Raw genomic sequence first — 61,909 nt, forward strand, 5'->3', positions numbered from 1 at the left:
TGCCCTGTGAGCCCACAGTCCTCCTATTCTCCAGATTGTCATCCACCTCCAGTGCCCGTGAGCCCACAGGCAGTCCTCCCTATTCTCCAGATTGTCATCCACCTCCAGTGCCCGTGAGCCCACAGGCAGTCCTCCCTATTCTCCAGATTGTCATCCACCTCCAGTGCCCTGTGAGCCTACAGTCCTCTTTATTCTGTCTCTCACGGTTTCCTGGCCTTCATTTCTAGTTCCTACACACAGCGGTTCTGAACTGAGAAGTTTCCGGAATGCTGCCGCCATTGCAGCTCTTCAAGATGAAGCTCAGCTAACTCTCAACAGCTACATCCACACCAGGTGACCGCTATTTGCTGTGAACATGTACTTAAGAAAATTGCCTCCATTGTGAGTGTTCCAGCAGGCAGTAAGAAGCCAGTTCAAACACTGTGACTAATTATCCTGTTGCCAGCCAGTTAATTTAGTTAGAATCCGTGTCCTCACCTGTCTCTGGGAGGAGGGCGAGAAGGGCAAATTGAATTAGGTGATGAGAGAGAAGGGCTTTGCCAGGCACAGCAGGCTATGCCGGCTGAATGAGCTGACCAACAAAAGGAGCTGCTCATATTTGTGAGTCTGGGCATGGAGGGAGTCAAAAAGCAGCCAGGTCTGAAACACGGTTGCTAGATTAGAAAGTGTTCCGATAATCCTTGGACAGGTACCCTTCTTTAGAGGCAAACCCCAAGTTCAAGGAACGCAGGGCTTCACAAGACCATCTTGGCTCTGGCCCCCACTATTGCTTGGGTTTGGTGATTGGTGTCTGCTGAGCTATCTGGGGTCCCACCACCCACCACACTACTTCTGTCTGGGTAGGGTCCTCTGACTGACATTGGAAATCGGTAGAAACTCTTAGAAACTCTCCAGCATGGGAGCTCAATAAAGTTCCCCCAACCCAGCACCAGTGTGAGCTTCCTGATTCCATTTTCAGAAGAAACGAGGCAGGTTTTTAAAGGAGTAATGAAACCTCTCAAGCTTCCTAGGTTGGGACTGCAATGGATCTGAGATTGGGAATAGAATTCAAAAGGGATTCATGGAAGTCTGTCTCCATCACTTCAACACTAGCCATAGACACCATGGTGGTGTCCATAGACACTTCTATGGACAGAGGCCGTTAAAGTCTCCCTCACCCGAGGGGTCAGAGAGATCCCAAGTCAGCAGTACCTGTGGGCGCTAGAAGCTCCTTATTTCGGTCACAAATCACCCTTTGGATGCTGAACGAGTGAAATTGTTCCGTGTTTATAAAATACCATTGAAATGGCATTGCTTGGTAGCTCATGTAAATATGCTTTTTCAAAGTAAAGTTCGATGGCTGGGAAATTTAAAACCCACCTTGAACTATAGTATAATAATTGCAGACACTTAATTTTGTAATTCAGATTCACAAAATGAAACCATACATAATCTGGCCATCAAAGCTGACTGTGTACCACAGCTAACCTTTGGCACTCAAAGCCTGGAGAATATTCAGAACACTAACCAGAGAACATGGAACTTGGTTTTTGATTCAACCAGGCCTTTGCTAGGGAGTCACCATCCATAGGCGAATGATGCATTATCAGAAAGAACTAGGCGAATTGTGGGAAGTGGGCAGAAACGTCGCTTCACTCAGGAAAGGGGAGGCCTGAGCTCTAATTGGAAAAGAGTGAGGAAGGTCCTGGAAGGAGATGGTGTGTGAAATGGGCCTTGCATGGCGGAGGGATTTCAGTAGGGAAGGGAAGGTGCAGCTCCAGGGGCTGAAGTCTGCCCGAGATGTGCTGGAGGTGTTCCGTAAGCTTCTGCAGAGATAAGCAGGGAGACTCTGAAGTGACCTGGGACTCCAGAGCTGCTGACAGGGTGGCCTGGGAGAATCCCACCGCAGATGATCACAGTCTGTTGTTGAGACACAGTGAGGACACCGCAGCTCACCCTCAAGTATCTGAAGGTGACTGGAAGGTGTCTGCTTTGTCATGGAACTTCCAGCTCACAGTATCAGCTGGAACTATAAAATGTCTAGAGTCAGATACATGACAAAAGAACTGTTCCTTTTTGTCTTGGCTCTTTCAAATCAGTGCACACTCTAAGGATGTTCCTACCTGGAAAAACAACACGTGAAATGGAAAAGTTAACATGCAAACTTACATATCTGTTAGTGTTTTATAATCAACTGCGCTAGTTATCCAGGATATATGGAGCTGGCTAGGAACTGGAATATTACAACGCCATAGTCGAGCTTCAGATCCTGAATCTGTGATAGGCACAAAACATTTAGAATGTTAATGGGTGAAATCAGGGGTACATATTCTACAAAATAATTAAAAATGTATCTTTATTCTTTAATAATTTCAAATCCATTCCCATTCACATCTCCCTCCCAATTTCATGCACTCTTTAAAAACAAAAGAAAACAAAGCAAAGCAAACCCCACCAAGTCCAATTGGTAGAGCCTGCATGTGCTAAGGCTGTCCTCTGGAGCACAGGCAACGTACCGGAGGCTGCTTCCCTACAGGAAACTGTGCTCCTCCTCCCAGCATCCATCAGCTGCCAAAAGCTCCTCATCCAGGGTCATCCAGGGGTGAGATTTCTCGAGCCCTTCCCCATTCACATTGGGATTTCGGCTGACTTGATTTTATTCAGGTCTTACGCACACAGCCACAGCCACTCTGAGTTCATATGTTCAACGGGACTGCATGTCTAGAAAACACAGATTCAAAATGGTCTCCTGCAGCCTCCGGCTCTTCCTGTCACTCCACCCCACTTCCAAAATGAGCCCTGGGGTGTGTGGTATGGATATCCTGATGATGGCTGAGTGCTCCTCAGTCTGATTCTCTACAGTCGATCGGTTGTGTGGGTCTCTGTACTAAGCGTGGTATACTGGAAGAAGCGGCTCCCCTGATGAAAGTAAGAGCTGCACTAGTCTATGGCTACACAGGAAAGTATTTAGAGAGCGGTTTGATACCGTGTCCATTTTGCAACACAATAAGGTAGACGCTCCCTCAGGCCCAGGTTCTTAGCACAGTTGGCAGTCCCAGGCATGACTTCATCTTGTGGAGTGGTCTTTATAACCTTGAGCAGTCAGACACCCTGACGCATGCGCTGGCATTGTTTCTAGGTGGCACTCTACTCCAAGTATGATAAGCCCTTCCTGTTGACTAAGTGACCAGCTCTTGCCCAACTAGAGAATAAAAGAGGTGGGAGAGAGGAGTGGAGAATCCACCTGCAGACAATCAGGAGTTAACTCCTGGGCTTGGAGGCAGTTCAGTGGCAGAACACTTGATTGCCTCGCACGCAAAAGGCTCTGGGTTCATCTCGGCATGCCGAGACAATCAAACCCACGCAAGGCGGTTTAATTGTCCGTGGTTTCTGGATTCTCCCGAATCCATCCTTTCCAGCCTGTGTTATTTCCTGCAACAGTTTCCCGTCACGGGAAAGGTTCTGCATGTTGGGTGGATGCCACAGACACAGCAGTGACTGTCTAGGCATCCGCTGCCACCTCAGCTCTGCGGAGCTCTCTCTGGGAAAGGAAGCTGTCGCGGAAGAGAGAAGCAGCTAAAGCTGAAGGAAGCCGGGCAGATTGCTCAGAGAAGATGTTCAGGTGTCTTGCTTTTCTAGTTGTCAGAGCTATTGGCTGGTGTTTTTGTTCGGTTGGGCTTCTTTTGGTTGTTGTTGGTGGTGGTCTGAGAGAGCCTCATGCTATAAGCTGGGCTGGCCTGGATTCACTATTACTATGTAGTCCAGGCTAGTTTTGAAATCATGGCAACCTTCCTGCCTCAACTTCCTGAGTCCTCATATTTCCGTATGAAGCACCACCTCTAATGTTTTTATTTTTTACTGTAGATAAGCATCCTTATTTCCACCCCAACTTATTAAGTGTCATCGGGTGCCCTGCCCAAGAGTCCCTATGAAAGTTGATTATGTGAGAGCCGAACAGGGTGGTCAGAGTGAATTCGAAGCTTTATGTCTGGCTGAGCAGAGTTCTTCTTCATCCAGACCTAAGAGACAAGTGTAGAATTGTCCTAGACTGTCTCTGTACGGTGGGGCAGTCAGGCAATTAAACACAGTTAACAAGTCCTGCAGAGGAATTTGATGCCTCTCAGTTTCCAGCACCTGTGGCCTAGGGGGAGCATGGTTCAGTCACACGTGTGTCCCTGCCGCTCACTTTAAGATGACCTTTTCCCAGTGGCAGGACTCTGTCCTGTAGAGGATGTTGACGCCCAGCTTCAAGCCATTGACTGGAGTAGCACCAGGGCATGAGAGGTGGGGTACAGCATCTAAAGACCGCGGGAATGGAACACGTACATCTGAGTACAAATGTGTGTTGGGCATCAAGTAAGGAAATTGTTAAGCAATTTCTCCCGTCTTTAATTATGTGCCAATTTCATTGACATGAAAGCTGGGTGGCACTGCCGCCCAACAGGACTCAGTCTTTAATTTGCAGTGTAATAAGGGCGGAATTATTCCTGAGAGTGACAAAGTATAATGCCTGAATAATAATTGGGAGAATTGCTTTAAAAAAGAAACCATTTTATTTGAGAGGAATAGTCTGTTCAAGAGCGTTGAGAATTTAAAAATATGAATTCCCACCGCAGGCTTCATAATCAACCCTATGGTCATTCCCCACAGTGATAACGTGTGACATTTATTCTTTGCTTTAAAATTAGCATCAGGTGTCTTAAAGCTGATTTGTCTAGAATTGAAAATGTACTCCCCTTGCTGATGTTGAGAGAGAGAGAAAGAGAGAGGAGAGACTGAGCACATGTGATTCAGGCACTGCCGGTTTCCAGAATTCCAGCAGTCTACCTGTGAAACAGGCACAGAGGCATCTGTACCACAGTCGGCTGCAGCATGCTCCTGCAGCAACCTACAGCATGTTACTGAAGAGGTTCCGGTCAGGAAGGCATCCTGGGTTGCTGTGTGTTCAGGTATGAGATGGCTTCCTGTTTGTGCGGGCTCTGACATCGCTTTCGTGGCTTCTCCCATTGCAGATACCCCACGCAACCCTGCCGCTTTGGGAAGCTCCTGTTGCTTTTACCAGCTTTACGTTCAATTAGCCCATCCACCATAGAGGAAGTATTTTTCAAAAAGACCATCGGCAACGTGCCGATTACAAGACTGCTTTCAGATATGTACAAGTCCAGCGACATCTAAGCTCTTTAGCACCCGCTTTCCAAGGTGGGGCAGTAGCGGACGGACATCTGCCTTGCAGGACAAGCCTCAACTAACAAACCCTCCTGGAAGGAGAAACCTGGGGAAAACAATGCCAGTGGACACAAAACACTAGCTATGACCTGCTGCTCCACGGAAGTGGTACACACACTGTTGCCATGCCCTGGGGTGGGCGACCTGGGGCCACCACAGGCCACGCCAGTCATTCTGCCTCTGACCCGGAAGATCCGGCTGAACTCTTCCAAGTGGAAAGACAAGTCCCACTTCCTTTTCCCTTTTAGCACACGAAGTCAGCTGATCAACAATAGCTTTGTGTAACATCATCCTGCGGCCTTCAGAACTCGGTCGGGTTGGAGCATCTACTTTAAAAATAATGCCTAGGTTTTAAATCAAAAGTATTATCAAAAAAAATTTCCCCTCTATCATAATACTTCATTAAGTGGCCTTCAGAACCAAGTGAGTAAGTGAAACGTAGCTTGTGCTGTGTAATTCCCCCGCCCCCTCCCCTGTTCCGTTCTTTCTCCTTCTTTTCTTAGCACCACGGGCCAGGCAACCTCATCTAAGGAACAGACGACCAAAAGGAGTTTCCCACCAAGACTTCCGGTTGGACAGCATCTCGAAGCAGAAGACCTCTACAGAAAGAACCTTAGTCCAGGCAGGAGAACTCCAAACAGCAAAACCAAATCCGGCGGAGCCAGGAGACTGGTGAGGCTGGTCGCTGTCCCGCCGCCACAGTGCTGAAGCCCAAGGCTGCAGGGACAGCAAGTCACACCAGACCGTCCATGAACATGCAAGCCAGAAGGAACTTCAAGGAGGTGCATGCTAAACAGGTTCCTGACCACTCCGTTGCTCACAGCCTGGGACTCTCGAATGCCTTTCAGAAAATCCTGGTTTCTAATAAAGCCTCAAATGCATATACACACACACCACATCGTCCTACGCACTACGCTGCTCCTTGGGTATGAATCTATACTTACGGAAATGTAGAAACAACCCTTTTTAAATAGCTGCTGTCCTTTTCACATTTATTAGGTACTAGCACCAAGGGGAGGGGGGAAATTCAGCACTTGGACTAGCATAGGATGAGTAGAACTTCTCTTGTACAGAGTGAATTAACTGATTTGTGAAGTTAAAAGGTTGTACTCATTGTATTTACAAAGAATAAAAATATATTGAATTTAAGTAAATTCTGCCTGGTTTCTTTCCCACCTCCCTGGATCGTTCCTCCCTGTCAGCAACAAGGTGGCTGTGGCCCCAGCTGGGATAAAAACCAAAGCTTGGAGCCCTCCAGCACGGAGCAGAAAGAACTGAGCTACAAAGGCAATTTCCTTTTTACAGTGAAACCCATTTGTAAAATGATGAATAAAGAAATAAAACATAAGATCTCATTCTCCGCGGCACTCAGATGTAATTGCATCTGTTAGGAAAATTGCTGTGTGAGGAAGAACAAGGCCGATGAACGGTCCTTCATTCCCTACGCGTCCTGACCAAGAGCTGCAATCACTGTACCGGCGAGAAAAACAGGGAGGGAGCAATAGGAAGGTCATGCGGAAGTCCCAGGAGATCTGAGAGAAATGCCCTTCTGCTGGAGCCCCAGGGTGAACTTGGGGCTTGTAGGTAGCAGGCCAAGCAAGAGTCGGTACGCCTCTCTTCTTGGCTGAAAGTGACCCTGCAGATAGGATGCATGGAAGGGCAACCATCCCTGCCTTGTCTGCTGATGCTTCAGAGAATGGGAGTCTATCTTGAACTGGTAGCACAGCAGTAGGAGACTTTCCCATTGTTCTCACGGCTCTGGGGTCTAGACCCAGGACCTTATAAGAACAAAAGGTCTTCAGACAAGTAAGTAAGAGCATCCCTCCATCTCTATATGTCTCACAACTCAAATGCCCATCAACAGAGAATAGACACGCCGTAGCAGATAGGGAAAGACTAGACCCATGTTTAACTGGGGGTAAATTATCAGAGTTGTGGAGGAGAGAGGAGCGAATTGTATGGGATACACATGACTTGGGATCATTTATATAATCTGGCAACCTCCAGACCACATACTCTTGTAACCGTTTAAATGTTGGAGTGAACATTTAATGCAAGCATGGGAGAATTAAATGCTAACTCTTTGGAGACAGGTCAGATCTGGGAAGTGATAAGATCGGTACAGAGTAACAAGAGGACCTTCAAACATCTGTATAATGGCTTAATTATTAAGAAACAAAATCAGAAATACCTGTGAGATCCAAGACAAGACCTGACAATACTGGCTGACTGACTCGGTTGTTTATCCATATATTAGTCAGGTTTTTGCTTCAGTGCTGCTAGGTGACAATTCCCAAAGACTAAATAAATAAAAGGTCCAACCTCTGTCATCTGATGGAAGGAATATGTCTGAAAAGTAAAATAAATAACCTTAGCAGATTTAAAAACAAAAACTCATCTGTCAGATGAGTCACTGAAGCTTTGTTAATTTGACTTGAGCTGGGTTTTATTGTTGTTTGTTGGAGGCAATGCCTTGCTGTGTAGCCCTGGCTAGCCTCCTCAAAATCACAATCCTCCTGCCTCAGCCTCCACAGTACCATGCTTTCAGGCATGTGCCACCACACACTGAAATCCAAGAGGGTTGGGTCTGGGGCTCAGTTCCAAGAGTGCCTGCCTAGCGTGTATGTAGTCCTGGGTTTGAGCCCCAGCACTGCGTAAGCAGAAAGTGTTTCAGCACATGAAGAATCTTGGCACTGGGTGGGGGAGGCAGGCAGAAAACAGTAACTCTTGGCTACTTAGCAGTTTGGAAGCCATTCTGGGCTCTGTGAAAAACCTATTTCAGGAAAAAAAAAAAAAAGTATGGGAAGACGCCCATCTTCTCATCTTGAGGCTGCCCCTGCAGAGATTCCAAAGCGAAGGAAGAGATGTTGCTCTCTGGACTGATGTGCTCAGGATTTTTGCATAAGTTAAGAGTCTGATTTGATTCTCATTTGAAATAGCAGAGACTTGGCCCTGAATCAAGGTCATCAGTTTGCTGGAACTGGTGGTTTCAAGCAGGAGCCTAAAGAAATGTCTTTCTATGGTCTGTTGGCCATTTCAGAAATTTGGAAATCTAATGGTCAATTCATTAGAAAGAAACAAACTGGCTAGAAGAAAAAAAAGAAAAAGAAAAAAGAAAAAAAAAGTGAAATAGCAGAGAGAACCAAAACAAAGACATCCTGGTGAGAACCCATGTTCTGTGGCTTGTCATACAAATCTTGTTCCTCTTCAATATTGGTTCATCTTTAATATTACAAGAACACTCGGGAAGATTAAGATAGATTACAATTGTACTGGGTATTATTAGGATGCAGTTCGTCCTCTCCCACCCACCCGGAAGGGAGCTCATTCTCCCCTGAGCTTAGATTTGACCACGGATCTAGGCTTGGCCAGTGGAAAGTAAACTGACTCAAGAGCCTCACATTATTTCATTGCTATCTCAAGGCTTTAAATCTAATTTAAGATACCATGAATTGAACGCACTGGCCAGAGACTGGACATTGCTGCCTTCCTTGAGCTCCTTTTGTTTTCAAGAGGGGCCTCCTATGTAGCCCAGACTGGCCTCAAACTTCTGACCCTCCTTTCTTACCTTCCGCAAGCTGGGATTACAGGTATGTCCTGCCATGTCTGGCCCTTGATTATTTTCATTGAAACAGGAGCACTCTTTACTTTTCTCATGTGTCTAGCTGTCCCCTGGCTGTCCCCTGGCTGTCCACCTAGTTGGATCTCTTCCAGTGTAGCTGCTTTGGTGTCTTGGGTTTCAATGGCTGTGATAAAACACCATCACCAAAAGTACCTTGGGGGAGGAAAGGGCTTATTTCCTCTTATAACTCTCAGGTTAAAGTTCATCACCAAAGGAAGGCAGAGCAGGAACTCAAGGAAGGAACTGAGGCAGATGCTATGGAGAAACCATGCTTGCTGATACACAGGATTTACCTGCCCTGGGGTAGCACTGCCCACAGTGAGCTGAGCCCTCCAGTGTCAGTCACCAATCAAGAAAATGTCCCACAGGCCATGTAGCGGGGGCATTTCCTCAAATAAGGTTCCCTCTTCCCAAATGACTGTAGCTTGTGTCGAGCTAACATAGAATAGCAGGCACACTGGGTATCCCATATTAGAGATGGTTCTCTGATTACCTCTTTGTTGATTGACCTGGGTTGTTTGCAGGTTTTCACTACACCACACTAAACTGCAAAGAACCAAACTTCTATATATACTTTTTGTGCCTTTGCAGGGTATTTCTGCCGGATAAAGTCTTAGAGTGGTGTTTCTGGGTCAAAGATTATATGCATTTTTAATTTTGATGGATACAGCCAAATGGCTCTCCAAAAGGGTTGTATCAATTTGCACTCCTGCCAAGAGGGTCTGAGAGGGCCCATTTCTCTGCTCAGATTTTAAAAGTGCTTAATCAGACAAAGGCTTGATGAACACTTCAGAAGCTGTTAGAAAAAATACAGAAAAATGCATATGTTCCCATCATGAATATGCCTCCGATATGATGCTATTGCTCTGGCTAAGTGGGTCCTGCCCGGCCCCCATGGTCAGAGTTGCGTTGCTAGGCCACTTCTGTGAGCCTGAGGAATGTCCATGTCACAGTGAAGGTCGGGAGAAAGCAGGTGAATGCAGACAAAGATGCAGTTCGGCTTGTGTCTTCTACTGCTAAGGTCTTGCCACACAAGCCAACCTACTTGGGGCTGGAGCGTCACTTGGTGGTAAAATGCATGCCTACTGTGTGTAAGGCCCCGGGTTCAGTCTTCACTGCTCCAACAAACAGAATACCAGATGCTTGTTTAAAGCGAACATTTACAAAACAATCACCTCTGAAATCACAATCTCTCTCTCTCCTTCCCTCCCTCCCTCCCTCCCTCCCTCTCTCTCTCTCTCTCTCTCTCTCTCTCTTCTCTCTCTCTCTCTCATAGGGGAGAGGGACAGTGGATGGATGGTGGGGGGGCGAGGGAGGGGGATGGAATTATTGATCAGTCTGCGGGGACAGCAGGCTGGGCAGTAACTCTCCTTAAACTGAGTTAACTCCAGTACCCTTATCACAAATGACAAATGGCTTATTTCCCACGTGGTCTGCATTTTTAGCAGTGCTGCTTGTAGGTTTTTGGAACATGTGCTGGCTTTTTCTCCAAATGCTGCTAACCTCCGCAGGGCCTGCTGTGGAAAGGCCTCAGCCCTCAGCTGCACTCAGCCAGCTGGCCCTTCAGAAGTGTGGCACCAGGCGCACTCTCTGTCCCGGCATCTCTGTGTCGTTCTAAAGTGCTACCATGCCCTAACTGGAAACTCCCAGTGGAGTCAGTGTCAGGAGGACACCCAGGTCCCATTTTTGCTCTTTAGACCAGCAGGGAGGCCATATTCCGCCCATGGTACCGCTGTCACTGATATCTTTTGATTTCTGTGTTGCAGCACACTGAGCCAGGGTCAGGAAGACTCAGATTCCTTCTTCATGAAGGCTAGAAGACAGACACAGTCCTTGTCCCCGCCAATGGTCAGCCTAGGTGTCTCCTCAGCCACGAGCCTGTGAGCCTGGGGAAGGACCATGGGCCAAGGTCACAAGGCTGGGCTTCTAGTTGTGTCCACGCGATGCTGGGCACATCACCTGCCCTCGCTGGGCTCCAGCTGGAAGGAGTGTTTCGCTCAGCCGGGCCTAAGGCATTCCTTCCAGTCTAATAGCATAGAGTCACTTTTCTCAGGTGGGCCCAGGAGGCCCCCAGAACTAGAAGTTCTCCTTGGTGGCAAGACTAATCAGATTAAGCCCATTTCCGTACGTGCCTAACCTTGGCTGCTGGTCTCCCAAATCCGTCCGTTTAGACAGGTCCGTCTCCATCTTAGCTGCTCATGCGATCACCTGAGAACTTTAAAAATCCCAATACTCTGGCTGCAGCCCAGACCAATTACATCAGACCCCTGGAGGGAGGGCCAGGTGCCAGAGGTGTATGTGTGTATGTGGTGTTTGTGTGTGTGTACAGTGTATGTGTGTGTATGTACAGTGTGTGTGTAGTGTGTGTATGTGTGTGGTGTGTAAGAGTGGTTTGGGGTGTGTGTGTGTGTGTGTGTGTGTGAAGTGTGTGTGTTGAACCCAGGGCTTTGTGCCAGGTGCCCAGCCACTGAGCTAGACCCCAGCCTGATCCAGCATCAAACTACCAAGTGCCTCCAGCGGCAGCTAAGGCTAGCTGCCCCAGATGGGGAAGGAGCATCTTCTGGCTCCAGGATAGTTGGTGAGTCTGATCCCCTGTGCCTGGTTGCTCTCCCCCTACTCTCTGGTGACCTTTTAAGAAGTTAATTCTTCCCCTCTTCTCCTGCTCCGGCCTGTCATTGAGCTCACCCAGCTGATTGCGGAGCTTGTGATTGAGGGCCTCTTCTGACCGATTCCCTTTCCCCCAAAATTAACGTGATCATTAAGGCTTATAATTTCACTCACCAGTGCTATCAATCAAGGGGCTGCGAGAACGGAGTTAAGAGTCCTTTTGTAATTGGCACCAGCCATGGATCCTGAGCAGAGCATGCATGGTCTGTGGGGAGGCTGGAGGAAGGGGGAGCTGGTAAGCAGAAGAGAGCTATACCCCTGAACTGACTCCCAAGGCTTGCTCCCCCCACCTCCCCTCCCCCAGAGCTAGTAAGCTGCATTCTCTAATGAGGAAGCCAGATCTTCCCACCCCCCAAGTCTCTCGGAAGTGTAGCAGGTCTCTCTGGTACCCCGAAATAAGGAAAATGAACAGATTCTATATACAAAATGGAGAACTCAATCTAGTTCGGGAGGAGCAGTTAGTCTGCATTGTTTATTGTTCAAAGTGGGGCTGCGGCTGTCAGATCCAAAGGACTGGCACATCCTTGCCTGCTGCCTCAGAACCTCAGACACCACAGCTGAGCCCAAAGCAATGGCAATGCATGTTGTATCCCCTCTCCCTTCCCAGGTAACGCTATACTGCCTCTGCGTGTAGGAAACTGTGGGTCAGACCAGCCCCCGACCAGAGCTGCGTTCTACCCTGTGCAGTGCCTCATGGAACATTTGATTTGACACAGACACACTAGGTGGGGTGTAGGCCAGATGTAAGGCGGCAGCTATTTCTAATACATTCTGCTGTAATAGGGAAGTAGAGGCAAGAAGATCAGGAGTTCAAGGTCATCCTCAGCTACACAGCAAGTTCAAGGACAGCCTGGGCTACAGAGGATCCTGTCTCAAAAACCAAACAATGACAGCAATCAAATATAATACAGTATCATAACAACACGAAACATCTTTTTTCTTTTTTTTTTTAAAGACAACACCATAGGAAAATCTGGAGGAGGGGGAAGCACCTCTAATCCATCTCCTTAAGGCATTTCAGCGGTGGCTTGATTTCCTAGTTGCTGCACACACACCTATATCTGCTACCAGAGCTGCAATCAGTGAGCACACTTTGCATTCTGATGCCCTCACTATCCTAGCACTTACATTTCCTACTTGGAGTTTATGGGCTCTCAGAACTCCTTCCTCTGTTTGCATAATAATTCTGTTACGTGGTGTGTGCCAGGATGGCCTTGCCATTTGCTGTTTGGGATAATTAGGCTTAACAAAAATGCTTAATAAAATAAACGCAGAGCATTTGAAATAGCGCGAACAAAGCCTGCTCTGGATGCTGTTTACATCATGGACTCGGGATAAAGAGACGGCTCAGAGGTTATGAGCACTGACTGCTCCTCCAGAGGACGTGGGTTCAAGTCCCGGCCCCCACCTGGTAGTTCACAACCATTTGTAACTTCAGTTCCAGGGGAATTGCACTTTCTTCTAACCTCCAAGTGTACAAGCGGCACACAGACACACATGCAGGCAAAACATCGATACCCACAAAATAAAAATAAAATCTTAAAAAATAAAACAAAACTCTGGACTCCTAGTTCCTCTTTCCTGAGACAGGGACTCAGGAGGAAAGTGGACTCTGGGGATCTGAATTTAGCAACAGTTTCCCCCATTTCCACGCTTCCCTGAAATATTGCTTGGCCCTTGGTCTGAGTTTCTTCTGGGGCCACAAAAAACATTTCTTTCCCTTCTGAGCTTCCAGTCAGTGCCAAGGCCGGACAGAGAACAACTCTTTAAAGAGGTGGGTCATGGGGCTGGAGAGATGGCTCAGTGGGGGCTGGAGAGATGGATCAGTGGTTAAGATCATTGCCTGCTCTTCCAAAGGTCCTGAGTTCAATTCCCAGCAACCACATGGTGGCTCACAACCACCTGTAATGGGGTCTGGTGCCCTCTTCTGGCTGGAGACATATACACAGACAGAATATTGTATACATAACAAATAAATAAATAAATTAAAAAAAAGAGGTGTGTCGTGGCTGGTGAGAGAGAATTCAGAGGGTAAAGGTGCTTGCCCGAAGCCTAAAGCCCGACCGCATGAGTGCGATCCCCAGGATCCCCATGGTAGAAGTTACAAACCAGCTACAAAACAACTCCCAAAGTTGTCTTCTAACCTCAGGCACATGATGTGGTGCACACACATCCACACATTCGTACCTCCAAGAAAAAAAAACTATGGACCAAACTGGGTTTGGAATGTAGACCTGTAATCCTACCACTTGGGAAATGGAAGTAGAGGGTCAGGAACTGAAGGCTAACTTTGGCTACATACCTAGTTAGAGGCTAGTCAGGGCTAGCTACAGGAGACCCTGCCTCAAAGAACAAGAGGCAAAAGACACAGAAAGTGTGCGACATGTGGAACTCCTCCCAACACTGGCTGTTTGTCGTGTCTGCTGTACATCTGTTTTCCTGGGAGGTAGGGTCACCTGAGACTGTCGACATTGTTCAGGTTCTACTCAGCAGGAGCCAAAAAACTTTGTTCCTGGTGCCTAGTTGCAGGAGCTCAGCAACCTGTGATAGGCTGGTAGACAAGATCGGTTGTCCTTCCATCTGGTCTGCCTGGGTGGTGGGGTAAGAGTCCAGCCTGCGGAGGGGTCGGTGCAGAATGGTTTGGCTCAACACTGGGTTCACTATGCATGATGAGAATGTCCCCAAAGGCTCATACATTTGATTGTTTGGTATTCAATTGGTAGAACTGTTTAGGAAGGATCAGAAGTATCACTGGGGTAGACTTTGGGGTTTCAAAGGATGCTGCCATTCCCAGTGTGCTCTGTTTCTGTTTGCTGTTTGAGATGTGAGGTCTCAGCTGCTGTTGGAGCTGCCTGTTAGCTCTACTCCTCTGATACCATCAGCATCCTTAAAAACCTTTCTACTGTAAGTTACCTTCATGGTAAGGTGTAGGAGGTCCTTCTGTTTGTGTGTTGCTTTCATTGGTTGAATAAAGAAACTGCCTTGGCCTTTTGATAGGGCAGAATTTAGATAGGTGGAGTAGACCGAACAGAATGCTGGGAAGAAGGGAAGTGTGGCAGACGCCATGAATCTCCAGCCTGAGACAGACATAGGTTAGAATCTTTCCTGGTAAGCCATGACATCGTGGTGCTACATAGATTATTAGAAATGGGTTAGATCAAGATGTTAGAGTTAACCAATAAGAGGCTACAACTAATGAGCCAGGCAGTGTTTTAATTAATATAATTTCTGTGTGATTTTTTTTTGGGGGGGGGTTAAGCTAGCCAGGCGGCCAGGAGCTGGACAGCGGGACATGGCCTGCTCCTCTTACTACAATGGTATCTTACCACAGCAATATAAAAGTAACCTAAGATACTATGGCTCCTGGAAGCATAGCTCCTTCCCCACATCCATACAAGCTCTTAATGTTGCTTTCCTTTGCTCTCAAGTCACACCATAAAGGTCTCCTGATCTGGCTAGTTTTATGTCAGCTTGACACAGGCTAGAGTCATCTTGAGAGAAGAGAACCCCAATTGAGAAAATGTCTCCCTATGATCAGGCTGTAGACAAGCCTAAAGAGCATTTTCTTAATTAGTGATTAGTCGGGGGGGGGGGGTTAGTCTCATGGTGGGTGGTGCTACCCCTGGGCAGGTGGTTCTGGGTTCTATAAGAAAGCAGGCTGAACAAGCCATGAAGAACAAGCCAGTAAGCATCCCTCTTCCATGGCCTCTAGAACAGTTCCTGCCTCTGGGTTCCTGCCTTGTTTGAGGTCCTGCCTTGGCTTCCTTTCATGTGACTCGGGATATATAAGACAATTAAATGCTTTCCTCCCCAAGTTTCTTTTGTCACAGTGTTTCAACACAGCAATAGAAACCATAACTAAGGCATATCGTCATGGCCTTGCCTTAGTAATGAAGCTCAAGGGGCCAGGGAAAATGTCTGCTTCATTTCCCATTGTTTACATTAAACCCTGTGTGAAGACTTTTTGCTGCTTAACAGAATGCCAGGAATAGACAACTCAAGAGAGAAGGATTTACTTTGGGCTCGTGGTTTCAGTTCACAGTTGTGGTCCATGGGGGCCATGGTGAGGCAGGACACCATGGTAATGGAGGGTGTGACAGAGAAACCCCCCATGGCAGACAGAAGCACAGAGAAAGGAAGGGACTGGGATCCAATATGACTTTCAAGAAGATGCTCCTGTGGACATCCTTCGACTTCCACCATCTCTCAAAATAGTGCCACCAGCTGAGGGACCAAGCTTTCAACCACAAAGCTGTGGAAGACATGTCAAAGACGAGCCATGACACCCGCAAGTCTGGAATTGGTGCACCTGCAAGCAAGGAAACAGGAACGAGACTGGGCCCCGAAGCCAGACACACCATGAGCAGACAGTGTGACCACCCGGAGCCTGGCTCTGACTCCAGCAGTGTGAGCAGACAGTGTGACCACCCGGAGCCTGGCTCTGACTCCAGCAGTATGAGCAGGGTGACCACTCGGATCCTGGCTCTGACTCCAGCAGTGTGAGCAGACAGTGTGACCACCTGGAGCCTGGCTCTGACTCCAGCCCTGTCTGGCCAGTAAAGCAGTATGAGCAAGGTGACCACCCGGAGCCTGGCTCTGACTCCAGCAGTATGAGCAGGGTGACCACCCGGAGCCTGGCTCTGACTCCAGCCCTGTCTGGCCAGTAAAGCAGAGTGGCCATCTGCCCCACCCAGAACCTCAAAAGAAGCAAGGCAGTGACCAGATGGCTATCCCTAGTTGTCTATCCCACATTTCAAGCCTTTCAAGCACAAGCCAAGGGGAGTTTATAAACGATGGTGAACATCATTTTCAGACTTTAAGCATATATATATATATGTATATATATATATATCAGCTGGTTTCTAAAGATAGGAAATGAACCTGTTTCCCAATCAACACCACATCCCCCACATTGTCTAATTTTCATCTGCTTTTAGTGTTCACTCTTCCTTAATTGCTCATTATTGCAACTTCAAGGCACAGGACAGTTCGGTGACAGACTGCCACACCTGAAAGCCTGTCTTTGAGAAGTCACAGGATTTCTCACTAGAGCTTTGGACTTTTAGTTTGGGAAGTATTCACATTTGAACAGCGCTGGTAACTTGCCTAAAGTCTACATTCTCTTAGTGTTGGGTAGTGCGACCTTCGGGGCCAGCAAGAGGGCTCAGTGGGGAAAGCACCTGCTGACTAGAGACCTCGGGGCTTGCCTGGTGGGAGGGAACCCTCCTCCCTGGGCTGTTCTCTTACCTTTGCGAGTGCACCATGGCATGCTGACCCCCAACAACAACTAATGTAGAATAGTGTATTATCACACACATGAGCGTCTTTCAGAGACACTTTCCCAGTTTGTGGGTACTGGGGGTGTTCAGGAGAACAGAGGAAATATCATGAGAGAGCCTGAGGTTCGGGGTGGGGGGGCAGAACTGGCCCTTTCTTGGTGCCTCCTTCCTCAGAAGAAGGCAGGCAGCATCAACAAAGACTAACTAATTTGAATTCGGGGGCAGATCACCCTAACTTTCTCTTTCGTTATGAACTAGAGAGGAGGGATTGTACGTAGTAACTCAGCTCCGACATTTTGTCACCTAGACATTCATTTGAATTAATGCTCCTTTCAAAAGTGCATATTTTTGGTGCTGACCAAGTCTGCCGAGTCCCCCAAATCTTGTCAGCCTGTGCCACCTGCAGCCTCCGGGCCTGGCCCTTATCATACATCTCAGATGTGCTCTGTCTCAGTCCAATAGTTAGCTCGCATCCCTCACCAAAGAAGGGGTTTTGCTTTTTGCTGTTTTGTTTTTGCAGCCGATGGTGATCGTTACAGAAAATACAACTTGACTGCAGAATGCCCTGTTAGATCAACCCCTATACCTCAGGCTCAGGACGTGTCTTGGAAGTGGGGCCAGAAAGACTAAGAACCAGAGAAACAGGAAGTCTGTTGTAGGATAATCTCTTCTACCTGATAGGGGATCTGCACCCATGAAATCTCGACTGTACGGCCACCTAGACACGACCTGTACAGGACACCCCCAGCTGGTACGCCCATGTTGATGGGGGAAATCTCACATGGCCCCACCTCAGGATGCAGTGCTATAGGCCATCTTTGAGGGCTGAGAAAGGAAGAATCTTCTCCAGGGATGGGATCCTCATAGATTATCCCACCCAGTGGGCAGCCCTGAACACATGTCTATACAAGAAACAGTAACTGGGCTCAGTGAGTAATATTCAGATACACACATACGTGCGCGGATAACTGCTACTGAAGAGGGGTGAGGGCGTGAGTCAAAGAATCCCAAGCTAACTCCAAGATATTCCAATTAGATTTTCTTTATTGTAAGGGACAAACTCAACAGAACAGGAATGAGAAGTCCAGCCTCAGGTGTGTAGCATGGGAGAGAGAGAGAGAGAGAGAGAGAGAGAGAGAGAGCGCAGGCCCTGGGTGGGCAGGCGGTTTTCTCTGGGTACCCAAAAGGAGTTTAAGTGTTGCATTGGAAATGGCTTGGCTAGATCATTCTTGTCTTTGTCTGGCCTGTGCATCTATCTATCGGCCCCACATAAAAATAGGTTGTTTTTTTTTTTTTTTTACAAGAAACGGAGGTGGTGGTGGCACACACCTTTAATCCCAGCACTCGGGAGGCAGAGGCAGGCAGATCTCTGTGAGTTAGAAGCCAGCCTGGTCTACAAAAGCTAGTTCCAGGACAGGTTTCAAAGGTACAGAGAAACCCTGTCTCAAAAAAACAAAAACAAAATACAAAAAAGGAAAAGAAAAGAAAAAGAAAGAAAGAGAGAAAGGAAGGGGGAGGTTTGATTCCGACATTAAAAACTGGTTAGGAGGGGCTGGAGAGATGGCTCAGCGACTAGGAGCACTGTCTGCTTTTTTAGAGGACCAGGGTTCAATTCCTAGCACCCACATGACAGCTCACAAATGTCTGTAACTCCAGTTCCAGGGGATTTGACACCCTTACACAGACATAAATGCAGGCAAAACACCAATGTACATCAAATTAAAAAAAAAAAATGGTTAGGAACCAGAGGACCGACTCAATGGCCCGGTGCGTGCTCAGCGTGAATTACTGGGCTGGATCCTGTATTAGTTACTTTTCTATTGTTGTGACAAAGGCAACCTGGAGAACAAAGGGTTCCTTTGGCTTACATAGCCCAAGTCATGGTCCACTGAAGGAAGCCAATGCAAGCATTCAACCTAGCTGGTAATCCGGAGACAGGAGCTGATGCAGAGGCCATGGAGGCAGTGCTGCTTACTGGCTTGCTCCTCATGGCTTGCTCAGCCTGCTTTCTTGTAGAACACAGGACCACCAGCCCTAGGGTGTCCCCACCACACTGGGCCAGGCCCTCCTCATCAATCACTAGTCAGAAGATGCTCTACAGGCTTGTCCACAGCCCGGTCTTACGGATGCATTTTCTCAGCTGAGGTTCCCGCCTCTCAAGCGACTCCAGCCTGCACTGAGTTCACATAAAATGAGCCAGCGCTGCAACCAGTATTAAAGCACATGGGTCTATGGGGGCCGTTTTCATTAAAATCAACACAGATCCCCAGCGCCCCCACCCCACACACACAGGGAGGGAGAGGGGAGGTTGGCTTAAGGAGTGTGACACATGCCTGTAACTCCACCACTCAGGAAACTGAGGCAGGGAGATAACAAGTTCAAAGTTAGCCTGGGCTACATAGTGTGGCCTACGCCACCTAATAAAGCCAGGCTGCTGCTTTAGTATTCCGAATTCTTCTCCCTCGTCCTTTCTTACATCTCAGTAAACTCTGCATGCAAACTCTCTCCGCATGGTGTACTCTGTCACCTGTGTGTCCCCACCCGCAGTGGGACTGCCAGGGTCCACTCGCACTATATCTTAACAGGGAGGGACAGAGAGGGAGCCACTCTGGGCTTAGGGAGAAACCTGGTGCTAGGGAAACTCCCAGAAATCCACAAGGATAACCCCAGCTAAAACTCCTAGCAATAGCGGAGAGGGTGCCTGAACTGGCCTTCTCCTGTAATTCGATGATGACTATCCTAATTGTCATCATAGAACCTTCGTCCAGTAACTGATGGCGGCAGATCCACAGCCAAGCCAAGCCACTGGGCCAAGCTGCGGAAGTACAGTTGAAGAGAGGGAGGAGGGACTGTATGAGCAAGGTGTGTTGGTGGGGGTGGTGGTCAAGATCATGGTTGGGAAACCCACAGAGACAGCTGATCCATGGGAACTCACGGACTCCAGACTGACAGATGGGGAGCCTGCATGGAATCAAACTAGGGTCCTCTGCCTGTGAGTGACAGCAGCTTGGTCTGTTTATGGGGCCCCTACCATTGGGACCAGAATCTATCCCTGGTGCATGAGCAGGCTTTTTGGAGCCCATTCCCTATGGTGGGATGCCTTGCCCAGCCTTGAGCCAGGGGGAGAGGCTTGGTCCTGCCTCAACCTGATATGCCAGGCTTTTGAGAGGCCTTAACCTCTCTGAGTGGGTGAGGGACACAGTAGAAAGGAGGTGGGGGAAGGGAACAGGAGTTAAGGAGGGAGGGGAAACTGTGGTTGGTATATAAAATAAAAAGTTTTAGCCGGGCAGTGGTGGCACATGCCTTTAATCCCAGCACTCGGGAGGCAGAGGCAGGCAGATCTCTGTGAAGTCAAGGCCAGCCTGGTCTACAAGAGCTAATTCCAGGACAGGAACCAAAAAGCTACGGAGAAACCCTGTCTCGAAAATCAAAAAAAAATTTTTTTTAGAAAAGGAAACCACATGCTCCAAAATATTGTTTGCATTTATACTAACACTACATTTAAGGAGCTACCTAAAGGTTCAATGGAATATACAAAAATAAAAATAAAATTTATCTTAATAACTGATAAAAATACCATGTTATATGAAGCAAACGTAGGTTGAGTATAAGAAACCAGACGGGAACAACACCAGGGATAGCTGGGTCTGAACTCAGGCCTGTGCACGTGCGTGCATGTGTGTGCATGCATGCATGCATGCGGGCGTGCGTGCGGGCATGCGTGTGTGTGTGTGTGTGTGTGTGTGTGTGTGTGTGTGTGTGTGTGCAGGTTCACCACCTGGTCTGCTTCTTAGCCCTTTTGGTTTCTAGCCCAAGTTCTGGGGTCTGGTGGGGTGGTACTCTTGAGAACTCCTTTCCACATGGGAAAGAGAGGACTGACTGGGTTGTTTCTAAGACTCCTTGTGGCTCTAATGAGGCTTTCTCTTTAAATTTTTACTTAGTTTTAAAGAGTTTATATTCATGGTCCAAAGCTGCAGAGACTCCGCAGGTCACAGACTGCAGATGGCTAAGAAGTCACCACACTAATGTAATGCAGGACTGGCAGGGGAATCTGGGACAAAGAATGTTAGAAAAACTAGCAAAAGGCAAAGTTTGGAGGTAGTTAGTGACATACCAGTACTGGTTTCCCACTTTTAGCAAATGTGCTGTGGTCACTCATTACCACAGAGGGAAACTGGACCAGTAGGCTTTTGGGAGTTCCCTGTGATGTCTTTGCAATGTCTCCCTAAGTCCCAATCATCCCAGAAAAAAATGTCCTGCTGCTCGTTTGCTTGCTTACTTCTTTCTTTCCTTTCTTTTTTTCTTTCCTTCCTTCCTTTTCTTTCTTCCTCCTTCACCTTCTCCTCCTCATCCTCTTCTCCTTCCTCCTCTTCTTCTTCTTTCAATACAGGTTTCTTTGTGTAGCCTTGGCAGTCCTAGAACTAGCTCTGTAGACCAGGCTCAGAGAGACCCATCTGCCTCTGCCTCTCGAGTGGTGGAATTAAAGGTATCTGGCTGCTTTCTTAAAAGGTGAAATGCTATTGGGCACTGTGGCACACACCTTAGTCCCAGCACTCAGCAGGAAGAGCCAGCCAGACCTATCCTCTGTGAGTTTGAGGCCAGCCTGGTCTACACAGCTAGTTCTAGGACAGCCAAGATTACAGTGAGACCCTGCCAAAAAAATAAAAATAAAACAAACAAAGGTGAAATATTCTCCTCTCATCTCAGTCTTTGGGCACTGGGAGCAGTGTTGTCAGTTTCTGACATGATACAGGGATATTCAACTAACACTTGAAGAGTATGTACTATGAAAATCACTTTACAGTTCCCGCAACTTGTCCCTCAGGGAGGTACAACAATTCATCTCCCGCAACATCTGTGAGGAGCAGCCAGCTCACCAAATCAAACCTGAGACTGTGTCGTGTCCCTCACGAGCAGGTGACGTCAGGCTGTCAACTCTCAAAACGCTCTCAAGCAAAACCTTTCTAGAATACTGTCCCAAGCAACAGGTCTGTCCCTGAGGAGGAAGCAGGTGCAAACCAGAAGCTGGCTGAGGTGGCAGAGATCAACAAGGTCCAAAAGAAGAAGCAGTTACAGGCTTAACATTCCTGCCACCAAAGGCCACCGTCCTTCAGAGCTGCAGAGGCCATTGTCTTGGGTCCACAGCACACAAAGGGTCAAGCCTTACAGATCTGTGCTTAGGGGAAAAACACCACAGGTCAAAGTGTTCAGATTACGCCCCAGAAAATCCCCTTGCAGAGAGAAGGCAGCAAATCCCAGTCAGTTGAAAGGACAAAACTCTCTTCACCTTAGAGACACTGCACTGAATAAACCGGTTAAACGTGGTCTGGATTTACCGAACATGAAAACAACTGGATTAAAGTATAATCTGGCACTAAAAGAAAGGAAATGTACCAAGAAAGCTAAGTAATGATGAGGCCAGTGTTTCCTTCTGCCCAGCAGAAACGGCCAATCTAGTCTACAACACCTCAGACCGATCCTGAGGGCACTCCCCTCGCTTCAGACTGTCAAAGCAAAACCTGCTCTCTAGAATACTGTCCCCAAATGGCGGGTCTGTCCTTAAGGCAATTAGAAGCTGCAACTGCATCTGCCTGCACCCCAGCCAAACTGCGTTAAGATGCTCCTGCGTTAAGAGGCAGTGTCTGCCGCGTGGTACAGGTGCAGGCTTGAGGGTCCCCAAGACTAGGGCTTCCCTTTCTACTGGCCATGTGACCTTGGTCGAAGTAAAATTCCTCCCAGTTCTTCTCTTGGCAAAGTCTAAGTTTCGCTCTCTCTGTATTACCCACCCACACTTGCGTGTTGTCCGCCTTTCCCACGAGAACGGTTAACTCACTAATCTGAGACTTCTAGCCGATATCCCTAAACGCCTGTGATGCACCTCTCTGGTTTTGACTGATTTTCTTCCATTCAGGCCAAACTTGTTCCTTTTGCCAGACACGCTGCACCGGGTAATACAAACACTCTACACACACACACACACACACACACACACACACACACACACACACAAAATCCACACTATTTACTTGCATGTGACTGCACGTATGCACACATGTGGAGATCAACGGACAATTTGGGGGAAGTCAGTTCTCCCCTTCTACCATGGGAGTCCTAGGGCTTGAGCTCACGTAGTCAGACTTTGCAGCAAGCTCCCTACCACGTGAAGCCATCTGATTCAGTTCTTAACCAGGTTCTAGCTCCTGTGACCCCTCCCAGCAGTCTGACTGCAGTTAGTTCTTAGATGAGCGACCCCGGGAGACCCTGGGGGAGATAATTTGCTCTGGAACCCTAATTCTGAGGGGTCCAAGGAAGGGCTGATTTGGTCCAGCTTTTTGTTTTGGGGTGTGTGTGACAGATCAATCCTAGGCAAGTGCTCTACTATGGAGCTACCCCAACCCCATGCGTCTCCAGGTTCTTCTGCTTGGACGCGTGCCAACTTACATGTTCCCCAGCAGCTCGCCTCTGAGCAGTCACCCCTGTCCCTCCACTTGGTCCCGTGTCCCTTTCTTGTCCTCACATATGCTGTTTACTCTCCTTGAGGAAAGGACTGGCATCACTCAAGGACAGTTGTCAGGGCCACTGCCATCCACAGCACGTGCCGACCGTGAAGGAGGCTCTCATTGCCCTTCTGGGGTTGCTGGGCTCCTGGGCTCCAGACCAAGGCCGTATTCTCTGAGTTCAGAAGAGGAGAAGCTTCACCCAATATACACCATAATTAACAAAATCATTTCCTGATTTTTAAAGATGAAGTTGGCCAAATGTGGTTCAAATACTGCCAACATCATAGGGTCTCTCCTCTCAGGCGAGTGCCCAACCTATCTGAGGATTTCCTGGGGAGTCCTGTAATGTTTACTCACTTGAAGCCAAACTTAAATCCAAACCCACACATTCATGTCCTCTTCATTCATGCTCTGCTCAGACTGGCGGCCTCTGGAAACTGCATGGAAAGCCAAGGCCCTCATTCACAGAACAGGTCACCGTGTGGGGGCCCTTTGATGTAGGCATCTTCAGCCAGTCACCCATCCTGAGCCCAGTCAAGGAAATTCGGGAGCCTGTCCTCATCTGTCAAGGGGAATGCTACCTATACGGGATTCTGTACTCATAGCGAGCACATTGGAAACACTGGGGCCATACTCTATCCTAAAACAGTTTCGGACGCCTTCCCCAAAGGAACACTTGGGTGCTGTACTAATCAACACCAGCAAGCACCGAGTATGTAATCTTCAGGCCACAGCACGCCGTACTATCTGTCCTCCCACAACACCAATGCATTTTATCTGTACTGGCTCAGGGGCCTTGCGCCTCTTTGCACGGGCTTTCTTGCTTTTGCTCCTATAGAGGGAACATAGCAAAATACCCCAGGTCCCAACCACAGGGTCCTGGTGGCAAAACACCCAAACAAGAAACCAAATGCCAGTACTGCAAGAGGCTGTGAGACCAATTACTAGGATGCAGTTCAAGGCTTCCCGAGTGCTAGGCCAGGACTCCACCAAGTGAGCAACAATCTCCAAGCCCAGAATTTGGTCAGCTACAAGGAAGTTCTTCCACATCCCAGAAGCTGCTGTTCCACAGATTTCCAGTAAATCCTGTTAATAGTTTTCATGTCCCTAGGACCAAAGTTCTTCAGAGAAACAACTTCATTAAGGGCTAAAAGGGTCTGACTTGGGGCCGCAAGGGTCATGGGTCTGTTGTGTTGGGGAAGGCAGTGGTATTCTGGTAGCAGAGACCTCACAATGGCACTGGCCACTCACACAGCCACCCTGGGAAGCACAGAGCTCCTGAACTAGGGACTGGCCTAATAACCTTCAAGAGCAAGCCCCTACTGACCTAATTCCAGCCGCTAGGAACACACTTGCTGATATCTCCCCTGACCTCCCACCCAACCAAAACACAAAATCCACTAACATCAACAGTTGGGGAACAAAACTCAAGACATAAACCCATCGGGGACATTTGAAACCACTGTCCCTGGGCTAGAGAGATGGTTCAGTGGTTAAGAGCACTGGCTGTTCTTCCAGAGGTCCAGAGGTTCAATTCCCAGCAACCACATGGTGGCTCACAACCATCTGTAATGAGATCTGACGCCCTCTTCTGGCATGCGGGCATACATGGAGGCAGAATGTTGTATACAAAAAAAACGAAAGAAAGAAAGAAAGAAAGAAAGAAAGAAAGAAAGAAAGAAAGAAAGAAACAAACAAACAAACAAACAAACAAACAAACAAACTACTGTTCCCAACAGGCCTACGAGTTATTAAAGGCCTTGCTGATACTGACTGCAGCAGGCAGAAGTGAGCACAAGGGATAACTGGGTAGGCAGGGCCTGAATGTGACAGAGGTACCCACCCAAGGCTTTGGAACCCACATAAAGTGTGTTGGGGAGTCTTGGGCCTTTGGGGCTCTTCTCCATGTAGTTAGAATTAACAGCACCCGCATTTTACTGTCGAAGGTTCAAGGTGTAGTTTTACTACCGACTACAGTCTTAGTTAGGAGACAATGTTGAAAAGTTCCTCGTACATTAGGCAAAAAGGTTATTAATTGGAACAAACAACTTCGTGCCCACTTTAAAACCTCTGATTTTTCTAGGAGCTGGAGAGATGGCTTAGCAGTTAAGAGAATGGACTGTCCTTCCAAAGGAGTTGAGTTTGGTTCCCAGGACCCAGGTCAGGGAATTGTAACTCCAGCCTAAGGCAGCTGACATACATCCTCCATAGACACGGCACTGACAGGCAGAAACACGCACACACACTTCCTCCACAGGCACTGCACTGATATGCAGACACACATGTGCGCATGCGCGCACAGAGTCTTAAAGAAAAGGCCTGAGCAAAACAAGCAAGCCCTCTGACTTCTCAAGAGCATGCTTATTCTGAGGAAAAGATGAAAGACTAGAAACAAGCAAGCAGTACTCCCACCCTAAAACACATTACCCCTTCTTTTCGAGGCTCACAACTGAGAGTTCCAGCGAGTGGAGACAGCCATACTTTCTTTCTGGTGAGGAAGACTGCCCTGTGCATGGCAGGCTTGCTGTACTGATGACCCCTGAGGACTCCATTTCTCAGCTGTGACAGCTCACAATGCCCCCACTGAGGGGAGGGGAGGTGAAAGGCATCATCCCTACTTGTTTCCTGGGTGTCACCTGGCTAGGCTGGCCTCTGCTTGAGTGCTGGGATTAAACATGTACCACCATGCCCGGCTCCATTCTGAATTTTTTTAACCTCAAATTTTGCCTGTGCACTTAAGCGTGAACTTACCATGTGAACATGTGGTCAGAGGCCAGCAGGTAGCAGTGGGCTCTCTCCTCCTATACCACGCAAGTCCCAAGGATCAAACTTAGACCCCCCCCCAAGCTTTACAATAAGTATATTACCTGATGAGCCATTAGCCCCTTATTTCTATGTTGTCTAGCAAACACTGACAGCCTTGACATTAATACTTGGCTCATGGTAATCAATTCTGCACGTTATTTTTATAACTTTGTGGTGTTCATGTATATGTTAGAATCTGTGTATGGGTGCAACGAGCATGTGTGTATAGAAATGTGGAGACCCAAAGTCAAAGCTAGGGTCCCCTCTTTGACTACCCTCCAATATTATATATATATAGTGTGTGCATGTATGTATAAGTACATATATATGGGGCATTTCACTTCCTGTGTGCTGGGATTACAGGCAGCAACACACCCACATGGGTTTTACATGGGTTCTGAGATTGGAACTCTAGTCCTTACCCACTGGGCCATCTTCCCAGTCACCTTATTAATCTTTTTAAAAGATAACTGATTTTTATTTTAAATCATGTGTCTCTGGGCGCTATGCATGAGTGAGTCCTTGGAGGTCAGAAGAGGGTGTTGGATCCCCCAGAGCTGGAATTCCCGGCAGCTGTGAGCTGCTGGATACGTGTGCTGGGAACCAGATCAGGGTCCTTTGGAAGAGCAGCAAGTTCTTAACCACAGAGCCATCTCTCGACCCCCATGGCACATACTTTTCTTCTGTGATTGAAAGAGAGTTTTGCTATGTAGCCAGAATAACTCTGGGATTCTAGGTGTTCACCACCATGCCCAGCCGCTTCATAACATCTTGTCACAGTGGTTCAAATAACTGGTTTTCTGAAATTGTGAAATACTGTTTTGAGCAACAAGCGGCCTTCTGCTGCAGCTGTGACTTCTTTACACATTGCAGTCTGCTAAGTCCCAGCAAGCCATCCAGGAGCCCGGGGAACAACTGCTGAGAATCGGGAGGCACGACACCGCCTCGCTTAAAAGGCCTTTTGAAGAATGACCCGAGACTACAGAGCATTTCTCAAACAGTCCTTCCCAACAGCAGTAAGCCTTGAGGAATGTTGTCTCTGAGCCTCACTTTGCTGTTGTTTAAGAAAATACCCCATTCACGAGGTGGTGGCGCATTTGATATCACCACTGTTTGAAGAGGAATGGAGTTACGGAACAAGAAGTATATAATTAGTATATAATCCCTCTAAGCGAGGGAGGAAAGCACAAAGCCATGGAAGAAAGGACAGGCTCTGGAGGCCAGGCAATCAGTGCACACCACAAATGCATTTCAACTTTTATTTGAAAACAACTTAAATTTTTAGACAAATGATTTTAGTATATAAATTTGATTTTGCTTTTATACAGAATATAAAGATTTCCCTCATTAATCTTCCATGTGAAGGGGATTACAGGCCAGAAGAAAGACGCACTCTGCACACAAAGTACACCTCATATGTGTGGCACCGGAGACAAACAGTGTCGTGCTCCTGCACATAAATTAGGACCAAGTGGTGACATCACACATTAAGGGGGAGGAGAAAGATTCTAGCCAATCAGATTCAAGAAGCAAACAGGACACAGAATCTGCAAATAAGACCAAGACTTTAGTCAGGACAGTGCTGGTCTATGGGGCTTGTGAGGCTACAATGTGTATACGGACGCAACAAGGAGAATTAGGTAGAGAGGCTCAACGAGGGAGTTTTCACTAAAGCAAATGAAAAACTTCTTGTCAACTGCCAAAACAAAACAAAATGAAAGGGAGCCTGTGAGTGTTGGAACACCCAGGGCATGTTAGAGCAGCGCCCGTGCAGCATGCTAAGTTAGTTACAGCTTCTTCATTGGTGTGGAGCAATCATTAGTGGTCTCGTTTTGCCTCTTCTTTCCAAACTCAGGCATGTCTTATTTTAGATGGAGTATAGCTTTTATCTATTATTTCATCCTGTAAAAACATGTGAAGACAACGTTCATTCTGGGCCAGAGGATGACCAGCGACCCTGGGAATAAAAAACACAAACTTTTAGTCCAGTGTTTATTAAAATGGTGTAGGGGTCAAAAGAAACACATTTTAAGGTTAGGAAATATGCAAAATTTCTAAGCATTATTACGAACTACCCATAAAGCTACGCTATCAAATACCGGTCTTTTCCTTTGGTCCACAAAGGGATTTAAAAACATTTTCGAGATGGTAAGACAGTGCGACAGGCAAAGGTGCCTTTGGCCAAGCCTGAAGACCTGAATTCAATCCCGGAAGACCACATGGTAGAAGGAAATCAATGATTCTGCAAATTATCTTCTAACCTTCACATATACACTGAGTTGGAAATATACAAATACTCAAGTAAACTCAACAACAGAAAAATAAAGTAACTTTTAAAACTTTGTAGTGTTTCTGGAACATCCACTTAGCTTCTCAACTAGGTGGTATATGCCTAAGAAACTGATATTTTATTGTTACACTGAATAGTTCACTGGATTTTAAGGATCTATTTTAAAGACACAGAATCTAAACCAGCATGTTAGCCCACACCTTTAATCCCAGTACAGAGAAGACTGAGCGAGGAGAGGAGGCCCTGAGTCTGAGGCTAGCTTGAGCAAATATAGAGATAAAACAATAAAACGGGGTATAGGTTTTGAATTAGAAATACAAAAAGCTCAATGGTAAACTAACACTAAGAAACAAACAGAACCATTTAGGTCCTTTGCTTTTTCTCCTCTTCTTCCCTTTCCCCACCTCTAAGTTTTCCTCTGTAACTGGTGATCTGACTTATATTCAGTCCAAGTTTAGCTGTGCCTTCTCAAAGAGCATGTTCACAAAAATGGAACTGCAGGGATGTGATAGTGAACTCCTGTCATCTCAGCACCTTGTGGAGAGCTCAAGGCCAGTCTAGATTACACTGTGAGACCTCGTGTACAGCCTGGGCTTACAGTGATATCTCATGTACAACCTGGGCTACACTGTGAGACCTCGTGTACAGCCTGGGCTACACAGTGAGACCCTGTATACCTTGTATAACCTTGTATACAGTATAGGCTACACAGTGAGACCGTGTATACAGCCTAGGACACACGGTGAGACCTTTTACACAGCCTAGGCTACACGATGAGACCTGCGTGCTACAGTAGGTAACTTCTGTTCACGGCTCATAACCAAATCATTAGTTAAAATCAATGTGTGTGCTCACATGGCTGCATGTGCTAAGATCTGGCTAATCCTGTAGAACCTAACATGGGCACATAACCACAGTGGACGCAGTGGTACGCACGCAGTCTCACTACTCAGAGGACTGGAGGACTGCCACAGCCCAGGTCAGGGACAACCTCCTTCCTCCTTCTCCCTGCAGCCCCGGTGGGGCTTGACCTTACAACACTTCCGTTTAGCTTCTTAAGTGCTGGGTCACATAAGAAAAAATAGTCAGGTGTGGTAACACATGCCTTTAATCCCAGTGCTAGGAAGCAGAGGCAGGCAGATCTCTGAGTTCGAGGTCAGCCTGGTCTACAGAGCGAGTTCCAGGACAGACAAGACTACACTGGCAGATGCTGTCTCAAATAAAAACAACAATAAAAAACAAGAAAAGAATATTGGTTTGAGCTTATCAATAGTTACTAAAAGACAAACCATTCTAAATTTTCTTACTTTTTTTCAAAAAACATTTTGCCATGAAAAAAATTTTAATGTACACTTTTACATAAAACATGCTGGTAATAATGCTACCTGCAATCAAACAAAATGATTGCAAATGTACTGTACATTTTATTATTCACATGAGAATATACCTTAAATCAGAATCATGAGTAAAACTATTGCCCAAATGATGCAATTTTAAATGTAATTTGCATAAATTGTCAAAGAACAACAAATATAAAACACGGGTCAACACAAAACCCTCACTTCAGCCACTCAAGAGTGTCAGCATTTACCGCAAGGTATTCAACGTGGAGATCTTCCACTTCATACTAAAAGTCAGGAAATGGCCCAAGGAAAGGCAACATGGATTAAACTTAACATTTAAATGACAAGTAGTCAGGGCTGAAGAGCTAGCTCAGCAGTTGGAGCACTGGCTGCTCTTGTATAGGACCTGAGTTCGATTCCCAGTTTGTATTGGGAACAGACACACATGCAGGCAAAATATCCAAAATAAACACACAAAATAAAATACTACAATAATGACTAGTATCATCAAAGTCTCACGGCACCATTCTCCTCACTCTTTGAGGAACAGCAAGTACTTACTTGTTTATAAACTGTTCCAGCCCTTGCTTCCTTTCCTCGATGAAATTGTCATCAAATATTCCATCGTCTCCTCTAAAAGGAAGCTGCCGCAAAAACGCTTTCCCAGGGAGTGGGGGAACTACAACCTAAAACAACATCAACAGAGTGAGTTCCTGATGACGACCCAGGAGATGCTCAGTAAGGGAGTGAGGTGGCAAGCCTGCCCACCTGAGCTTATCTACCTCAGGACCCAGTGTGGCATCCATGTGCCCACACACATTTATTTAGGTGGCTGGATGAACATGGACAGGGACACAGACAGACACACACACACTGAATAAATGTAAAATTTATAAAACGGAAAATTTATGGGGGTGAAAGATGGATCTGTGGTTAAGAGCACTGACTGCTCTTCCAGAGGACCCAGATTCAAGTCCCAGCATCTGCATGGCAGCTCATAACTGTCTGTAACTTCAATTCCAGGGGATCTGACAACCAAGACAAAACACCAATGTACAGAAAATAAATTTTTTTAAAAAAGGAAAATTTATAAATAAACCCATGGTTATGTGGTACATGCTTTAAATCCCAGCACCTGGAGGCAAAGGATCTCAGCGAGTTCTAGGCCAGCGAGGGCTACATAATGATCTTGCCTGCAGGAGTGAGGTCCACTAGGTTCAGGTGGACAGCTTGTAGAAGACAGTTCTTTTCTTCCTGAGTTTCTGAGGTTGACCTCAGGTCATCAGCAAGTGCCTTTGCCTGCTGAGCATCTCACCAGCATTTCAGCCAACAGTTTTTGTTTAAGTAGTATGAAAAGATGCAATTAGGCCGGGCGGTGGTGGTGCATGCCTTTAATCCCAGCACTTGGGAGGCAGAGGCAGGCAGATTTCTATGAGTTCGAGGCCAGCCTGGTCTACAAGAGCTAGTTCCAGGACAGGCTCCAAAGCTACAGAGAAACCCTGTCTCGACCCCCCCCCCCCCCCCCAAAAAAAAAATAGAAAGAAAAGATGCAATTGGAATTTCTTTTCTGTCCTCTTTTTTGAGACAGGGTCTCGTGTAGCCTAGGATGACATCCAATTTCACTATGTACTAAGGATAACCTTCCACTTCTGGTCCTCCTGTGCTGGGATGACCTACATGTGCCACCACACTGGGTCTGTGCACTACTGGGAACTGGGCTAAATCAGGGCCTTGTGCATCCTAGGCAAGCACTCAACCAACAGAGCTACACATCCTCAGCTAATCAGAACTCTTATCAATTTATAGCCAAGAGTAATGGGGCACATGTAGAGGAAAGAGAAAAAGACCTCAGGGGTATCTTCGGTCACATAGTGAGTTTGAGGCAGGCCTGGGCTACATGAGACCCTGTCTGGAACTAACAAACAAATACTTCTTAAGTTAAAATCTGTGAATCCAAGAATGTATTTGTGCATGTGGGTAAAAAGGAGGTGGTCTGGTGTATGTATATGTGTGTACATATAGTTGAAAACAAATACAGATACTGAATGACACTTAAGTTTCTACCTCAGGCCTTACTTTATAACAGAATAACCCATATGCAATGCTCTTAGCAATGATGAGAGTAAAGCTTCCCTGGACCCTCAAGATGTTTAACTAGTCCGTAAGTGCAAAGTAAAACAGCCACAGACAGACTGCAGAGCAGACACACAACAAGGGACCTTGAGTAAGGTCCTTTAGAAAGAACACTGTAAGTACTTTTAAAACTACTGGACTAATAAGAAATGGTATTTCTATACAATAGGCTACGATTTTGCAATAAAAATAAAATAAAGGGGCTGGAAAGATGGCTCAGCAGCTAAAAGCACTTGCAGCTCTTGAGGGGGATCCAGGTTCTGTTCCCACCACCTATATAGCAGCTCACAACCATCTGTAACTCCAGTTCAGGAGAGTTGACCTCCTGAGTGCCAGATGAGTATATACATGCAGGCAAAATAAAACACATGTAAAATAAAATCTTTTTTACAAGTATGATATGTGTTATAATAAGATAAGACCTTGAAAACATGCAAAGTGAGAAGCTACATACAAAAACATCAGGTATTCTGTACTTCCATTATACAGGCAAGGTCATAAAGAACATTAATGATTGCTCAGGGAGAGGTGAGGAGGAGCTGGGGAGAAACTGGTCATTATTAGCCACAGACCTCTTTCTTTCCCTTTCCCCTTTCTTCTATGCTTTTTTTCTGGAGATGGTCATGCCATGTTGCTCTGGCTGGTCTGGAACTTTCAATAATCCCGCCTTTGCTACCTGAGTGCTGGGATTAAACACGTGCCTAGTAAGTTTCTCTTAAAAGGGTGATTGATGATAGTAAGTTTGAATCTTAATTTATTCAGCATTACATCTGCAACTCCCAGAACAGGGCGAGTCTCCATCGGTTATGGACTCATCAGTCTTCAGATGTGTACTGCACACCAGACACCCTTGGGTCTGCTTCCTACCTCGCTCTTCCAGTTTTAGGATTTTTCTTTATTTCCTTCCATTTTTATTTTACTGAGCTTTCATCTACTTTAGTCAACTTCATTCTACTACATTCTAGTAATAAAATAACCTTAAAATTTTCTTAGCAAAATAGATAATGGTGTCTTTCAAAATACAGGCAGCAGTGCACTGGTGAATCGTGCTCCTCAGTTAAAATTTAGGCATGGGAGGTAGCTCAGTTGTAGAGTGCTCCCCTCACATACACATGCCCTGCTTGATCCCGACTGCACATGTACCTAGGTATGATGACATATGGCTGTATTCCAGCATTCAGGAAGTGAGACAGATCAAGAGGTCAGTGTCATCCTTAGCTACCCAGAGGCCATTCTAGGTTACTCTGCTTCAAAAAATAAACAAATGTTTACCTGATCTGGGGGCTGAGGTGTAGCCCGAGAACCTGCGCTTAGATCCCTAGTGCCCACAAAGCCAGAACGTGGAGATGGAGGAAGTGGGTCTAGGAGATTGCTGGCCAGCCAGCCTAGCTGAACCTGTCAAACTGCAGGTTCAGGGAGAGACCATGCCTTAAAAGTAGGGTGGAAAGTGATAGAGGAAGGCATCTAAAGCCAAGCCAATTCTGGCCTCATGAGCACACACACATGTATGTCAGTCCCTGATACCCACTGCCAAGTACATCTAAAGAATACTGATGTATCATACAGTAAGATAAACATTTTATGAATCTTCTACATACATGTGGGATAATAAAAATGGTGACTATGAGTCAAACAAAATTGGAAAATATATTGACAGAGGAAGAGGAAGGAGGACTGGGAAGTGTCACTCAGCAAAGGTTTAACTGCACTACTAAGCAGAAAAGAAAGAGGATGGTTCTCTTCTCAGGGTACAGCCTGAGATTGACACAAGTCCTACTCTGGCTTTCACCCATTTCAAATGCAGTCTGGAGACCTAAGTTAGAACTGGCATGTTCTGCTTTAACACTGTAAGTAAAAGAACAGCTACATTATAAATACTTCTTACCTTGCTCTCTCTTTCTAGTTCACTTCGAAGCCACTCAAAGTCACTGTATCTTCTTCTAACAGTAGATTCCTTCAGCTTGAAGATAGGAAGATTTGTCTGAAACCAAAACAGTCACTCCTAAGTTGAAGCACATTAAGGCATTTTCAAGAAGGAAGACGATGTCTGTCACATGAATAATCACAAGCATAGTAGCTTCACGGTTCTTATAAGGTAATCAAGCTCATTACCACTGTCTCCAGCCCTCCTTTCATAGTTCATTTGGAGACAGGATCCACTAGGTGATCACCACTCACTGTGCCGTCCAGGTAGGCCTTGACCTTGCTACTGTCCTGCCCTGGTCGGGCATTAACGCTTCTTTCTACAGTACCTGGAATGAGCCCACAGCTTTGTACGCTGGGCAGAGCCACATCTCCAGTACAAAACACAGCCTTCGTTTTTTGTCGTTGCCTCCCTTGAAACTCATGTGCTTTGCATGTGTAGAGCATGGAGGTCTGAAGCCAACACTCAGTTCTTTCCTTCTATCGTGGTTAAGATAGGTTTTTTGTTTTAGCTTCTAAGCTGTGTGTTCCTGACTATCCGGCCGGAAAGTTTTGAGTGATTCTTATGGCTCCACCGGGCCTGCCACTATGTCATCCAGCTTTTTAGCATGAGTTCTGGGAACTGAATTCATGTCATCAGGCTTGAGAAGTGAATGGCTATCACTTTTATTTGCTGGACCATTTGCCTGAATCTTAAATATTATCCTTAATTAGTTTCTTTAAAAATGCTTTAAAAAGGTCAGGGAAAGTGTTGTGGTTTCTGTAATTATCACTAGTAGGAAATCAAGAGCCAAAAAAAATAAATAAATAAAAAAAATAAAAAAGCCAAACCACCCCCCGCCCCCCCCCCACATAAAAGGGCAATTAAGGAGGCTGAAGAGATGGCTCAGTGGTTAGGAGCAAGTACTACTCTTGCAGAAGACTCAAGTTTAGTACCCTGCACCCATTCTGGGTAGCTCACAACCACCCGTGTAACAGAGCTCCGGGAGATCCAATATCCATCTTCTGGTCTCCGTGGGCACATACCCATATTCACACAAATCTTTAAAAATGCGATTAAGGGCTGTAGCCCAGTGGTAGAATATATTCACCTATGTGAGGCTAAAATTAAGTTATAGTAGGTAAACCAGGCTTACAGAGCCGGATCTTCACAGGAAGAGAACATATTTATTTAAGAATTGAGAACATAGCTGGGTGTAGTGGTGCTTGCCATTAATCCCAGCACCCAGGAAGAAGATCTCTGTGAGTTCAAGGCCTGCCTGCTCTACATAGTAAGTTCCAGGACAGTCTCCAGAGTTCTACATGGAGAAACCCTGTCCTGAAAAACAAAACAAACAACAAAAAGAATGATGCCTACTATGCTGAGGTTAGTCACAATGCAACATAAGTTTCGAACTGCATAAGTTTTGAAGGCTACTTGTTGCTATTTTTACCAACTCTTTTGAGGGAGTGGTTGGGTGTGAGGGTAAAGTTGATACAAGGCCTTTCTATGTTGCCCTGGCTATCCTGGAATTCACTATGTAGACTTCACAGATATCTGCCTATCTGCTTCCCAAGAGCACTGCGATTAAAGGGGTGTGGCACTATGTCTGATCCAGGGTCATGGGCAATTAAAGGTGCACTTTCTACCAAGCCCAAATTCAGTCCCTGAAACTCACAGCAGAGATGAGAACTAGCTACTGCGAGCTGTCCTCTGACTTCCACAGGGCTACTGGGCACGCTGTGCATATTAAGCACACACGGATGAGCAAATGTTAAAAACAAACAAACAAAAATTAGCTGGGGTACAGCTCAGTGGTAGGGGGCTTAACTGGAAAGTTGAGATCCCGGGTTCAAGCCCTAGGAGAGAAAGAAAAAACTACTAATCCATTAAAATGATTTATGATTTAAAAAGTTAGCAAAAGAAAATATTTTTAATATGTACGTAAGAATTGCAATCCTCATATTCAAGAGGCAAAGCAGGATTGTCAAGTGCAAGATCAGCCCGGGATGCACAGAGATGCCCGACATCCACAGAGATGTCTGTAGAGTTCAGAAACCATTTAATATAGCGAATGCCAAGCTCTATCAAAAGTCCACCTAATACTACCCACACTCTTGGGTGAATTTTGTTCCTAACTCAGTATTTGCACTTGGGGAACTGTAAACTGTTGGAAAGACTTCCTGACTTGTAGACAAGGCATCATGCTGTAGCACCCCCTGCTAAGAAAGCTCTCCTCGTCTGCTAACCTTGATGCCACCAGTGAACAGCTGTCATTCAGCAGAAGAAAGGCTTTCTCTTCAGGACCTTAAGTTCATTTTGCAGTGGTGTCAATTTTTTCCAAAGTGTATTAACTTCTAAGTTGTGTACCTTAGAGCATGGAGCCTTCTACAAATGCTATTAGGAATAACAGTGTATAGGTTTCACGCATGAAACCAAATCTCACAAGAGGTTTAAAAGCACTTGAGTTTTCTTTCCCAAGTAACCACAACATTTGTTCATTGTATTAATGACTAGGAGCAAAATTGCACCTAACAAGACTCTTATTATACTAAAAGTCAAACTTGTATTTAGAGACGCTGGCTTGCTATACAGAGGAGCATTCTCATTCCTCAGAAGGAAAAAACTCAGGTCCCCTGGAGAGCAGGATGGTAATTCCCAGAAAGAAAGCACTGGATTATTTCTCTCTAATTTCACCCATTGGCTTTTTAACCAGGTTCACCTTCCGCATTAAAATATTAAGTCTTTGTAAGTGTCTAAGACAGAGAGGTCTTACAGGGCTGAGAGCTTTCTGCAGGTGAGATTTTACATTCTGAATTCCCTCCTCTCAAATTACTTTACAAAAGGGATTAACTGCTCTCTTTATTCAGTATGTTAAGATCAAGCCTGTGAAAAGAGGTCCCCAAGAATTTTCATACTTCTGGGTACGGAAGTCTATAAAGTTAATCTCTGAAACAACATATCATGCTTACAGGTACAATGTTGAGGGAAGAGTGCCAACTCAGCTCACTTTCCCTTCCATTTTCCCTTTTGAACTTTTGACACAATCATGATTATATCTGATTCTCTCTAATTGAGTGAGGAACGAGGGGAAAGGTTCTTCCCTTCTCTACTAGCCAGTAGTTTATATATTTGGGAAAGGACCTTTTAGGTTTACTCAGCTGGCTCTAATTTTCTTGTACAAGTGCAACTCTGGAGTTCTGACAAAGTCTCGCAGGAACTCTGGCTAGGGTGTAACCAGTGATGGCAGAGTACTTGCCCCGTACACACTAGAGGTAGCACTCTAAAAACAATTAAATTATTCCTTTCCCACTACACTTAGCACACTGAGCTCATGTAAGGTGCCTGCCAAAGTTTTTCCTAATTAAGTGTGCTGGCATCTAGCAATCCCAGAATTAGAGAAGTTGAGAAAGGAGGATCAGAAATTCAAAGTTGCCCTCAGCAACATAGAAAGTTTGAGGCCAGTCTGTGCTGCATGTCTCCAAATCAAGTTTTCCTGGGGCTGGAGAGATGGCTCCACATTTGGGAGCACGGGTTCCTCTTCCAGAGGACCCAGATTTGGCCCACAGATCCTACATGGTGGCTCACAGAATTCTGTAACTCCAGTTCCAGGGAACTAAAGTCTTCTGACTGATGTGGACAAAAGGCCCACATACAGTGTACACACACACACGCACACACAGAGGCAAAAACAACAATACACATAAATCTAAAAAAAGTCTTGGTCACTAGAAGATCACTTTAACTTACTTAATCAAAAGAAAAAAGATAACCGCAATGTTTTTGTATGAAGCACTGAGCTATCGCTATTTGATTAAAAACTTTTTTTTTTTTTGAGATGGGTTTTCTCTTTGTATCTTTGGCTGTCCTGGAAATCATTTTGTGGACCAGGCAAATTCACAAAAGATTTGCCTGCCTCTGCCCAGTGCTAAGATTAAAGGTATGCTCTACCACGCCTGGCTGATTGCAAACTCTTGTTAGATCACTTTCAAATTGTTTAATGCTTATAAACGGCCTGAAGCTGGATACTCTCCTGCCTCCCAGTTTTGGAAGACACATCTGCTGTTTACCAAGCATCCGTAACTACAGCGCTAACTATGGAATGTAAAGCGATGACTCAAATGCAGTCCTGGCCCTCATGAAACTATGAGCCACCAAGAATATAGCCAGCAGTAATATAAAACTCTCAATCTGTGTGTTTAAAACACCAAAAGGACTGGACTTTAGTTCACTGATGGAGCCTTGCCTAGTATGTTCAAGGCCTGGGACTGATCCCAGTGCTTCCTGCCTCCCCCGTACCTCCCACCAAACTACCCACACACCAAAAAAATTTAAGAAGGGAAACAACAACAGCCAAAAACTAACAAGCAATTTGGTCAGATGATGACAACTGTGGCAGACGCTCAGTATGTAGCCTGAGGTCTTCCCCTCAGAGCTCTCTCATCCCTCCCTGCTCCCTAGTCTTGGGATTTTTTTGTTTTGTTTTTTAAGATTTTCTTGTGTGTGTGTGTCCCCAGAGGTACTGGATTCCTTAGTGCTAGAGTTACATGCTGTTATGAGGTTCCCAATGTGGGTGCTGGGAACCCAACTCCAGTCTTCTGAAAGAGCGCATATGCTCTTAGTTACAGGTGTGAATCTTAATTACCTGGATTTCCTAGGGTGATATTAAAGTGCCTCTAAAGGAAAGCTGGAAGCTCTGGTGTGGTCGTGAATGAAAATAATCCTGATGTTTGGTAAAGACATCTCATCAGAAGCAAGGGTGGGAAAGGCTGCTCTGTTCACAGGGACAGCCAGGAAGGAGCAGGAAGTTCTGCTGTGCTGTCCCAGCAGGGTGACTAGACGACAAATTCTAATACTTCAGAGAGCTACACAAAATTATTTTTAATGTTTTTGTCAGGGAAAAAAAAGGTGTTAGAACTCTGCTTAAACTGATTTAAAGACTGTGTATTAACACATATCCAAACGTCATATTCCATTAATGCTATTTCATTATGTAAAATTTTTTTGTTGTTTTGAGACAGATGTTCACTGCATAGCCTAGGCTAGCCTCAAACCACCCTGACACCCTGGCCTGGCCCTGAATTCTGCTATTCTTGCAGTAGCATCCTGAGAGCTAAGATTACTGGTGCATACCACACACCTGTATGACCTGCCCTTAATATGTCCAATTATAAAGTATTAGATAAAACAAAACAAAAAAGACAGATCAACAAGACAGCTCAGCACATAGGGCGCCCACTGCCAGCCAAGCCCAGGGACCTGGTGATGATCCCTGAGGCCCATATGATGAAGAGAGAACCCACAGGCTGTCACGTGATCTCCATATTTGTGACACGTCACATGTGAGTGCACATGGGCATGCACACATGCATGTGTACAGAGTAAATAGAAATGCAATTATGGTTCTTTTTTAAAGATAAAGACAGGTTATATTTGCCTAAAAATGTGTATGTCAACACAATGATTTAGGAATAAATCTGCCTGTTTACATACTACCACCTTCCTTTACTGAGAGGTAGCCACTTTTTTTTTATTTTTTTTAACAGATTCTGTCTTGATTGGTAATAGACCTTTCTATTACTTAAGGAACCCCCATGGTTTCTAAGCACTCGGTTCTTTTCTCTGCAAGTCAGTGGCAGAGACAAGCAACGCACCTTTGTGTCACACATCTGGCAAGTGGAGGCCAGAGGTCAGCTTTGGTTACCTGCTTCCATCCTATTTACTGAGACAGGGTCTTCCACTGAAGCCTGGAGATAGCTGATTGGCTAGACCAGCCAGCTAGAAAACCTCCAAGATCTGATTGTTCCTGCCCACTCAGTGCTGGGACCTGATCTTGGGTCCGTATGCTCTACAACAAACCCTTTACCCACAGGGCCATTGCCTCCATCCCAATGTGTCTCTAAATAGGAGACTTCTGGGAAAGATGTAATGTAACTCAGTGGCTAGGAGAATAGGTTCTTCAAGACAGGGTTTCTCTGTGTAACAGCCCTAGCTGTCCTGGGACTCACTTTGTAGACCAGGCTGGTCTAACTCACTGAGATCTGCCTGCCTGCGCCTCCCAAATGCTGGGATTAAATGTATATGTCACCATGCTCAGTCCAATATTTTTTGAAATTAAAAAAACCTCTTAATTTAATGTATGTCTTGTGTATGCATGTGTATGTATATGAACATGTGTGAAGGTGCCTGCAGAGGTCAGAAGGAGATGGAGGCCATGGAGTTTGAATTGCAGATGGTTCTAAGCTGCCCTGATATGGGTGCTGGGATCCAAATGCAGGTCCTCTGCCAGGGCAGTATACATTCTTAACTGTCTCTCCAGCCCTCCTTAGTACCAGCATTTGGCTTTGCTCCACCATGACTAGTTCTGTGTCAGGCGTTTTGGCAGGGATACTAATGCTGTCTGAGGACACCTCAAAGCACACCTGCTTCACTCTAAGGTACAGTCTCTTCCTTGCCTGATTTCTCCAATGAAGTAACTTTTAGACTCCTTCCCCGATCCACCAACCTCTGTCTTTTTTTTTTTTCTTCTGGGGATTGATATCTAGGTACAAACTAAACCACGCTGCTGCCCACCCAGTCCCTTCTTCTCTTTCAAGCATCTGTCCCCATCCTCTAAAACCTGTTCTTTATGTTCAAGACTTACAAAACTACCAGAGAACAAAATGAATTATTTCTGCTTCTTGGGGAAACCACATATTTGGGTAAATTTGCCTAAAGATTTTTTTAAAAATAGTACTTAGGACTGAACACAGGTCTTTGCATGCTAAACATACATTTATTTCACTAATTAGTTAAACCACCAAATCCATGTGTCTGACTTTAACCACTAAGAGAGAGACTAGTTTTTACTGCAGAAATGGGCCATTCCCTGAGAGACACTATGTGAATAAACACACTTTATGTTCACAATCTGTTCATTTAGCACATGGTAGGTACATAAAGAGGCCTTAGTGTCAAGTTGGCAGAAAGAAGGCATAGGTATCTGTCTCTGTCCTAGATGAAATTCAGGGTAATGAGTAGGTTTCTGTTTTCTCACCTACTCATTTGTAAGTTGAACTCCTCTTGCTCATGAAAAAGATGGACTAGCTTACAAAACCACAGAACACAGAAAACTAGAAGAGTAGGGCATGATGGTGCAGCCTACAATCCCAGTGTTTGGGAAGGAGAGGCAGGAGGATGAGGAGTTCGAGGTGATTCTTGGATATATAGCAAGTTTGAGACCAGTCTGGGCTACATTTGACCTGTCTCCGGGACCAAAAGAAGTCTAGAAAAGAACAAGAACAAAAGCCAGAAGAAAACTGTGCAGCACTGTCTTGCTGGTAATGCATTCAAACAACACCAGAAACAAAGCTGTGTCAATGTTATGGAAGATCGTGTGCCCTGTACTTTTAATTTGCTACTGAGAGAGACCCTCCCCCCAAATGTATTATTAATTACATGGATAAGATCATCAGGGCTCCAAATGGACAGCGACAGGACAAACTTTGGAAACCACAGGATAGAAGTCTAAACAAGCATTCCCTTCAAGTCTAAGCACAGTAAGCTTCCATTACTGTCTTACACACTTACACAGGCTCACCTACTGAAGTCAGCAGCTCACACACACCCTATATGTAACCTGATTATCACTGATACCAAGCAGAAAAACCAAGCTTTAAAATGCAATCAACTGAATATAGCTTAACAGTAGATAGCAGAAAAATGTTTACCAGGTGTTTCTAGTATTTCTTCAGACAGTGTCACGTGTACATTTGAAACAGACTGGCAACAACATCAAAAGTACACTCGAGAGGCCACAGTCTATTCAGCCACTCCTCAGAGATGTAAGTGGACGCCCCACTCCAGGCTCTCGTTCAGCAGTTACATTTCTTCAAATATCTGCACTCGAGATAAAGGATAAGCCCAAGGGCTGAGCCCATTACCTCTCCCTCCAGGGTTCCCGATGCTTGTTTTACCCCATCTGGAACAGCAAGAATAACCAGCGATATGGTTTATAACCTAGATGAACTCCTAAATATGGCTTGAGAGAAGTCACTTAAGTGAAGAATAAGCTTTTAGTCTGAAGACCCTTTGAAATGGAGATTGTGACTAGGCCAAAGTATTTAGTTTCTTTCTTTCTTTCTTTCTTTCTTTCTTTCTTTCTTTCTTTCTTTCTTCTTTTTTAAAAACTAAGGACATGGCCTTCCAATGATACAATTCCTCATTATTTTAAGCAAGTATCCTTTATGGTATAATTTCCAAAAAGGACAGCAAAGAGTTATTTAAACTAGTTTAATGCAAAAACCAAGTGATTCCATACACTCTTCCCACTTTGTTCTTACTCTTCACTTGTGAACTGCCAAGAACATACATTTGTGAGAACATGGAAGGCTTTTGAGGGACAACTTTAAACAGAAGTGTATAATAATCCACTATAAAAGAAAGTCATGTACATGTTTACAAACAAGCACAGAATTCTACAGACTTACGGGGGAGCACACCTACTAATTAACATGCCAGTTACTATTCTAACTTTTTTCGTACATTTTAGCCTGAGTAAAAACTTTAAAATTTTTATTTAATATGTATCTTTCCAACTTCTAAAAATCATACCTAAAAGTGATGACCACCTAGAATCATACTCCAGTGGCCAGGGTGGGGTAGTGCTCACTTCTCCACTGCTGTGATAACACAATGGCTGAAAGCAACTTAGGGGATAATGAGTTTATGTGGGCTTAGGGTTTGAGAGGGCTACTGAGTGCGTCACGGCAGGAAGGCTTGGCATCAAATAGCAGAGTGGCAGGAGCAGAAATCTGAGAGTTCACCTCTCTCTCTCCCTGTGTAGACCAGGCTCACAGAGATCTGTCCGCCACTGGCTCTGGAGTGCTGGATTAAAGGCGCATGCCACTATGCACAGTCAGAGAGAGCTCACATCTTGAACCACAAGTACAGAGCAGAGACAACCAACTGGAAGGGGCTTGACGCTTTAATCTCAAAGTTCACTCCAAATGACAAACCTCCTCCATCAAGCCTGCATCACCTAAATCTACCCCAAAGAATACTAACCCTAAGCCCTCTCAAAACCTAAACCCAAATAAACTCGTTATTTGGTAAAGTGCTCAAATGCTCATGGGGATGGGGTCGTTTCTCATTCCAACTACCACAGGCAGACTCTTAACCATCAGCATTGTAAAGGAGCACTAGGGTATGGTCAGAGTGGAGAACTACTGGCCTAGACTGACTACATAGGAAATACAGCAGAGACTCATGAATCTGAACATCACCTGATTCTGACTTAGCTGAGATAAATATGAACAATATTTTACCTTGGTAAGGATAATCCAGAATACAATGAGAAATGAACTGGGAACGATATGCAAAAAAATCACTGTAAGTCAATCTACGATGGAAAAGAATGAGAAAACAATAACTGGCTCTAATCTTAAAATTCTTAGGGAGTCACGAAAGACTTTGAAATACCTAAAACAATTCTGAAAACAGAAAAAGTTGGAGGCATCACACTTTCTGATTTATGTAATCAAAACTGCATGGGCTAATAGGTAGTCAACGGGTAAAGGCACTTGCTGCCAAAGTGACCCTCAGAACCCACATGGAGAGAACTGACTCAGTAAGCTGGCCTCTCACGCATCTATGCCATAGCCCAGGTGCACACACACACACACACACACACACACACTGCCCTCTGACCTCCACATCTGTGCCATAGCTCAGGTGCACACATACTCACACGTGAATATTTTTAAAAAATGAAAAAAGGAGACAGAGACAGGAGGATCCCTATGAGTTCTAGGCCAGTTCTAGGTCTACACAGCAAGTCAGGGCAGGCTCCAAAAATACAGAAAATCCTGTCTCAAAAAACCTTTAAAAAAATAAAACCAAAATGTGGTCTCTGTCACTCTCACAGCTCTTTGCCGAGTGGTGGTGCACGACTTTAATCCCAGCACTTGGGAGGCAGAGACAGGCGGATCTCTGTGAGTTTGAGGCCAGCGTGGTCTAAGAATGAGTTCTAGGACAGGCTCCAAAACTACAGAAAAACCCTGTCTCAAAGAAAAGAAAAGAAAAAAGGGGAAGAAAAAAAGGGGGCAGGGAGTCCAGTAAATGAAACCCAGAAATAAATTTTAAAATATTTTTATTTTAAAAATTATTTAAAATAATTTTTAAGCTATTTTTACAAAGGGCAAAAAAGATACAAATGAAAAATAAGTCTATTCAATACACTGTGCCAGGAAAATTGTTTGAGTTTATTTAAAAGGATGAAACTTGCCTGGCAAGAAGGCTCAGTGGGTAAAGGCCAGGTCTACTCAAGCCTGATGACCCGTGTTCAATTTCTGGAACTCTCATGTGAAAGTTCTAGAAGGGGGAAGAGACTCCACAAAATTCCTTTAACTCCACATGTGGGCCGTAGCACAGAGTAGATAGTCCTCTTCTGACTCCCACACACATGCTTGGGAACACAAACCTTCACACAGGAGCATATACACCACATCACTCACCCACCAAAAACAGTATGAGTAAGAGCTTTTATCTTCAAAATATGGAGCATAAGAGAACTGTATAAACTAAACAGAAGGCTGGGATAGGTCTTAGTGACAGAGCAGTTGCCTGTAACAAGCCTTGGATTTGATTTTTTTTTTTTCATTATAAAAAGTAGGCAAGGGTTACAACTGCTACACTGCTAGAATGAGCTCAATAAAGCCTCTTCCCAAAAACTGCTAGATAAATGAGTCAAAGACAACTACATTTGGCCTCTGGAAATTGGGCTAAGACATTAAACAAACTGTCAAGGATTTACTCGGGACAAACTACTAGCTGGGCATGATGACTGCCTATAATCATGTCCTTGGGAGGCTCAAGTAGGAGGACTTTTGAGTGTGAGGTCAAGGTAGACTACATGAGAACCTGTTCCAACAACAGCATACGACTGAACTACAGGGCAGAGGAGAGAATACGGCACTCTGGACCAGGACTGTTACTATCATTACCATGCCATCTGGATCCAGAGTGGCAAGGGTAATAATAAAGCTACATCTGCAGGTGTACTGCTAAAAAAAAAAGTGTTCTTGACAACAGAAAACTGGGGCAGGTCTATGCAGCAACAAACAACAGACCCGCCAGAACAGTGGGAAAACTGGAGAGCTGCACAGCGTGGGGAGCATCGGATCCCCTGGAACTGGAATTATAGATCACTGCGAGCCACCTGAGTGCTGAGAATCAAACCCAGGTCCTCTGGAAGAGCAGCCAGCACTCTTAATCACTGAGTCATCTTTCTCCAGCCCCTCAATCACTTTTCCAACTGTATTTAAAGCAGGGTCTCTCACTGACTCTGGAGTCTGCCTCTCAGAGCTGCTACCACACCCTGCCTTTCAGAGGCTTCTGGAGAGCAGGACTTAGGTCCTCATGCTTGCACACCAAGTGCTTTATCCACTGAGCCATCTGCTGTCTTGATACACATTTCCCCCCCTTGGCTTTTCAAGAAAGGGTTTTTCTGTCTAACAGTCCTGGCTGTCCTGGAACTCACTTTGTAGATAAAGGCTGGCTTCAAACTCAGAGTGTGAGGCATGTGCCACCATACCCAGCATTTTAAAAAAAGTTCTCTCCTTGGATTCAATTTTATTTACAAATACATACATGGATGGATGTGTGTATGTGTGTGTTTAGTTAATGTGTATGTATGTCATATGTGTAGGTGCCTCTGGAGGCCGGGAGGGCATGGCTCCCTTGAAGCTGGCATTATAAGTAGTAAGCCACAACACTACATGAGTGCTGGAAAGAGTTCTGGACCCGTGGAAGAGCAGCAAGTGCTCTTCACTGCTGAGCCACCTCTCTACACAGATACTCAACTTTTTTTTTTTTTATGAGAAAAAAAAGGCTTGTTTTTGCAGACTGAATACAGATATGCTAGGCAAGTACTCTATCACTATATCCCAATCCAAGGAGGAAAATAAATATCAAAACAGGGTCTTGCATATTCTAGACTGGTCTCAAAGTTACTATACAACTAAAGCTGATGAACATTTTTAGCTGGCCCTAGGGCTAGTACTCAGTATTGCCAACTGAGCTACCTCTCCTGCCCCAAATATGAACTTCTTCTTATCCTGTTCTGTTGGATTACAGGTTTGGCCTGATTTATGCAGTAGTAGGGATCAAATCCAGAATTCTGTATGTTAGGCAAGTACTATACTTACTGAGGCCCATCTCCAGACCTCCAAAGAAAATTTTTAGAATCCCTGACCAAATATCTTGGCTTACCAGAAGGAAAGAGACAAAAGCCAATCATGATAGACAGATGGGGAGTACATAATGTACGTTTCCACCTTATGATTAATGGTCAGAATTAGGTTCGGGTCTAGTGGCTCTCAGCAAGACTGTTGGGAACATCTCTAGGACAAAGGCACAACCATTATTAGCTTTCTGCTGCTCCTAGAACAACCTTACAAGAGATTTAACACCTACAAACAACCAAAGTTTACTATCTTTAAGGAAGTTAATCCTAGGGGCTAGAGAGATGGTTCAGGGGTTAAGACACTGCCTTCTCTTCCAGAAGACCTGGGTTCAATTCCCAGCATCCACGTGGCAGCTCAGAATTGCTGATAATTCCAGTTCTAGGGGTTTGACACACACAGGCAAAACACCAATGCACATAAAATTGTTTAAAAGATCATTTAAAAAGTAAAAATAATTAAAACTTAAAAAGAAGTTAGTTCTAAAATCAGTCTCACTGAAGCTCTTTTAGATGATCCAGGGGAAAACCCGTTTTATCTTTTTAGCTTTTACAGGCTGGCTGTACCCCTTAGCCCAGGCAACTTCTCCATTTTCAGATCAGTAATCCCCTCACTTCAATCTCTGCTACAATGCCCTTGCTCCTGGGACTTTCTTGCTTCCCTGTTCCACTTCCAAGGACCCTTGTAATTACACTGGGTCCTATCTGGATAATTCTGGACATCTCCTTATTTCAAGGTCTTTCAGGACCAGGGATGGGGCTCAACCATCAAGCTGCTATCCTACCAAGTCCAGAACAACAACAAAGCACATGGCATCACCACACATTACAATCCCCAAATGCCTATAGTTGGGTAGAGAGAAGAGACAGAATTGCCTGAAAGTTCACAGACCAGCTAGCCTGGAATGCACAGCAGCAGAAACAAGAAAGACCTTGCCACTAAGTACCATAGACACTGGATATTTCTAACACGCATTGTGAAGGAGATACATTCTGTCACAAATGCTCTTTAGTGGTGCTGGGCACTGAACCCAAGGCCTTGTGCATGCTAGGCAGGTACTCTACCGTATGCTTGTGCACATGTGTGCCTGGAGTCTCTGGAGGCTGGAGGTCCTCTCCAGAGCAAGTGCTCTCACCCATCGAGTTCCTTCTCTACCTTTAGAAGGATTCTGGGCTGGGAATAAGGTGCTTGCCTAACATAGGGAGGCCTTAGATTTACTCTCCAATACCCCAAATAAAATAGCTTCTCCCAGCAAAGAAAACAACCACCACAGTGAAAAGGCAGCCTATAGGATGGAAAAAAAGCTTTGCAAACTACACATTTCACTTGGAATTATTATTATTATTATTTTTGTTTTTGTTTTTGTTTTGAGACAAGGTTTCTCTGTGGTTTTGGAGCCTGTCCTGGAACTAGTTCTTGTAGACCAGGCTGTCCTCGAACTCACAGAGATCCACCTGCCTCTGCCTCCTGAGTGCTGGGATTAAAGGCCTGCGCCACCACTGCCTGGCTCACTTGGAATTATTATGTATAAAGAACTCCATTTTGGGGGGAGCTGGAGAGATGGCTCGGCGGTTAAGAGCGTGGCCTATTCTTCCAAAGGTCCTGAGTTCAATTTCCAACAACCACATGGTGGCTCACAACCATCTCTAATGAAGTCTGGTGCCCTCTTCTGGCCTGAAGGCATACACACAGACAAAATATTATATACATAATAAATAAATTTTTTTAAAAAAAAAGAACTCCATTTTCTTTTTTCATTTTTGTCATGCATGGTGGTACACACCTTTAGTCCCAGCACTCAGGAGGCAGAAACAGGCAGATATGAGTTCAAGGCCAGCTTGGTCCAAAAAGTGACTTCTAGGGCAGTCAGGGCTATGCAGAGAAATCCTGTCTCTTAAAAAAAATTCTTTTTCATTTTAAACAAGTTTATTTAAACAGCAAGATGCTTGGATCGATAAGAAAAGAATCTAGGATTCACTCTTATGAGTATGGGCATTTTCCCTTCATGTTTGTCTATATACACACCTGTATACCTGGTGCCCACAGGGGCCAGAAGAGGACATTGAGCTCAATGGAACTTGGAGTTACAGTTGGGAGCCACCATGTGGCTGCTGGGAATTGAACCCAGATCCTCTGAAAGGGCAGTCAGTGCTCTTAACTGCTGAGCCATCTCTCCAGCCCTGACTCATGATTTTTTGAAAAAAGTAATTTACCCCTCCTTAAAAACAAATTGCAACCTGCAAGTGGAGGCAGCAGCAGCATTGGCTGCACCTTTAAACCCAGCACTTAAGAGGCAGAAGCAGCAGGCTGAGTTCGAGGCCAGCTTGGTCTACAAAACTAGCTCCAGGCCAGTCAGGGCAACATAGAGACACCTTGTCTCAAACACCCCCCCCCAAAAAAAAATCCCCACAATCACCTACATGTAAAAAGCTATTTACAAAAGCTATAGAGTCATCCCTGGTTTTATAATGATAAATATGTTTATATAATGATAAATATAATGATAAAATGATAAATACAATGTATGCAAGGATTTTTATGTTGTTGGTTAAAAAAAAAATAACCGCTAAAATATAAAGGAAAGGGTTGAATAAGCATGCCACTAAATGGGGAAAGATGCTGGTTTCACAGAACCAGTACTTTCCCCATACCACCATTTAAAGCCAGAATACTCAGTTGAATAAAAAAAGCACAGCATGCTTGTGCAAAGACACACAAGCTATTTTATGTTCAATAAGAGAATGGAGAAGGAGAAATTAAAGACAGAAAGCTATTTTGTAGTAATGAGGACGGGAACCAAACTGTACTCTCTGCAGATGTATTCTTCCTCTGTGACAAGATTCTGGAAGAGCAGGTTCCCGTCACCTCTTGACTGCTTCTGGAACACATCAATTCTATTTTTATCCAACATTTCCAGCTGTGCAGAACTGTCTGGTTCATCGACTGACTGTCCATCAACTGGAATCTGACCTGCCTCACTGACAAACAGTAGTTCACTATGTGGTATGTGCCTCTTAATCAAGAGAATCACAGAAACATCTGCCCTACAGCCTTCAAGTTAATACAACCATTATTCTCCGTCTTGACTCTTTGCACCCGTCTCCCCAGATGAAGCTTCACAAGAGACGTAGCTGGTCCACAACAAAGGAGTCTTCCAGGCAGCACCAGGAAGCAGCAGCTGCAGGCACATGTCATATGTTCTCTCCTTTCACCCAGCACAGAAACTCCAATAATTAAACACCAAAAACCCAAATCAAGGAGCTGGAGAGATGGCTCAGCGGTTAAGAGCATTGGCTGCTCTTCCCAAGGTCCTGAGTTCAATTCCCAGCAACCACATAGTGGCTTACAACCATCTGTAATGAGGTCTGGTGCCCTCTTCTGGCCTGCAGGCACACACACAGACAGAATATTGTATACACAATCAATCAATCAATCAATCAATCAATCAATAAATAAATAAATAAAATTAAAAAAAAAAAACAACCCAAATCAACCAATCAATAAATGGTTAATAAGCTGAAAAGACAGTTCTCAAGGAAAGAAATGCGAATGGCCAGTGAAGTGCTCAACATCCTTAACCATCAGGAGAACGCAAGTGTTTTGAAGGCCAGGGAGATGGCCCAACAAATAAAGGCCCTTGTCCCCACGCGTAACAAGCTGATTTCAATCCCCAGGACCACATGGTGAAAGAGAACCCCCAAATAAACCATGGCACACGGGCACCAACCCCCCCGAACAAACTAAAATAAATTTTTAAAAAATGCTTTGAGATTCTCTCTCACTCCAGTCAGAATGGCTGTCATTAAAAAAAAAAAAGGACACGGAGTAAAGAGGAAGCCTTATGTACTGACAGCAGGAATGTAAGCTGATGCAGCTGTATGGTGTTAGAACACGGAAAGCCTGGGAAGGGAGGGTCTTCGATGAAGTCATCCAGGGTTCTACGCCAGCACACCAGAAGTAGTTGCACATCCTTGTCCGCTGATGCATGATGTCTAACTGCTAGTGTGCAGAACCAGCCTTGGTGGACATGAACAGATGCACCAATAAAGAAACTGTAGTACTTACACGCAATAGAATCAGAAATGGAATTATGAGATTTAAACTGGATTCATAAAGACAAATACTACATTCTCTCACGGGTGGGGACAGTCGGATTCTAAGTATTTATGTGTATGTGCATGGGGAAACATCAGAGTGAAAAGGGGACTAGGAGCAGAGAGAAAAGGCCTAAAGGGGATGCAGAACAAGAGGGTATGTAGAGAGTACCTGTGACGAGGCAGAAGGAAGGTTTTCTAAAGGGAAGAGGGTAGAGAACTGTTTCGGTCAGTCTTGGGGAACCAAATGGTCAGAATCCACCATTATTGTATGACCCAGGCAGGTCCAGAAACCAAGATGCTGGCAGAAAGGACAGACAACAGAGGTGCTCCCTCTACTGGCTGCCTTCTGCACTCATACTCCGGCCGGAAGACGGGCACTCACTACACAACATGCCCATTTCCACCATGCCTGCACCAAGCTGGACTTGAACTTACCACCCCATCTCCAGTCTATACACTGAGAATGTGCATGCACTCAGGTGCATATGGAGGCATCTTTTTGTTTTGTTTTGTCTGAGACAGGCTTTCTCTGTGTAGGCCTACCTATCCTGGAACTCGCTCTGTAGACCAGGCAGGCTTGAGCTCAGAGATATGCCTGCCTCCAAGTGCTGGGATTAAAAGTGTCCACCACCAACACCAGGTCAGAGGCCAGTCTTGTGTACTGTTCCTCAGGATCCATCCACAATAGAGACAGGCGTCTCTCACCAGGACCTAGGCCTCTCAGATCAGGTGTCTTCCATCCCTACCTCCCCAGAGCGAAGACTAGCTTTTTACATGGGTACCAGAGAGCTAACTCAGTTAGCCATGCTGGGAATACAGGTGTGTGACAACATGCCCAGCCCCAGCCCAAGTTTTTCAGGCGATTCATCCTTTCAAGCATCTGACTAATCCAGTACTTACCACATACAAGAGTCTACACAAGTTCATCTACTGGATGGTTTTGAAAACAAAGAACTTTCCAGAGCAATCTAGTCCTGTTTCAGGATGGTGCCAACCTTTGTTTTTTCAGAGTCTCACTGAACAGCCCAGGCTTGCCTAGAATTCACTGTGTGGCCAAGGCTGGTCTCAAACTCTTACCAATCCTGCCAGCCTCCCAAGCGCTAGGATTACAGGTGTGAGATGCCATGTCCAGAATGGGTGTGAATTTAATGCAGCAACCATGTGGTGTGGGAGGTCCTTCTGTCTGGGTGTTGCTTTTCTTAGTTAATGAATAAAGAAACTGCCTTGGCCTGTTGACAGGGCAGAACTTAGGTGGGTGGGGAAGATGGAACTGAATGCTGGAAGAAAGGCAGAAAGAGAGCCACCATGGAGCCGCCAGAGTCAGATTTGCTGAATCTTTGCCGGTAAGCCACTGCCATGTGGCAATACGCAGATTAATAGAAATGGGCTAAATTAATATAAGAGTTAGCCAATGAGAAGCTAGAGCTAATGGGCCAAGCAGTGCTTTAATTAATATAGTTTTTGTGTAGTTATTTCGGAGCTGGGCAGCCAGGAATGAACAAGCAGCCTCCTCCTACAACCATGTCTAAACTCAGTATTCTAAGCATCAGTCAAGCAACAGGCTCATAGAAACTACTCAAATCTAACATCTTTCTCTTAACTGTGGATCTGTCTCTTCTTGACTTCTGGCTTACTTTCATGACACAATATAGACATGCCTAGTAGCAAAACCACCGGCTTAGGAGAATTTTCTACATCTCCCCTTTTCAAATACTCAGGCTGTAGGGGCTGACATTTTTTAACCTAACGTTTAAATTGCCTCTCCTTCAAAACAAGCTTCCCATCTCTGAAAATCATCCATGGTTTTCTTTACTGTTATTAGGGCCTACTACTTTTGTTTAATGTATTTATTACAACTATTTCAGAACCATCTAACCCCAGCAAGGCTCTAACAACTCTAGCTGTGCTTTCTCAGACTTCCCCACCGAGACAGCACAGCTCACACTAAGAACATTTCTAGTTAGGCTGCTAAGTGCCTTGCTGGGGTGCGTGTTAAACTACCACTGCCCACACCCCATCTACCCAGTGCAGAGCATCTTTAATGGGGCTCCAAAGCTCTCCAAGTGACATGAATGTGTGAGGTTGGAGGACAAGTACAGTCTCCATCAGGAAAATCGAGATTGAAATCCCAGTTTCACCACTAATAGTTAGGGCCTTTGCAAGTTACTGTCCCTAACCTTCACTGTCGAGGTGCCTACTATGTGCTGAGCATGGTGTCTGGTGTGGAGCAGGGGTAGCTAAGACAGTCTTGTCTTTTAGGAGCTTCTAGTGTAAGACACAGGACCCCAGAAAGCCACAAACATGAAACAGGGCAACTAAGGCACATGGAAAGTGAGAGATTAGTGTGAGAGGATTAGCAAAATCTCTACTAAGGGGATATTAAAGCTGAGTGTCATGGGGTAAGTCTTGATAGCCAGACAAGGCTGCTGGAGGGAAATTTCTTAAAAAGAGGAAGTACCAAAAGCTCTGACTACACAGAATTCCACTTACCAGAGGCAAGCACACTGAGGCTGAAGCATTAAGTAAGGCTGAGGCAAGCTGCTGGGCATGGTGGTGCTGGGCAGGTGGATCTCTCGAGTTAGTGGTCAGCCTGGTCTACAGAGTGAGACAGGCATAGTGAATACCTGTTACCCAGCACCCAACAGGCTGTAGAGGCAGCACAGCTCAAGCTCAGATGGGTTTACAGTGAGACACTGACTCAAAGAAGCAAAACTATAGACTGTGGAAGACAGCTCAGTCAGTAAAGCACCCGCCATGCAAGGACCAAAGCTGGGCCCCGAGAACACAGGAGAGCTGAGAAGAACACAGAAGAGCTGAGCAGAGTTCTGGTGAGGCAGAGACAGGCAGACCCTGGACAACAAGCCTCAGGGATCAAGCTCTAGGTACCAATGCAATACCCTGTCTCCAGGTGGGCAGTGGTGGCGCACACCTTTAAACCCAGCATACCTTTAATCCCAGAGGCAGGCAGATCTCTGTGAGTTCGAGGCAAGTCTAGTCTACAAGAGCTAGTGCTAGGACAGGCTCTAAAGCTACCGAGAAATCCTGTCTAGAAAAAACAAGAAAAAAAAGAAAGGAAAGAAAGGAAGGAAAAGAAAAGAAAAGAAAAGAAAAGAAATACCCTGCCTCCAACAAAACAACAAACAAACAAGGTGGTTGGCTGGGTGTTGTGGTGCACACCTGTAATCCCTGCACTAGGAGGCCAGGGCTACACAGAAAGATCCTATCTCAAACAAAAACAACAAAACAAGGTACACAGCTCCTGAGGAACAAGACCCAGCTGAGGTCGACCTCTGGCCTCCACAGCCATGTGAATACCTGCATACACTGAGACACACACTAGAAAGACCCTGACTCAAAAAAAAAAAAAAAAAAAAAAAAAAAACCCAACAACTACAGAGAAAGACCCTGTCTCAAAACAACAACAACAACAAATTTATGTTAACTAACTAACTTAAAGAGCTATGAAGATGGCCTCAAAACGACCTGATTAGGGCTCAGGAGTCTACAGTACTTGTTGCTCTTATAGAAAACGTGTGTTCTTTTCCAGCACTCATACAGTGGTTTACAGATACCTTAACTCCAGTTCCAGGGGATCTAAATCCTACTCTGACCTCCAAAGGCACCAGACATTAAATATAAGGCACAGACATTCACACAAATAAAATAAATATATGTTTTAAATGGCCTTTCACTTGGGCATAGTGGCACATGCCTTTAATCCCAGTATTTAGGACAGAGGCAGGTGGATTGCTATGAGCTCAAGGCCAGTCAGAGCTACATGAGACCTTGTCTTAAAAATACAAAACCAAACCAAACCAAACAGCAACAACAACAGCCTTGATTTTCTAAAATACTATTTTGGCCAGGAATGGTGGTGCAGGTCTGTAATACGGCACTTCAGAAGTGGAGAAGGATCAGTAATTAAAAGCCTTCTTCAGCTACACAGTGAGTTGGAGGCCAGCCTGGTGAGCCATATAAAACTCTGTCTCAGATATCACAATAAATATCATGTATTTAATAAATTACTCGGAGTCTTAAATACTGATTTCCAAATTTAGTATTAGAGGACTGGCCCAAAGAAAAACAACTTGCCGAGCAGTGGTGGTGCACACCTTTAATCCTAGCACTCAGGAGGCAGAGGCAGGTGGATCTCTGAGTTTGAGTCCAGCCTGGTCTACAGAGCGAGTTCCAGGACAGCCAGGGCTACACAGAGAAAAACAAATCAAAGGGAAAAGAAGAATCTTTAGGATGGTGAATGCTATCAAGCTGCCACTAGAGACAGGGTCACTGTGTAGCCCTGGTTGGCCCAGAATGCCTTAAGTAGACCAAGCTGGCCTCTGCCTTAGGTGCTGGGAAAAGAAAAAGCATGTTAGAAATCTTGCCACGCTGTTACTTCTACCAAGCATCTACTTTCTTAAAAAAAATTTTTTTTAGGGCTGGAGAGATGGCTCAGCAGTTAAGAGCATTGCCTGCTCTTCCCAAGGTCCTGAGTTCAATTCCCAGCAACCACATGGTGACTCACAACCATCTGTAATGAGGTCTGGTGCCCTCTCTGGCCTTCAGGCATACACACAGAAAGAATATTGTATACTTAATAAATAAATAAATATTAAAAAAATTTTAATCAACCAATGTTAGTATTAAGCTTTAAACTTGAATGCAAGATTCTAGGGCTATTTGGTTAGGTATTAAACACTGCTCCTTTTTATAACCTCAATGACTTCCATGCCAAGTAGTCTCTTTGATAAGGAATTCCATTAGGGTAAAACAACCTAAACCAAGCTAAACAAAAAATGCAATTCCTTGCAACTTCATTTAGAAGATATTAATATTCAGAAAAGGCTAGACTCTGGGTGAAAACTGGATGTCAGCCACTGTATTATCCACTCCTGGGAGGTGGGTGTGGCTACCAAGGATCCATTTCATGGAAAGGAAGTAGAACTGTAATTTTTTTGTAACTTGTCCTGCCAGGAAATGGTACTTATTCTTTGAACTCATACCTATTCCTGCTTGATACAATTGTCTCCAGGTACTACAGTAGATCTTAAGTAACTGAAAAACCCAAAGTATTAAATCAAACTTCATAAGCAGTGGCTGAATTTCTTTCAGCCCTCTCTTTAATATGCCAAATAATCCAGACCATGGGCTTTCCCAGACCTTTAATCATTTATGGTGTTCCTTGCCATACCTACCCATTAGAACAATTTTTAAAAAAACACACTAACACTGTGCCAATTATTTTCAGAAGCGGAATGATACTAATCAAGAGATCCTAATGGTCTTAAACACTATTCTCAAACGAGAAAAGATACATGGAGATTGGGAAACTTGTATTCTAAAGTGCCACCATCTAGATAAAATTACCCTGTGAATTGGAGCAATTTCAATCAGACCATGTAAAACTGAACATTTTTCTCAAGACCAGAATTGGAGAGTAACTATAAGATAGTTGAAGGGCCTGAACTCTGAAAACTAAAAAGGCTTTCTACATGGCAAACCCATCAGCAAAAGCAGGCAGTGGAAACTAGCGAGAATATCAACAGTTTAGAACAGTGATAAATAAAATGACAACGGCTATTCTAACTTTTTTCCTTATCCTGGAACTTACTCTATAGACCAGGCTAGCCTCAAACTCAAAGAGACCCGCCTGCCTCTGCCACCCAAGTGCTGGGATTAAAGGTGCCATCACATCTGGCTCATTCTACCTTACTATAAATAAGATCATAACTACTTTCAGCTGGGCGGTGGTAGCACACACCTTTAATCCCAGCACTTGGAAGGCAGAAGCAGACGGATCTGAGTTTTTGAAGCCAGCTTGGTCTACAGTATGAGTTCCAGGACAGTCAGAGATATACAGAGAAATCCTGTCTCGAAAAACCAAAAAAAAAAAAAAAAAATAACTATTTTCAAAAACCATATCCTGCTTAAATAAAGCCTTAAATGTCTTACTACATGATGTCCTGAGTTTTCAGTCAATACATTACATACTAAGAAAAACTCCAACAGCATTTTCTAAGTATTAAAAACTCTATAATAATGTTTTATTACCGGGTACTAGCACTTCCATTAGTCATTAACACACAACCAACTGGTTTATAACAAAAATAAACCAGAATAGGTACACAATTTATTTAATTATCTAACTCACAAATCATTTTTAAAATGACTGTTTGCTATGTACACAGCCAGCCCATTAATAATTATATCCAAATGTCATATCCACTATTTAGTAATAAGAGCTCATGTATTTTCAGAAAGAGAATTATCACACTTAGGATCCACTCAACAATGTACTCAGCAAGATAAGCACTAAATTATTAAGTGAAGGAAGTGTAGGCGGATCCAACTCAACTGTGTGACAGGAAGCACCAGCTATGGAAGTTTAGAAACAGGAATACCAAGTTTCATGCTAGCACAAGGAAAAAACATGCCGGTAAATAAAGACAAAAGAGGAAGTTCTTTTCAGCAAAAGACTATATATTAGAGACAAAAATCATCCCCAAAGTTAAAAAAGTATCACTTAAAAATTTATTAGTAAAAAAGTGTGTGTGCACATGCGCGCGCACACATGGTGCGTGTAAAGGTAGTCAAGGAGACCAGAGGAGAGCAAGGAGTTACAGGAGGCACGATCCATCTATGTGGATGCAGGGAGCTGAACTCAAATCCTCTGCAAGTGCAGGGAGGGTTCTTAACCGCTGAGCCATCTCTCTAGTCCCTAAAATTATTCCCTTTTAAAACAGGCTTGAATAAGAGTCCAGTCCCCAGCTGGGTGTGGTGGCGCGAGCCTTTAATTCCAGCACTTAGGAGGAAGAGGCAGGAGAATCTCCGTGAATTCCCCGATAGCAAGGTTGTTACACAAAGAAACCCTGTTTGGGGAAGGGAAAAAAGGGGAAGGAAAGGCCAAGGTATTTCTCCCCAGGTGCACTGGAGCCTAAATTTTACGGCGCACAGAGAGGAAGACACAACTTGGCTCATGGTTTACACATCTAGGGAGTTTACAGAGCAACTCGCAAGATCAAGCCATTAAGTCATTAATCTTAGAACTTTGTTGATTCGACAGAGATGGTGACATCCAACTTTAATCCAAGCAGTTGGGGCCAGCCTGGTCTACAAAGTTCAAGGCCAGCCAAGGCTATATATGATCCTGCCTCCAGATAAATGAATACATAAATATATAGGAGTTTGGCGATTCGCCTTTTCCCAGGTCATTCATTACTTCAGCGTCATTCTTAAAAAGCATGTAAGTTTCACAACCTAAGTATATGTAACAGTACTGAGCCACACAACTTAAAAATGACTAGGATGGAGCTGGAGAGATGGCTCAGTGGTTAAGAGCACTGACTGCTCTTCCAGAGGACCCGGGTTCAATTCCTAGCACCCACATGGCAGCTCACAACTGTCTGAAGATCCAGTTGCAGGGGATCTGATACATTCACACCAATGTACATAAAATAAAGTTAAATAAATCATAAAAATATTTAAAAAATGACTAGGATGGCAAATTTTGTTCACCACGCAAAAATGCTTATGTTAATGAAAAATTGCTTCACTTAAACACCAACATATGATTCCTCTAAGGCCAAAATTATTTTTTAAAAATAATTTAGTGTTTAGTGATGAATTGCTACAATAAAAAAAAAATTCCACATGGACAAAACCTTTACTCCTAAACTGCCGAGTAAAAGCAAAGCAGTATTTTCATTTATCATCTTTCAAGTTATCTACATTACTTATTGCCTAAACTCACTAGCTATGAAAATCTAAGTGTATGTTTCTACGTCAGCTGATTCGTTTACTCAGCTGAAGTGAAAATCTAGAAATTAGAGAGCAAGATATTTAAATGGATAGGTTACACACACACACACACACACACACACACACACACACACACACACACACACACACCGGCAGTTGTTATTTAGGGTACTGAGGTAGGTGACATTCCCCACTTAGGCCCTCAACAGGACGACAGCCATGAATGCTAAGGTCAACCATTTCCCATCCCTGCTAACGCACCCTACCAAAAAATCTGTCACACTTTTGTGAACTCCCGTCAAGTTTTGCTCAGAGAAGTGTACGCCCCAGGTTAGTGTTGCAGTTTGAAAAAGGCATGGAAAGACCAGCTAAGCTTGGCTTGGCCACGTCTTGGTAAGCGTCCAGGGGTGGGGGTGGGGGATAAAAAAGGAGAGGGAGGGCTTCAACTTTGCACAACCCCCTTTTCCTCAGTCACACCTAGCTTCCTTTCCAGAGAAGAGTGTTCTCGAAAGATCTACCTCTTCAACTCAAATGTCATGCCCAAATCAGCTGCTCCAGAGGCAAGCAGGGCTCAACCCACGCCCTCATCTTCCAGCACCTTCTACCAGAGCCAGGCTGGTCCCCGTACAAACCGTCCACGGCGACCCCGGCTCACGCCTCGGCCGGTAGACAAGCTGCCCAGGGCGTCAGCAGGGGAGTCCGGCCTGGGCCGCCGCTGACACCTCAGGGCCCCGCGCCTGGGCCCGGTGGAGACGAGCGGCCGCGAACCGACCGAGGGACGGGGGAAAGGAACGGACGCCTCACCTTGACCCTGATCTCGTAGGTGGTGAAGCGGCCCCGGCCGACCCCCACGGTCTGCGGGTTGCTCACGTCGATCTCGAGGAAGTTGCTGGGCGGCCCGTAGGCGTCATTGAGGTTCTGCGGCTTGGTGATCAGCCGCCGGGTGTCCGCTACGGTCTCCGCCATTTCGCTGTGGCCGCGGCAGCCGCGGGCTCGCTTCACCGCCTCCGCCTTCTGCCAACGCCGCCGCCGCAGCCGCCCGCCGCGGGGACTCCGGGCTCGCGCGCAGCGGACGGAGGCGAACGAGCACGTAGGGCGAGCCGAGGGGCGGGCGGGCGGGCGGGCGTTCGCTCCCTGCGAAGCTCCGCCCCAGGCCGCTTGGGCTTCCGCCCTTTGCCCAGGAAGAAACAGCTGACTAGCTTGAACGCCGCGCCACGGTGGGACACTGAGGGGTGGGGCCGTGGCGCAGCGGTGTCACGGGACTGTGAGCGCCCAAGATCTGGTGGGACTACAACGACCACAATGCACCGGGCGAGCGCGCCGCCGCCGAATGTCACGCAGGCGCAGTAGGGAGGAGTGCTGGGGAGTTGGGGTGAGTTCCGGTTTTTCTGACTCAGCCTCGGCCCGGAGGGATCCCCGGAAATGATTTTAGCAGTCTTGGCGCATTGAAGGTAGTAGTTGGTACTGCGGGAAGGAGGCGACACTGCCTACACAGCCAGCCCAGTGCCTCACTGGGATCCAAAATTCACTTCTAGAAACCTTAAAATAAACGTCTCAAACGAATCAGTGCACATTTGTAATCCTAACATTTGGGAATTGGAGACCAGAGAATGAGTTCGAGGCCAGCCTGAGCTATATGAACCCCTGTCTCAAAAAACAAGGGAGCTGGTGGTGTAGTTCACTTGTTAGATTGATTGCCTGGGATTCGTGACGCCCTGGTTTCAATGGGAATGCCAACACTTGAGATAGTGGAGACCTGAGGATCAGAAGTTCAAGGCCATCCTGTTCCACACTGGTAGATTCAAGACTGTAAATAAGGGAGTGGAATTTTTAAAAACCTGATAAGATAAAACTAAGGTCAAATTGTGTCTAAAGACAGGTCTGCCCCCTAAAACAAAATAATAGTGGGCAAACTGAAAACCATGCCAGGAATCCTGTCTGGATAAGCGGCCACTCTTGTTTCCTACAAATCCTAGGAAGTTGGTTTCGCTCTTATGTGGTAAATGTGCCTGTGTTACACTTGGAATTCAGCTTAGAAAAGCCTTTAAAATGGAAGAACCACAGAAAGACTCTGGAGGGGGTGAGGTGGGGGATGGGAAAATAGGGGAATGCCGTGAACTCAGACCCCAGGAGTCACTGCATTGTGCTGTCGTCCATGACACCTGACAAAGCCAGCATGTCTCCTAGGCAGCTTTTTGTTGTTGTTGTTGTTGTTGTTTGTTGTTTTTTCGAGACAGGGTTTCTCTGTGGCTTTGGAGCCTGTCCTGGAACTAGCTCTGTAGACCAGGCTGGTCTCGAACTCACAGAGATCCGCCTGCCTCTGCCTCCCGAGTGCTGGGAGTAAAGGCAAGCGCCACCATCGCCCGGCTCCTAGGCAGCTTCTGATAGGTTCCTCAGAGACTCTTAGGCCAGCTGATCGTAAAGCTAGTCAGTTCCGGAGCTGCCAGTTTATTTTTGCAGTACAGGAGATCTGAAAAAGATAAAGAGTTGGAGACATGGTTCCTTGGTTTCTGTACCAGCACGAGGACTTGAGTTTGCAACAAACTAGGCGCGTGTGAGTGCGTGCGTGCGTGCGTGCGTGCGTGTGTGTGTGTGTGTGTGTGTGTGTGTGGTGGGGAGACAGGAGAATACTTGAGTTTGTTGACTCTCAGCCTGGAGGCTGGAAAATGACAAAAGAATGAGTGTGTTCCAGGTTCAAGGAGAGACCATACCTCAAAGACCAACACAAGAGTGACAGAAGAGGACACTGGTGGTGGCTTCTGCACATGGTACACGCATGTACACCACATTCACACACACAGAATAAACTAGAATTAAGGAGAATACAGTGGCTGAACGAAAATAACAGTTTTTTTTCTTTAGACAAATGCCTAGTGATGATGGAAATGGAAAACATTTTAAAGGAAGCAAACAAAAAGAAAATAATAAATCCTCATACCAGTGATCAAAATTATCAAATCTCAGGACTCAGAAAGCAGAAGTATCTGGACTTCAAGGTCAACCTGCGGACTGGATTCATGAGGTTTACATGAGACCTTTGCCTCAGAAACAAGGGTTCAGGCCGGGTGATGGTGGTGCACGCCTTTAATCCCAGCACTCGGGAGGCAGAGGCAGGCAGATCTCTGTGAGTTCGAGACCAGCCTGGTCTACAGAGCTAGTTCCAGGACAGGCTCCAAAGCCACAGAGAAACCCTGTCCCGAAAAAAAAAAAAAAAGAAACATGGGTTCAATATTTAAAGGTCAGAACTTAAAGACAGGGTCTAAGATACAGCTCAGTTGGTAGAGTGCCTGCCTAGCATGCCATGGAGCCCCGGGTTTGATCCCAGCACCACATTAAATGGCTGTGATGGCAAATGACTGTAATCCTAGCACTCAGTGGAGGAAGGAGAATCAGAAGTTCGAGGCCAGCGTCAGCATCTGAGACCTTGTCTAGAAATAATAGATGCTAGAGGTAGTGGCCCATGCCTATAATCCTAGCAGTCAGAAAACGAGCTGCAGACTGAAAAAGTTTTGCATCCCAATAAACCTCTCCACCGACACAATAATTCAAATCAGACCAAATCAAACTGAATTAGAGAAAGCCCAGGTTTAATGGATACTAGCTCTCCCAGGTGGCCTTCAAGGCTCGCAGAGAGGAGGTGGAGAAGGAAGACCCATATTGTTCTCTGTGGGGTGGGGGGCAGTTTAAATACCCTTGTGGGAGTGGTCTTGAGCACCTCTGGTGAGGGGTCATCGTTTGATGGACTTTCTTGGGGGTAGAGTCTGGACTGAGGCAACTCTCAGGGGAATGGCCTGGGGTGAAGCTTCCAACCAAACAGAGACCTTCATTGAAGACCAGCTTGAGATTCATATGGAGACCCTGTCTCAAAGAAAATTAGAGAAAATTGAAAAGTTGTATAACCCTGAGAGAAGAGTATGTATCTTAAACAATGTGGGAAATGACTATATTAGTTACTTTGAATTTTGCTGTGATAAAATAGCAAGAAGCAACTTGAGAAAAGAATTCATCTTGGTTCATGGTTTAAGAGCACACAGTCCATCACAGTGGGAAGACATGGCAGGAGCATACAGCTTCTACATCTGGAAAGAC

General features: G+C 45.4%; 2 protein-coding genes and 1 non-coding gene across 3 annotated transcripts in view; 2 read left to right on the forward strand and 1 right to left on the reverse strand.

Moving 5' to 3' along the window:
* The window catches only part of Nr2e1 (nuclear receptor subfamily 2 group E member 1), a 19,558-nt gene extending 14,404 nt beyond the window's left edge, over positions 1-5,154 (forward strand). The window contains exons 8-9 of the mRNA XM_050120544.1: positions 228-333; positions 4,992-5,154. Of these exons, the coding sequence (XP_049976501.1) occupies positions 228-333; positions 4,992-5,154 (269 nt within the window). The remainder of the gene's footprint in view (positions 1-227; positions 334-4,991) is intronic.
* A 2,997-nt stretch (positions 5,155-8,151) lies between these two features.
* LOC126487644 (small nucleolar RNA SNORA2/SNORA34 family) lies at positions 8,152-8,288 on the forward strand. The gene has a single exon (XR_007588435.1). It is a non-coding gene; the product is annotated as a small nucleolar RNA SNORA2/SNORA34 family (small nucleolar RNA).
* Positions 8,289-27,323: 19,035 nt separating this feature from the next.
* Positions 27,324-58,944, reverse strand: Snx3 (sorting nexin 3). Its single transcript, XM_050120523.1, has 4 exons — positions 58,625-58,944; positions 33,730-33,825; positions 30,273-30,397; positions 27,324-28,035 (listed from the first exon to the last, which is right to left on the reverse strand). The coding sequence occupies exons 1-4, from the start codon at positions 58,784-58,786 to the stop codon at positions 27,930-27,932; spliced, it is 489 nt and encodes a 162-aa protein (XP_049976480.1). The 5' UTR covers positions 58,787-58,944; the 3' UTR covers positions 27,324-27,929.
* Positions 58,945-61,909: the final 2,965 nt, after the last annotated feature.

The sequence above is a fragment of the Alexandromys fortis genome, unplaced genomic scaffold (assembly GCF_014885135.2).
Source record: "Alexandromys fortis isolate MF-2015 unplaced genomic scaffold, M_Fortis_MF-2015_v1.1 scaffold_175, whole genome shotgun sequence".
Taxonomy (NCBI): domain Eukaryota; kingdom Metazoa; phylum Chordata; class Mammalia; order Rodentia; family Cricetidae; genus Alexandromys; species Alexandromys fortis.

Excerpts from the sequence above, each read along its gene's own strand:
- Snx3 (XM_050120523.1), bottom strand. The coding sequence starts at position 58,786 with ATGGCGGAGACCGTAGCGGACACCCGGCGGCTGATCACCAAGCCGCAG. Across the intron at positions 33,826-58,624 it reads CCTACGAGATCAGGGTCAAG|ACAAATCTTCCTATCTTCAA; the intron begins GTGAGGCGTCCG and ends TTTTGGTTTCAG. Across the intron at positions 28,036-30,272 it reads CTGGAACAGTTTATAAACAA|GGTCGCTGGTCATCCTCTGG; the intron begins GTAAGTACTTGC and ends TTTTATTCCCAG.